At 39.0% G+C, this 72,089-nt stretch overlaps 2 protein-coding genes and 3 long non-coding RNA genes across 12 annotated transcripts; 3 read left to right on the top strand and 2 right to left on the bottom strand.

Annotated features, from left to right (window-relative positions):
- Window positions 1–10,290: 10,290 nt before the first annotated feature.
- Window positions 10,291–17,128, bottom strand: LOC116210767. Of its 4 annotated transcripts, none has more exons than XR_004157556.1 (9): window positions 17,104–17,128; window positions 16,348–16,450; window positions 15,658–15,743; window positions 14,965–15,075; window positions 13,020–14,479; window positions 12,767–12,870; window positions 12,077–12,163; window positions 11,217–11,472; window positions 10,291–10,874 (listed from the first exon to the last, which is right to left on the bottom strand). It is a non-coding gene; the product is annotated as an uncharacterized LOC116210767 (long non-coding RNA). The 4 variants fall into 4 exon arrangements; XR_004157555.1 differs by lacking the exon at window positions 17,104–17,128 and adding an exon at window positions 16,944–17,072; XR_004157557.1 differs by lacking the exon at window positions 17,104–17,128 and having other exon boundaries at window positions 14,067–14,479; window positions 16,348–17,031.
- Window positions 10,454–17,805, top strand: LOC116210768. Its single transcript, XR_004157558.1, has 2 exons — window positions 10,454–10,809; window positions 17,114–17,805. It is a non-coding gene; the product is annotated as an uncharacterized LOC116210768 (long non-coding RNA).
- Window positions 17,806–19,060: 1,255 nt separating this feature from the next.
- Window positions 19,061–24,971, top strand: LOC116210887 (aldehyde dehydrogenase family 3 member F1). Of its 5 annotated transcripts, none has more exons than XM_031545006.1 (11): window positions 19,061–19,490; window positions 20,807–21,351; window positions 21,893–21,961; window positions 22,246–22,342; window positions 22,435–22,641; window positions 23,121–23,245; window positions 23,349–23,453; window positions 23,547–23,719; window positions 23,985–24,075; window positions 24,165–24,314; window positions 24,485–24,971. In XM_031545006.1, the coding sequence occupies exons 2-11, from the start codon at window positions 21,142–21,144 to the stop codon at window positions 24,722–24,724; spliced, it is 1,467 nt and encodes a 488-aa protein (XP_031400866.1). In that variant the 5' UTR covers window positions 19,061–19,490; window positions 20,807–21,141; the 3' UTR covers window positions 24,725–24,971. The 5 variants fall into 5 exon arrangements, with proteins under 5 accessions (XP_031400866.1, XP_031400867.1, XP_031400868.1 ...); XM_031545007.1 differs by having other exon boundaries at window positions 21,084–21,351; XM_031545008.1 differs by having other exon boundaries at window positions 21,088–21,351.
- Window positions 24,972–26,319: 1,348 nt separating this feature from the next.
- On the bottom strand, window positions 26,320–31,124 carry LOC116211684 (probable methyltransferase PMT27). Its single transcript, XM_031546162.1, has 11 exons — window positions 30,646–31,124; window positions 29,929–30,531; window positions 29,706–29,836; window positions 29,051–29,530; window positions 28,714–28,863; window positions 28,320–28,590; window positions 27,940–28,050; window positions 27,691–27,865; window positions 27,145–27,417; window positions 26,817–27,011; window positions 26,320–26,708 (listed from the first exon to the last, which is right to left on the bottom strand). The coding sequence occupies exons 1-11, from the start codon at window positions 30,986–30,988 to the stop codon at window positions 26,492–26,494; spliced, it is 2,949 nt and encodes a 982-aa protein (XP_031402022.1). The 5' UTR covers window positions 30,989–31,124; the 3' UTR covers window positions 26,320–26,491.
- LOC116211685 lies at window positions 27,849–28,804 on the top strand. The gene is made up of 3 exons (XR_004157719.1): window positions 27,849–28,024; window positions 28,268–28,509; window positions 28,664–28,804. It is a non-coding gene; the product is annotated as an uncharacterized LOC116211685 (long non-coding RNA).
- Window positions 31,125–72,089: the final 40,965 nt, after the last annotated feature.

Here is a 72,089-nt window from a genome sequence, read left to right on the forward strand (position 1 = left end):
AGCATGTATAGCAGCAACAAGACAATATCGATGGCCATCAAGTCATTACATGCTTTCCGCCGAAGCCTGACAAACAAAGCCAAAAATTTTCTTTAAAAATCCATTGAAAGTTCCAAAAGAGTGCATGGAATTACGACGTTCTACCAAGCCATTCAAAAAGCTTCGAATCTTCATAAAATTAGGATCATTTTCTGTCAAAAGGAATATATTTTTTACCAGAGAAATTACCGCTGAAATCCATTTCATTCTTGTTCTTCTTTCCTTTTATCAAAATCCTTGGATAGGATCAACTCATTTTCCCTTCACCTATTGCAGGAATTCATTCTTTTGCATTATAACATAACAAAATGAATCATGTCTCGCGTGAAACAGAATAGACTTCTGATGCGGCAGAAGACGTGGCAATTTTATGTAATTTGGGCGTTTTTGCAATTTTTAGGAAATAGTTTATTTTAGAGAATATTTTTATTTCCTTCGTTATAATTTCGTTTTTCCTATTTAAGCGATGTAAACCCGAGAGCTAAGGACAATAGATTTTTTGGATGAATAAAATTTCGAGAGAATATTTTCTCTATTTTTTCAAATTCGGCATTGATTGAATCAACGAATTTTGATGCATATTCCTTGGTATTCGTAAAATCAACCGATTATAGAATATTGTTTTATGGCATTCGTGCGCGAATCAACAAATTGCAATTATTCTTCTCGTGTACGTTGTTGCGTCAGTTGGTATCAGAGTCGCGTTCGCTCGTGGATCAGCGATGCCACCCCGAAGAGCGGTTAATCAACGTTGTGCTGCGGAGGAGGACGAATTGGATCGGAGGATCGAAGACATATCATATGATGAAGCCAATTCAATTTTCGATATATATCCAGATGAAGATCAAGAAGAAGTTATAGAATTTGTATTTGATGATCAAGGAAAACCAACATTCGTTATCAACAAATCCGTATTAAAGGATATTGGAGGTGATAAACTTTTTATTATTGTGCTCAAATTGAGGATATTCCAGATGAAAAAATTTCTAATGCAAAGAAAGATGCATGGATGCTTACGGTGTCGATTTCGGAGGTTATTCAATTGCCAAAGTTGGTCGAAGTGCACGTGACTCGATCAGGAAAGCAAAGATTCAGTAAAAGTATTTATTGGCTAAGAGGTGTGCGGAATTTTATGTACGAAGAATTAAGAGAAAGAGTTCGCAAAGAGAAGAATGCATTCAAGTGGCAAGTGAGAAAACAGCATAAGCGTATCAATCTCTCTATTCGTGAAGATCAAGGTGATAATTCAGACGATAATTATTCGAGGGCAAATTCTATCCATTCAGGGGAGAATGATGTGGCAGAAAACGTTGCAATTTTATGTATTTTGGGCGTTTTTACAATTTTTAATAAATAGTTTATTTTAGAGAATATTTTTATTTCCTTCGTTATAATTTCGTTTTTCCTATTTAAGTGATGTAAACCCTAGAGCTAAGGACAGTAGTTTTTTTTATGAATAAAATTTCGAGAGAATATTTTCTCTATTTTTCCAAATTCGGCATTGATTGAATCAACAAATTTGATATCTATTCCCTAGTATTCGTAAAATTAATAGGATATAGAAGATTTTTTTATGGCATTCGTACGTAAATTAACAGATTGCAATTGTTCTTCGAGTCAACTTTTATGCATGGGCTAAGTCAGCCTTTAGTTACAAGATGTGGAATATAATGTAATAAAGCAGCGCGGCCAGCACAATTGGAGGATAAGGATGTAAAAACATGAATTTCAGTTTTCAAAGAAATCAAGTATACCAAGCTATTTTTTTATAGTCGAGAAGGAAAAGTATAAGAGTTTGCTCAGACTTATAAAATCTCTTATGACTCTGTGAAACTGCTGACACTTATTTAGTAGGTATATATGTATGTATGCATCATAGTGTGTAGTGTTGTATCATATGAAGGCCCACTCATGGTCGAGTCACACCTCTTCCAACTCCTCGGGAGTGTAATCTTGCACAATGCTGAAGAACCTGAGGTTTTGCTTGGGAGACGTCTTCTCCAACTCGTAGGCAACTTCCCCGAACGTAGCATCCAGCACACTACAAGAAATTTTGTATGTAGTGACAAATTATATTGCTACGGAAAAAATTTTATCACAAGAAAAGTCTATTATGATAAAAATATTAAATTACATTAAATAAAATCTCATAATGCGCATACTTAATATGTATATGAATACATATATATATATATATGTATATATATATTTTTAATATTGTGTAAGTATTTTCATAATAACTAACTTACATGTATATACATACTTAATATGTATGTATATACATACTTAATCTATATATTGTGATAAGAATGTTAAATTATACTAAATAAAATCTCATAATGCACATATTTAATATGTATGTAGCTACATATATGTTTATATGTATACACATATTTTTAATATTATGTGAGCGCCACAAATCAAATATTCCAATAATAACTAACTATGTATATACATATTTTCATATATTGTGACACACTTTATATAACGTTTTCATCGCGAAAATGAATTTATTACCATAAGTTATAAAATATTGTAACCAAAAGTTATTTTATCACAATATACTTATTAGGACGAGCTTATTTTAACAAGACCGTAACAAATCATCCTCTATTTTTGTGGCAAACAATTTTATTTGTTATTGTGGCAAGCTCGTTATGTTCAAGTAGTCTACAACTTGCAGAACAGAGTTTCGCCCTAACATAAAATCTTTTGCGAAGTTTGGATTAATTTTTCCAACTCAATTCTCTTTTTGCAATCAAACGCCACATACACACATATAGAGAGAGAGAGAGAGAGCATTAGCCTTATTTGGTTTGCAAATGTAATTTTAAAATTACAACTTTAACATAATTTTACCCACAACAAAACAAAATAACTCATACAAAGTTAAAGAGTGGGCTCCATTTATATCATTTTTTTCACAACAAAACAAAATAACTCATAAAAAGTCAAAGGGTGGGCCTCATTTATACTACTCTTTTTCAAAATTAAAATCTGATTTTAAAATCTTACTTTGAAACCAAATGCAGCATAAACATTGGAATCAAGGAGAAAGAAAGAAAGTCAAAACCAGCGAGAGAGATGAACCGGCATAACGGAAAGCTACCTTAGCTAGCTAGAGTGATGTGTGGTGCTAATTGCTTTTTGACTTGGCCATACTCTGTCTTACCTTCATAGTTAGGTTCCTCCAAATAATAACATTATGTTTCTTGTCCAACACAATCTCCTTTGTGTTACGGTTCTTCGAATTGATAACATCATCTAATCTAAAAGGATTTTTTTACAAAAGATGATCGCAAAGTTCATTCATCATATTATGTAGAAAGAAGAATTACTGAAAATCTACGAAGCAGACGAGTAGCTAACAACTGACCGCCCTTCTGGCATCTAATAGTGTTTTATTTTCGTCCCAATTCGATGCCTTTAGCGGGATAACAAGGAGATTGTTATCTATATCAAAACGCATCCGTGATCTAATTTGCTTTTGTCATTTTTGCATTTTCGGAGAACGAAGGAAGACGTGAACTTCAACTCAGGGTCGATCCAAGTTTTGCCATCAAGGTTGAAAACACGGAGAGGATCGGGGGGCTTGGCCTACGGCAATCAAAGAGCAAATTGTTTCACCGCCGACCTTGCGAAGTTGGGGATCTACACTCTTGGACGAATCATCCAATGCCGACCATCCCTTACAAGCAGGGGCAAAGCCACAATGTCTTGCGGCGGGGCACTTGCCCCCAATATTTTGTGGCTCATTTAAAATTTTCCCACATAAATTGCATTTTGTTTAAGATTTTGCCCTATAAATTACAATTCTTTAAGATTTTGCCCCCGCTGAAAAAACACATGCATTATAGATGTCTTTTGTCCCCTCTAAAACAAATCTGGGCTCCAACCCTACTTACAAGCCCTGACTGGCCTCAAGTGTCTTTTCTGAAGCAGACAATCTATAGTTCAACAATGCCAGCAAAGTCAATACCAATAACTAAGATTGGAACACATGAATTGTGTTTCATTCAGTTTGAGCAAGTCGTGGTTGAGGGAAAAACAGCATAGAAGAATCCTACCTAGAATGGCGCCGTGGATGAATTTGTATAGATTCATTGCCATGGCTTTAATCATACATGATTGTTCGTGATATAATCCTCTTAGTTTTAAGATTGTGGCTAACCTTTTGCTGCATCTTATCAATCGTAATTAACATTTTATTACCATCTCAACTGCACTAGTCCAGCTATATCTTATTAACCTACCAACTATCGTGCCGCTCTTCCGAAAAAAATGTCTGGCACATTTTTTAGAAAAGTAACCTATATATGGTTTTGTATGGTGTCCTACAATTTGGAGTTTTCATGGTTAGAAATTAAGAAAATCCTTTAAGTAAATGAAAATGCACTGAACTTAAAGTTGTCATGGAAGTATAATTCCATTGGAAGGATGAAGGAGAGTTATCTTGCTAATAATCAATCTTGGGTTTGGAAGACCTATAGAGCTTCTAGGATTTTCAGACAGTAAAACGGAAAGCTTACTGAAGGCAATCTTCTTAGCTGAAGAAGTTGCAGGTAAATATTAAATAAAGAAGGTCAACCATGTGAAGCCTCTTTGGAAGGTTCAGTTTAAAAATTTATATGCTCCGTTTGGTTTCGCAGTTAAAATCACAAAAATTTTAACTTTAACTTTAACTCAACACACTACACAACAAAAATACACATTTCCCAAGTCAAAAATTTCAATTTTAACTTTGACTCAACACACTACACAATCATTTGTCTTTTTCCACAATCAAAATCAAAGTTACTTTAACTCTGAAACAAAACGCACCATAGTGTCTTTCATGCAGATATTATTTATATATGTTTCTCTTGTTGCCTCTCTTTAAAATTCTTTTGAATCTTTCACACGGGTATCATGGTTGTCAGAATCGCGATTCAAATCGTAGAATCGTACGAATCTATATAGATCCGTGGATCCATATATCTTGATCGGAAAAGAATCAATAGAAAAAGAAAGAATCGGGTCACTGGTTCAGATTCTACAAGGTGAGTCGGGATTGTGGAATCATGATGGAATTGCGCGCTGAGTCGTAGAATCATAGAATCGGGCTGATTCTGCGATTCTACATTCAGGCCCAATTCAGCCCAAGCCCGGGCCCGGAAGCGGGCCGAAGCCCAAACCCTGAAGCCCAGACCCGAAGCCCTCTCCCGCTATCTCTTTCTTCCTTCTTTCCCGTCGGGTGAACCCTAATTTCCCCCCTCCTTCCAGTCCGATTGCTTCCACGAAATCTTCCATCCACCTGCTTGCTTCTACGAGTTTCGATTGACGGTCCACCACTTGCTTCTTCCGACAAGCTAGCTTGTCCACCTTCGGAGCTTCGGAGCTTCCATCCACCTTCTCTAGGTGGTAGAGTTGCAGTTACTAATTGCTGCGAGCCTGATTGCAGGTACGGTCTCTGATTCTCCGAACTTCCCGACATCATTGATTGTGATATATCGATGAGAATGTTGATTGTTGATTCTTGCGAGCCTGATTGCTGCGAGCCTGCCCAAATTCACAGATCTATGACTGAAAATACTTTTGTTCGTGTTCTGCTTGTCTCCACGTCCCAGATCTGTGACTGAAAATTGGTCTTTTACTTTCCAAGGTGTTCAAGTTCAATAGCGCTTTTACTGAAAATGGTTGTTAATTGCTGAGCTTCCAATATTTGACACAACCCTTGTTCCTGATCATCTTTCTTGTATTTTGCTAGTGTCAGTTTGGTCTGTGCTGATGTAACTGTACTCTCCCATAGTTGAACGAAATGAACTATTTTGATGTTTTTAAAGAATGAATGTATTGTAGTAGGACCAACTCGAGTGGTTGAGTGAGCTAGCTGAACTTCAACTCGAGTACTGTTGGTGTTCGTCGGGCACCAACTCAGATGACAAATTAAAATGCAAAATAATAAATAGATATAGGGAAAGGGAGCGCGTGTGTAGATTAGATGGCTCGTTTGGCACTTCAAATGTCTTTAGGATCTCACTTCTTCTATTGTTTTCTGCAATTACTGGGATCCGTTGATTTGTTTATGACTTATTGTTGATTTGTTGGTTTATGGTCTTTATTTGAATGAACAAGAATTGATTTTTTTGCTCATGAAAGTATGTTACACACACACACACACACACATATATATATATATATGTTTTTTTTAATTACACGTAAAATCTTACGATTCACGATTCTACGACACTCGATCGATTCTAGGTAGAATCGCGATTCTAACAACCTTGACGGGTATGTTCAAGGACATATTCTTGGTGTTTCTAGCATTCTACATCCCGATAGCCAAGATCTTATGGCATTTCTTGTACGTCCTCCATACCATCCTGGGACTATTCCCTTGACCGAGGACATGGTACTGATCATGAGGTGCATTATGGTCTCGCTTAAAACTTTTGAATTGAATTCTCTATGTCAATTAGTTTAGTAGGTTTTTTCACATGATCACGACACAACTCCTTGATCGTGCAACTGTTACAGAATGGAGGTAAGTCATACATGATTCATAAGACGGATCTGGTGGATGCTCTTCTTAAATGGTGGTTGGCCCATTTCCGAGCTGATTGTACTTGGGTGTAATATGATCAACAATGCAGAAGTACTTCTCCACCTAAAAGTTATTTATCTAAATATTTTTGCAGCCAATAGATACTTATTATGTTAACCTAAACGATGGTCAACAGCTGTGATTAGAGTGTATTCATTCAGCAAAAAGGGACACTAAAGGAGGCCAAACGCTTTAACGGGATATAAATTGATTCTAAGAAAGTCTGGATGCGCAAGTTCAGCTTCATGGTCCTCTACTATAAGTCGAACAACAAGCTCAGAGTGATGCCCGGGAAGGATAGAAGAACGTCAGTCCAACTAATTCCCTTTTCTTCTTCTTAACCATTTGAAGTTGCTCCGATCACTATACTATATTATCTTAGGAAAAATAACTAATGCTCATAGCTAAAATAACTAACCGACTATATGTTATATTATGACAATTAATATATGCTAGACAACCGCACCTGTGCTCAGCACAGACAAACATAAAAAGACGATGTTTGAAAAATTGGAATTTTCACTTTGCCGCCTGCATGTGAGTCTGAGAAAGAGAATTAAGATAGGCTCAGTGTAGAGAAAGAAACGTGCGTTCATCATAGTAAGGGAGAGAGAAATAAGGAGAGAATAGTGGTGTTAGTGGGAAGGTGGTCACTTTGTAATTTACTTTCATAATCCTAAATATGTGGTTCTTTCAATTTAAAAGTAAGTCTCACTGACTTTTCTGGAAGAGGAAAGTGAGACGAAAGGTGAGATTTTGGCTTTATAATAGAAATAAATATATTGACTCTTGTAATCTCACAAACTATAATCGAATGACATTTATCTCTATCAAAAGAAATACAAGCCTATGATTAGTACCAGTAGATCTTCAAAAGGACTCTTAATAAGCATTGTAATCATTATCCTTTTAAAGCTTAGTTCAAAATAGCATTTTAAAGTTTTAGAGAACCCATACATGTGATTTTCTTTCTTAATTCATCAATTATATTCAAATGAGAAAGCAACATTTATATGTTAGGGGTTCGTAGGTTCATGTCCATCTACTAAATTTCATCTCTTTTGTTGCCAGGTTCCAAAACAGATTGCAAGAATTGTGGATGCGTCTTATATTTTCAACCCATGGATAGACAAAGCAACGGTGGAAAATCGAGTTGTCAGTCGACTCATAGTTCATGACGTGTTTGAAGACAAATGATTTTGAAAGAGTAAAAGCACCGTGTCAGACTTTATTCTGTATTGCAACTCAATAAAAGAAATAATACATTTACTTATTGTGTTGCAGTTATTATTCTAAAATTGCAAATAGATTATATTACTTTTATTAATTCCGATTGATCCGGGTCAATGTGCAGGTCAAGAGCAATCCTAATGTACGCGTAATACTTTATAGATTTTGAGAAATAATCTCAATATATAATTTTTCATTATAACAAAATTTTCACAATTAATTAATTGATATGTTTAACATATTCTTACTTAGTATCCTAACTCAATATAACTTATTTATCATTAGATAATTGACTCGTTGGATTGCAAATATTTAATTAGGTTGATAATATTTAATTATAAATATAAACTATTATTTACACTTTATACTGTCATACATGAAATATTTTTAGAAATTAAGAGAAATAACATGGGCCACGACAGAATAATTGATATTTGATATCAATTAAATTAGGGTAAATTGCACCGATGGTCCAAAAAATTTTACAAATATTTCAATATGATACAAAAAGTTTTTTTTGCTACTTGATGGTACAAAATGTTTCAAAGTTGTTTCAGTATAGTACAAACCGTCATCTCGTCATTGACGCCGTCAAACCGTCCTTTACAAAATCTGTAAATTTTGCACCATCATGTAAGTTACGTAAAACATTTTGTACTATTAAGTTACGATTTTAAAACATTTTGCACCATCATGTAACGTCCCACAAAAATCGGTTTTACACCATCAGCGTTGGCTTGATGGCGTCAATGACGAGATGACGGTTTGTACTATACTGAAACAACTTTGAAACATTTTGTACCATCAAGTAGCAAAAAAAACGTTTTGTACCATATTGAAACATTTATAAAACTTTTTGGACAATCAGTGCAATTTACCCATTAAATTATCACATATATCCTGTAGTGTTATAACCACGCCCACCTGCTATAATCCAATGAAAAAGAAAGTTATGACGTAGAGAGGGATCGCTTCCCTTATTATATAGAGGGAATATGGATTATTATTATTATTATTATTATATATATATATATAAAAGTCGGATTTTATATCTTACAAGTATTATAATTATTCAAATATATAACTTGAGAGTTAAAATGATCAAAATAAATTAAGTAATTAGAAAATTAATGAAAGAAATTTTATCCAGCACTGCACGCGCATGGAGAGAGAGAGAGTGGAAAAAAGAAAGGTAATCAAAATAAAGTGGACCATGTTTATTTTTAGACGAAGAATCAAGATTTTCGGTCAAAGAACATGGGACAATAGGCTAATACTCATGAAATAAAAGAATTATAATCTATTTATATTTTTTAGTGTTATCAGAACCGGACTGGACCAGGTAGTTCGATCAGTCGGACCAGGAACTAGACCTATGTTTGATCCGGTTAGTTTAAAAATAAAAAATGCACAAACAGATCGGTGAACTCAAAAAATCGGCTGATTTTTAGATAAACCCATCGAACCCATTCGAATATGCGGTTGCATGGGTTTATAATTTTTAAAGGAAATCCGAATTGAATCCCCCGACCCGAATCGAAAATGAGTAGAATTGAATCTTGGAAGTTGAAACCCTAGTTTAGTCTTCATCTTCGAGCTCAGTCAGCAAATTCCTCTTCATCTTTGAGCTCAGTTTTCTTATTCTTCATCTTCAATCTTCTCAGTTCATTCATCCCTCATCATCACTAATTTATGCTTTGAGCTCGAGCATCGCAAGATTCGTCTTCTTGTTCTAGCGACAAAGTCTCGGGTCTCCAGAAGATTCCTCTTCTCCTTCGAGTTGCAGTTTTTGAAAGGCAAGGTCCAGAGTCTCTGAAAGCATGCCCGTGACAGAGAAAGTCTAAACTACAATAGTCAAAGAGGTAGGTCGATCTCTAAATTTTGATTCAGGGATGGCGACTTGAGCAGAGCCATACCACTCAGAGACCAGAGGGAACCTATCCTATCCTTGGGGTTGGGTTAACTGCTTAATAGCGTACATACATCATGGTTGGTTCTTGTTTTGTGGACACGCCTGTTCTGAACCTGTTCTTCTGGTGCTGCATTAAAGCTCCTTAAGGAAAAAAAAAAAAAGACTGATTCAAAAAAGAGGAAGGAAAAGAAACGGCGAAAGGAGCAAAAGGAACTCCTGAGGAAACAAACGAATTTCCATATTATTTTCCTAAAATAATAAATATTTTATATATTTTATAATTAAATATGCGTTTCGATCCATCGAACCCCGATTGAACTCATAAATTCATGAACTCATACCTTGATCGGTTCGATGTCCAATCAGGTTCTGATAACATTATTTTTGAAAGTCATTTTCGTATGAATAAACAATTTTTTGATATGACCAAGAAATACTAAGATAAAATAGCTTAGTAAGCCGTTTCCATCATCAATCAACAGAAGCATAAAGAAAAAAATAAAATAAAATAGAAGAACGAAAATAAACAAAAGAAGCAGAAAAGATATTAAATTGATAAGAAGCCCAATGTAATCGGAGGATAAAGCCCGAAGACCTAAGGCTCGGCTCAAAGCCTAAATCTTCTATAAATAGAGAGAGAGAGTCGCCAGTCCAGACCAGACCAAACAAAGCCCAAAACAGCTAAAAATCTCAGCCCAGTGAAAACGTCAGTGTCGTCGTCCAATTTGAGCCCTAGGAAAGACATGTCAACGTTGTCATCGTCGACGACGACTTTGAGGAGTAAAGTGACGCTCAAGAGCTCCAACGGCGAGACCTTCGAAGTAGAGGAGAGGATCGCGCTCAGATCGAGAACAATCAAACAGCTGCTTGAGGTCAACATAGAACGAAGACAATTCCCGTGGACAATGTCACTGGCAAAGTCCTATCTGGTTATTAGCTATTTAAGCAGCCACACCAACCTGGCAGCACGGCCAAGGAGCTGGAGGACTGGGACGAAGCTTTAATCAAAGTCAATGTCTCAATACTGCTTGAACTCCTACTGGTAAGTGATCTCTTGATCCATTTTTGATTTCCTACTGCTTGATCGGTTTGATCCGTCTACTGTGCCTGCTTAATCATAAGGAGCCAAACTTAATAAGGAGCCAACATGTCAACAAGTTATATACACCGAAGATTAACTAAGAAAAGTTATCGTGTCTACAAAAACAAAGTTTTAGTCAACATGACAAGAAGAATAACAAGAATTATGTATCTATTCATTCTTAGAGAAGATAGGTGCACGCCAACAAGTTTTAATATTGCAACATTTGCTTTTGCCTGACTGAAAACATGATATGGTCCTCTGCCATATAGGCTGATCTTTTTGCAAGAAACTTCCAAAAGTTACACAGTTATCCGAGCTAAACATCAGTATTAATACATAGGACAGAGTAAAAGTTTCTATCATACTCTTGTTCTTGCATCCCAACACGGAAATGCCGAGGCTGGCGTAGAGGCTGATCTTTTTGCAAAAGAGTTCTAAAGTTGTGCAGTGACCCGAGCTAACCGTCAGTATTTAACGCATAGAACAGAGTAAGAGTTTCTATCATACTCTAGCTGTTGCATTCCAACACAGAATTGCCAAGGCCTAACTCATAAGCTGATATTTTTTATATTCCAAAGCAGCTGACCCATTGCAATCCTCCATGATCATATCTGATTGTATCTATACAGACAGAAGAAAGGGAACGATGAGCCAAATGTGCCATTCGAAATATAATCCTCGACTTAGTTGCATACATACAACGGTATTTTTTTCCAATGCTTGTAACTATCAGTCATGTGAAGCATAAGAATGGAAATCCAGAGAAATTACAAAGCATGACAAGGCAATCCTCCGTATAATCCTCCACTGGGCTTTCACCTCCCCTTAGTTTTCCTCGAGCTACTGAGTGTCACTAATTGCTTTTCATTACATCCTACTTTATATTTTTTTTTATTGTTAATATGGGTTATTATTATCGAGAACATAAACCTATTGGCCACGATTTAGCACTTCCAGAAAACCAGAAAAGAACACATCCAGTTTCATTAATTTTTATATCAACTGTGCCATAAAAACCAGGTTTAAATGCTCCATCAACAGAACCAGAAGAAACTTCTGTACGGCCATCATCAATCAGAATAACTCAAACAGAGTTTGAAAGGTCCAATCGTGTTTCATGCAAATTTCTCATTTTTTAGAGGTTAACTTCACGAGGTCCTGGCCGAGTTGACTCTATGACATATAAAAGGGCGTCATATTTTAAATCCAAGGATGAAAGACATACCGTAAAAAGGTAAACGGATCTCCACGTCTCTCCATTCTTGTACCAGGGCACAGCAGCAACACATAAAACATGTGATAATAAATCACCCTGCCATATATCATCAAGCAGGAAATACTCAAGGCCAAAGGGTTTTTATGATCAAGGTGCAAATCAGCATATATATTGTTTGGAAGGCTATAATAGCACTGGCACTCCGAGCCCTGATTCTGTTTCCCATGCTAAATTCGAGAGCTAGAATGTCCACAGAAGGCTCATGCATACGCTCAAGTTGGTGGAACGAGCATCCCAGCCAACAGGCAAGGGAACACTCACTCCATGACTCAATTAACAATAAGATTTTCAACTTTAAGAAAAACACTATCAATAAACTATAGAAAAGTTAAAGAAAAAGCTTGGGGCCGATCAATTCTAGGGAGACCAATTCTGGAGCTCGGGCAGATGAGTTCTCAGACTTTCATCAGTTTAGAAGAATCTTCTCTGAACCTTCCAGTCTCTTTAGAGAACAAAGCAGGTCAACGGAAAGCATTAGGGCTACTCGGAATACTCAGTTCCAATTTCCAGAAAATTTATTCACTTTTCTGTTTTAAGAAAGTGCTTTCACAGAGACATGGGTGAGAAAGGCAAAACAGTAATAGATGAGTGACACAGCAATTTTATCAAGGCATCCATGCAGTTTGTCAGGGAATTTACCACGATGTTCAATGTCCTGCGGAACTTCCTTCTAACCCAGCATGTATAGCAGCTGCAAGACAATATCAATGGCCATCAACTCATTACATGCTTTCTGCCGAAGCCTGACAAACAAAACCAAAAATTTTCTTTAAAAATCCATTGAAAGTCCCAAAACAGTGCATGGAATTTCAACGTTCTACCAAGCCATTCAAAAGCTTCGAATCTTCATAAAATAAGGACCATTTTTGGTCTAAAGAAATTTATTTTTTACCAAAGAAATTATTGCAGAAATCCATTTCATTCTTGTTCTTCTTTCCTTTTATCAAAATCCCTGAATAGGATCCAACTCATTTTCCCTTCACCTATTCCAGGAATTCATTCTTTTGCATTATAACATCACAAAATGAATCATGTCTCGCATGAAACAGAATAGACTTCTCCGCATTGGCTTAGTCAGCCGTCAGTTACGGGATGTGGAATATAACGTAATAAAGCACTGCAGCCACCACAATTGGAGGATAAGGATATAAAAACATGAATTTCAGTTTTCAAAGAAATCAAGTATACCAAGCTATTTGATAATTGATATTTGATATCAATTAAATTATCACATATATCCCGCAGTTTCACAACCACCCCCACCCGCCATAACCCAATTAAAAACAAAGTTATCACATAGAGAAGGATCACTTCCCTTATTATATAAAGGGAATATGGAATATATATATATATATATATATATATAAGTCGGATTTTGTATCTCACAAGTATTATAATTATTCAAATATATAACTTGTGAGTTAAAATAATCAAAATAAATTAAGCAATTAGAAAATTAATGAAAGAAATTTTATCTAGCATTGCACGAGCATGGAGAGAGAGAAAAAAAAAGTAATCAAAATAAAGTGGACTATGTTTATTTTTAGACGAAGAATCAAGATTTTCGGTCGAAGAACAAGGGACAATAGGGTAATACTCGAGAAATAAAACAATTATAATCTAGTTATATTTTTGAAAGTTATTTTCGTATGAATAGACAATTTTTCAATATGACCAAGAAATAATAAGATAAAATAGCATAGTAAGCCGTTTTCATCATCAATCAACAGCAGAACAAAGAAAGCCAAAAAAAATAAAAGAAGGAAAAAAAAATAAAAGAAGAAGAAAGATAGTAATTAATAGGAAGCCCAATGTAATCGGAGGATATAGGCCGAAGACCAAGGCTCAGCTCAAAGTCAAAATCTTCTATAAATAGAGAGAGAGAGAGTCCAGTCCAGACCAGACCAGACAAACCCCAAAACAGATAAAAAATCACAACCCAGTGAAAATGTCAGTGTCGTCATCGAATTTGAGCCCAAGGAAAGACATGTCAGTGTCGTCGTTGTCGTCGGCTTCGAGGAGGAAAGTGACACTCAAGAGCTCCAATGGCGAGACCTTCGAAGTACAGGAGAGGATCGTGCTCAAATCGGGAACGATCAAACAGCTACTCGAGGTCAACGCAGAACCGAAGACAATTCCCGTGCACAATGTCACCGGCAGAGTCCTCTCTCTGGTGATAAGCTATCTGAGCAGGCATGCCAGCCCTGTCAACACGGCCAAGGTGCTGGAGAATGGGGACGTGGCTTTTATCAAAGTCAATCGCTCAATACTGCTCGAACTCCTACTGGTAAGTGATCTCTTGATCCGTCTTTGATTTCTTACTGCTTGATCGGTTCAATCCGTCCACTGTGCCTGCTTAATCGTAAGGAGCCAAACTTAATAAGGAGCCAACATGTCAACAAGTTATATACACCAAAGATTAACTAAGAAAAGTTATCGTGTCTACAAAAACAAAGTTTTAGTCGACATGACAAGAAGAACAAGAAGAATTATGCATCTATTCATTCTTCGAGAAAATATGTGCACACCAACAAGTTTTAATATCGCAACATTTGTTTTTGCCCGACTGAAAACAAGATATGGTCCTCTGGCATATAGGCTGATCTTTTTGCAAGAGACTTCCAAAAGTTACGCAGTTACCCAAGCTAAACATCCGTATTTAATACATACGACAGAGTAAAAGTTTCTATCATACTCCTGTTCTTGCATCCCAACACGGAAATGCCGAGGCTGGCGTATAGGCTGATCTTTTTGCAAAAGAGTTCTAAAGTTATGCAGTGACCTGAGCTAAACATCAGTATTTAACGCATAGGACAGAGTAAGAGTTTCTATCATACTCTTGTTGCATTCCAACACAGAATTGCCAAGGCCTAACTCATAAGCTGATATTTTTTATATTCCAAAGCAGCTGACCCATTGCAGTCTTCCATGATCGTATCTGATTGTATCTACATAGACAGAAGAAAGGGAACGATGAGTCAAATGTGCCATCCGAGATATAACCCTCGACTTAGTTGCATACACACAACGGCTATTCTTTACCAGTTCTTGTAACTATCAGTCATGTGAAGCATAAGAATGGAAATCCAGAGAAATTGCAAAGCATGACAAGGCAATCCTCCGTGTAATCCTCCACTTAGTTTTCCTCGAGCTACTGAGTGTACTATTTGCTTTTCATTACATCCTACTTTATATTTTATTTTATTGTTAATATGGGCTATTATTATCGAGAACATAAACCTATTGGTCACAATTTAGCACTTCCAGAAAAGAACACATCCAGTTTCATTAACTTTTATATCAACAACCGTGCCATGAAAACCAGGTTTAAATGCTCCATCAACAGAACCAGAAGAAGCTTCGGTACGGCCATCATCAATTAGAATAACTCAAACAGAGTTTGAAAGGCCCAATTGTGTTTCATGCCAATTTCTCATGTTTTAGAGGCTAACTCCACGAGGTCCTGGCCGAGTTGACTCTATGACATATGAAAGAGGGTCATTTTTTAAATCCAAGGATGAAAGACATACCGTAAAAGGTAAACGGATCTCCACGTCTCTCCATTCTTGTACCAGGGCACAGCAGCAACACATAAAAGATGCGATAAAAAATCACCCTGCAATATATCATCAAGCGGGAAATACTCAAGGCCAAAGGGTTTTTACGATCAAGGTGCAAATCAGCATATATATTGTTTGGCAGGCTATAATAGCACTAGCACTCTGAACCCTGATTCTGTTTCCCATTCTAAATTCGAGAGCTAGAATGTCCACAGAAGGCTCATGCATACACTCAAGTTGGTGTAACGAGCATCCCAACCAACAGGCAAGGGAACACTCACTCCATGACTCAATTAACAATAAGATTTTCAACTTTAAGAAAAACAATATCAATATACTATTGAAAAGGTTAAAGAAAAAACTTGGGGCCTATCAAATCTAGGGAGACCAATTCTGGAGCTCGGGCAGATGAGTTCTCAGACTTTCATCAGTTTAGAAGAGTCTTCTCTGAACCTTCCAGTCTCTTTAGAGAACAAAGCAGGTCAACGGAAAGCATTAGGGCTACTCGGAATACTCAGTTCCAATTTCCAGAAAATTTATTCACTTTTCTGTTTTAAGAAAGTGCTTTCAGAGAGACATGGGTGAGAAAGGCAAAACAGTAATAGAAGAGTGACCCAGCAATTTTATCAAGGCATCCATGCAGTTTGTCAGGGAATTTACTGTGATGTTCAATGTCCGGCGGAGTTTCCTTCTAACCCAACATGTATAGCAGCAGGAAGACAATATCGATGGCCATCAACTCATACATGCTTTCCGCTGAAGCCTGACAAACAAAGCCAAAAATTTACTTTAAAAATCTATTGAAAGTCCCAGAAGAGCGCATGGAATTCCAACGTTCTACTAAGCCACTCAAAAGCTTCGAATCTTCCTAAAATTAGGATCATTTTCGGTCAAAAGAAAATTATTTTTTACCAAAGAAATTATTGCAGAAATCCATTTCATTCTTGTTCTTCTTTCCTTTACCAAAATCTCTAAATAGGATCAACTCATTTTCCCTTCATCTATTGCAGGAATTCATTCTTTTGCACTGTAACATAACAAAATGAAATCATGTCTCGCATGACACAGAATAGACTTCTCCGCATCGGCTTAGTCAGCTGTTAGTTACAGGATGTGGAATATAGCGTAATAAAGCACCGCAGCCAGCACAATTGGTGGATAAGGACATAAAAACATGAATTTCAGTTTTCAAAGAAATCAAGTATACCAAGCTATTTGTTTATAGTCGAGAAGGAAAAGTATAAGAGTTTGCTCACACTTATAAAATCTCCAGTGTCTCTGTGAAACTGCTGACACTTATTTAGTAGGTATATATGTATTTATGCATCATAGTGTGTAGTCTTTGTATCATATGAAGGCCCACTCGTGGACATGTTGACATAATGTATATAATTTGTTGACATGTTGGCTCCTTACGATTAAGCAGGCACAGTGGACGGATCGAACCGATCAAGCAGTAGGAAATCAAAGACAGATCAAGAGATCACTTCCCAGTAGGAGCTCGAGCAGTATTGAGGCATTGACTTTGATAAAAGCCTCGTCCCCGTCCTCCAGCACCTTGGCCGTGTTGGGTTGGCAGGCCTGCTCAGATAGCTAATCACCAGAGAGAGGACTCTGCCGGTAACATTGAGCACGGGAGTTTTCTTCGGTTCTGCGTTGACCTCGAGCAACTGTTTGATCATTCCCGATCCGAGCGCGATCCTCTCCTCTACTTCGAAGGTCTCGCCGTCGGAGCTCTTGACTGTCACTTTCTTCCTCGAAGTCGACGACGACGACGGCGACGACACTGACATGTCTTTCCTAGGGCTCGAATTCGACGACCACACTGACATTTTCACTGGGCTGAGATTTTTGGGCTTTGTCTGGTCTGATCTGGACTGGACTCTCTCTGTCTCTCTCTCTATTTAAAAAAGATATTGACTTTGAGCTATGCCTTGGGTCTTCGGACTATATCCTCCGATTACATTGGGCTTCTCATTAATCTATATTAATTACTATCTTTCTTCTTCTTTTATATTTTTTTCCCTTCTTCTTTTTTTCTTTTCTTTCTTTGTGCTGTTGTTGATTGATGATGAAAACAGCTTACTAATGCTATTTTATCTTATTATTTCTTGGCCATATCAAAAAATTCTCTATTCATACGAAAATAACTTTCAAAAATATAAATATAATATAATTGTTTTATTTCTCGAGTATTAGCCTATTGTCCCATGCTCTTCGACCGAAAATCTCGATTCTTTGTCTAAAAATAAACATGGTCCACTTTATTTTGGTTTTCTTTCCCTCTCTTGTGCGCAATGCTAGATAAACTTCTTTCATTAATTTTCTAATTGCTTAATTTATTTTGATTATTTTAACTCACAACTTATATACTTGAATAATTATAATACTTGTGAGATATAAATTCCGACTTAAATATATATATATATATATATATAATCCATATTCCCTCTATGTCAGCACCCCATTTCGGTCCACCGACTCTAGGATATGACATCAACAAGGCTCCCGACTAGGGTTCCACAACTCTAACAAAAAAATGGCGAGGGCAACATATGAAATTTTGTAACACACACAATTCATCCCGAAGAGTAAGGCACGAATTATCGATATTCGAATCGAAGGCAGTGGACAAAGGGGAAATCACGTCTCTGTATCATTTTCTTCTATGAGAACGACTATCTTCGTGGATCCTAGCACCAAGTTCGATATTTTTAAATCAAGGTTTGGTGAGTCGGGGACATTTCAATGCAAAAATCACGACGAGAGCCCATTCGAGCAAAAAGATAAAATTCGTGGGAGCTAGGGCGCCCAAATAATGAATACAGCAGCTCGAGCATGGGATTCCACGCATTATATCATGCTCAATCCTGAACCTAAAAGGGTGAATTCCATATGCGCAACCTAGGAAATAGAGTTAGGTTCAATTTGATGGGTCATTCATTCCAAGATTCAATACGGAGAGAGAGTTATGAATTTTTGAGCTCACCATGCCCGAAACTATTAAACCGGGACAGACTCTGCCGATCAAGGGAGAAAATCCATAAAAAATTCAATTCTTCGTATTTTCAAGCATGGACAACGTTATTGGATTCCTAATTCACTTAAGATTCAGAAAAAAAAAAAAATAGGAGATGTTTTCGGCTAGATTAGTACAGAATCGAATATATTCTCACATATCAGAACCAAATCTCCCTGTTCGGGCCAGTTGTCAAAGAAAAATTGTTTCGGGAACTTCCCGAGGTGAAACGATCTTCAAATTTTAGGAGGATGTTCTCAACTCATGTAGAGATCAAGGAAAAATATCAGATAGACCGAAAGGTTCAGGGGAAATTCAGGAAAATTCGGAATATTCATATCAGCTCATGGACTGTTGGTGACAGCTAGCACAACACCCTGACTTCTCTCCTCCAGCTGCCTCCTTTCCTCTCAACCCTGACTTCAGAAAAAAAAAAAAAAAAAAAAAACCCTAGCCGCGCACAACACTCCTGCAGCTCCCCATTCTCTCGGGGGCTCTCTCTCTTTCTCTCTCTCAGGCAATCAGTCCAACCGAGAAGAAACAAGACAGAACAGCGGCACTGTTATACACATCTCCTCAACTTTCAAGCTCGGGCGCGGCCCCCCAACGGAATTATCGCTTTCCCTCAGCTCTATTCCCCCCTCTTCACCGTTCGCTTTTCCTCCTGTAGGTACAGCTGCTCCCGTCCTTTTTGTGGCTGCGATGGTTCCAGGCAGTTCGATCGGGATTCGGTTCATGGTCGGCTAAAAGACTTACGTGTTCCTCTTGATGCTCACTTGGGGAGGTATTAAATCTCGACTTAGTAGCATGCTTAGAGCTTCATTTTATATGTTAATGCTTGTTTATGTGGTGAAAGTGAAGTAAACGTTCGTGGGTTACACCAAAACCTGGTTTTATGAACTTTTCAAGTTGTTTCGATTCAGTCCTTACAGCTATTTTCAATTGTTTCAGATCTGCCCAAAAATTTCGAATTTGTTTCAACCAGGTCCCAGGCCATTTTTAATTCCATTCAGCCACAGAACTTTTCAAAGAACTCTGTGTTTGGTTTTTTTAATCGAGTTGAATTTTAATTTTAATTGATTTGTAATGATTGCATGGTTGAATTATGAAAAAAAAGTATAAAAAAATAATGAATAGTTGAGAGAAAGTAACGATTGTGTTGTTAAATTGTAAAAAAAGTAATGAATAGTTGAGATAATTTAATATTAAAAATTAAATTGAATGGTTAAAAAGATTTAAAAAAATAGAGAAAAAATAATGATTGTATTATTGAATTAAAGATAAATGGAGTTGAGTTGAGTAGAGTTGAAAATTTTTTTAAATAGATTGTTTTGAGCTTTTATTTTCCTTTCTAAATTAATTTTTCCATTACAAAATATAAAAATACGTTTAGTAGGGCTAAAGTTAAAAAATCATAATTCATAGTAAATCAATCACTAATTTAGTATTGAGGGTCAAAATATTGTGGAAATAAATGGCGTTTAATAAATAAGAAAGGAAAATCATAAATTAAATATTAGAAAGAGAAAGAATTGGTTAATGAAAAATTAGAGAACAAAAAAAAAGGCTTTTCTAATCTCTTTTCATATCTGAACAGTCAAAAAGAAAAAATTTCTTTTTTGGGTGGAGAAAACGAAAGAAACTTTTCTTAAAAAGAGCATTTCAATTCATATCTTTTGTACTACCCTACATTTTAGAAAAAATTTCTGAAAAAATTAAATAATTTTTCAGAAAAGAAAATTCAGATTTCCTTTCGAAGAATAAAGCTCACCAAAAAAAAAATTGAGATGAATAATGAATGGTAGCTGCTAAAATTTATCCGTGTTTTCAGTTTCTACTTTCCTTTTCCTGAAATGCTATGCTGGACTCATAATTGCACCGTTGACCGTTTTGACGTCCGGCCATCTTTGTTCAATTGACCCATCTCCGGATTTAAGCCACTGCACCACAACGCCATGCCATACATTTCCCTTTATTAAATTTGCATTTTTCTTATACTAAACTCGTGTTTCCGCTGAAACAATTTATCATTGGAGAAATTTATGGAACATATGTTAGAAAGTACCTATCATTCACCACTGAGGTCATTATATGGAACAGTTGACCAGTGGACTATATCATTGGGTGGACTTTACCTGTACTATAAGCAGTCAGAACCCACTAGAGATTACTATGGCGATGTTCGAGTAGAGATTAGCCTAAGCCACTTGGCCGAAAACTTCTCATAGTCTTCCTCGGAGAAAGACACAAGTGTACACCCATCATGGGCGGTAGGACTGAACCGTACGCGGAGTAGTTGATCCCATAATTGCATATGCTGTCTTGCTGACCTCATCAATTCAATTATTAAATGAAATTGGAAAAGCTTACTTCCCAGTCAGTTAGATTGCGCAGAAGGAGGAGAGGGGATCGTTTTCCTTTCTTTTTCCTCTCGAATGGATCAGAGAGGGAGTGAATCGGTGGCACTGGATGAGATCTTGTCGGAGCTACGGCAGACTTTCCGGACCGGCAGGACGCGACCCGTTGCGTGGCGGAAGGCCCAGCTGAGGGCAATCATCGACCTCGTTCAGGACAATGAAGAACGGATCTTCACTGCCCTCCTCGAAGATCTCGGGAAGCACCCCGTCGAGTCTTACCGCGACGAGGTATATATGTCCTCGACTCTTAATTCTTGCTCTGCGACCCGTAGAATATATTATTTAAAGAAAATGACTTACGAAGGACAAACAACGTATCTAATTAATGTTGTCATGTGTAATCCCACCATATTCATATCCATCGTTAAATTTTTAATAAGGATTGAGTTAATTTGAATCGAGTATTATTGGAATAAGTATCTTAGCCCTTTATTCTTCACAGACAACAATTTTAATGCTTAACAACCTAAATATTTCCCTTAACAATCGCGCCAGCTCCTTCTGGTCAGATAGAATTAATCCGAGGTTCGTGAATTTATCTAACGTTTCTTGATTTCGGAATCCAACTGCGGACTGGCAAATGTGGATCACCAAGTCTGATGAAAGTCGGGGATATTAGTCTTGTGATACTGGTTCACCCAACAAGTGAATATGGAAGGCAATATGATCATTAGTAATGTAAACTGGACATGAAATGGTTTTTTCGCCGTCTGTTTGTCCTTTTAACGAACGAAAATTTGTAGCTCGGAAACTGATTAAAGATCTGCAGGTGGGAGTGGTACTCAAATCAGCAAAGCAATCCCTAAGCTGCGTCGAGAAATGGATGGCCCCGAAAAAGGTGCACTTTCTTCATTTTCTTTCGCCTTAAATGAAATAAAGACGCTTGCGTTTGGCCCCTCAATAGTTACCCTCCCTGAGTTCTGATATTACATACGGTGCTGATCAACCCGGCTCTAGCAACTTGATAATATATGTTTAAGATTAGTTTTGAAGACGAGGTTGTGCATGCTTGTGTTTTAGCAACTTGATAATATATGTTTAAGATTAGTTTGAAAGACGAGGTTGTGCATTCTTGTGTTTTAGCAAGAAAATTCATGCTCCTCGCTCTGCGTCCACTGACAGGGCCATCTGCCTCTGCTGTTCTTCCCGGCAAGCGGAGAAGTTCTGCCTGAACCGCTTGGGACAGTCCTCATATTTTCATCCTGGAATTTCCCCATCTGTAAGATTTTAAATTCCAAATATACCCTCCGGTCCTGTGGCCTATGCTCGTTCATATGAATTTGTTAAGTCGGTTATGACTTATGAGTGCAGCTCTTGCATTGGACCCGGTGATAGGAGCAGTAGCTGCCGGGAACACGGTTGTCCTTAAACCTTCCGAGCTTGCTCCAGCTTGCTCGTCATTTCTCGCCGAAACTCTTCCTCGGTACTTGGACAACAGGGCTGTAAAGGTTGTTACCGGTGGACCTAATCTAGGCGAACAACTTCTGGAGCAAAAGTGGGACAAGATATTCTTCACTGGTATTGCCTTCTCCTACTCAAAATCCAAACATTTTTCAAGTACAGATTCCATGAACTTTCTTTGCGATATGTCAGTAACGGAAAACAATGTCGGTCGATTTTGCAATATGATACAGAAAAATTTCCCAATATTTCTTCAAAAGATCCTCAGCTGGTGCGATGTACGATTTTCTTTTGTTGTAGGATATTAATCACCCTTGTTTGATAATGGAGTACTGGGAAAAAAATGTATCGATGGTCGGTCCTGTTCTTGGAAAACAAATAAGGGGGAAAACACGGCAGATCGCATACAAATGGGTGTTCTTGACCATGATGTCTCGCAAAATGCATTCTAATAGATCTTCCGCTAGTTCCTTCGGTTGAAAAATTTAAACGGAAAATTATTGTCTGTTATTCTTCGTCTTGGAAATCAGATAAACGTTTTTGGAAACTTCATGTGATTACGATGGAGCTAATACCAATTATCATTGAATGTTCAGGGAGTCCACAGGTCGGACGAATAGTGATGTCTGCAGCTGCAAGGCATCTAACACCTGTGACGCTTGAGCTCGGAGGAAAGTGCCCGACCATTGTCGATACCCTGTCTAGTACCTCGGAGATTAAGGTAACTTAATGGAGTATAATATGAACTATCAAGAGAAAAAAAAAGTGTTTGAAAGCTATGCTAAATTTCTTTGTGGTGCCTCTGTTCGCTTGGTGACCTCAAGATAACAGTAAAACGGATAGCCGGCGGAAAATGGGGCCCGTGCAGTGGGCAGGCATGCATCGGAATCGACTATTTGCTTGTTGAAAAGAAATTCTGCACCATGTTGGTAATGAATGATGTCAATCATGGGATTTCAACTTTGTAGTCCTCGTCGATGTTGTTAGTGTTCTGTTTGATACAGTACTTTGGTTTCTTTCAGGTCGATTTGTTAATGAAGACTATCAGGAGATTTTACGGTGAGGGGGCTAAAAACATGAAAAATATGTGCAAGATTATCAACAAGCACCAGTTCGAGAGGCTGCAGAATCTACTCAAGGACCCTGCAGTTGCTGCTTCAATCGTCTACGGCGGCTCGGTGGATGAAGAAAGACTGTAATCTTCGGAAACTTACATCTTAGCAGCTACTGCATTCGGCTGAAGAACATTTTGCTTTTCTGCTAACTGTAAAAACTTCGCTTTGCTTTGTAGAATCTTTAGAAGAAACCGATTTTTAACCTGCTTTTCATTCAGGAAAACAGAGACAGAAAACCATACTTCAAAATCTACAAGTTGTTATGAAACTACTTTTATGTGTATTTGGCATGCTCATGACTGTCGTTCTCGTAAACTTCCATCCCAACTACAACTGAAATCTCAGGTTGATCGAGCCGACTATACTGTTAGATCCTCCACTTGATGCTGAGATCATGACCGAAGAGATATTTGGCCCGTTGCTTCCAATTATCACAGTAAGAAAGAACAACTCTCCTTTTTCTCTTTTTCCCCTTCCCGAATATTCTGCGAGACTAACTGCTCCGAAAGAATGCTACTTTTGCAGTTGAATAACATTCAAGAAAGTATCGAGTTCATCAACGCTAGGCCAAAGCCGCTCGCCATGTATGTCTTCACAAAGGACGAGTCATTCAAACAACAACTATTACAAGAGACATCATCTGGGAGCGTAACATTCAACGATGTTATGGTTCAGGTATTGAGAACGTCTTCTTTCCTATTAATTCAGTGGCTTCTCTGCATCATTTCAGTGTTTTCAAATTTCTTCTGCAAGACTCTTTCCATTCTGAAGCCTTTATGTTGGAGAATAAAAATTTTTGGAAAGCAAGTTGATCCTTGATATTTTTGGTGTCTCTGATGTTGCAGTTTATATGTGATTCCCTGCCCTTTGGAGGGGTAGGACAGAGTGGATTCGGGAGATACCACGGGAAGTACTCGTTCGATGCCTTCAGTCACGAGAAGGCAGTCATGAGAAGAGGCTTCTTTCCCGAGATTGAGCCGAGATACCCTCCGTGGAATGATTTCAAGCTCAAGTTCATTAGGCTGGCATACAATTTCGATTACTTGGGTCTGCTGCTGCTGATGCTGGGCTTGAAAAGAAATTAGTCATACAATTTTCTCGACCATATAGAGAGAGAAAAATAATGTTTGTTATCCTACACCTTCGAAGCACTTCATCCTTGAAATAAATGTTAGATATTGGAGAAAATAACATATTGGCTTAATTTGGGAAAAGACATATGAAATTGCGTTATTTTTTTTCAATTTTTTTAAAGAAAACATGAGAATCATGTAATTTTGTATGACATTTACCGTGTCGATAATATATGAAATTTAGAGAATCTTCTAACGATATATGGAATTTGAGTTCTTATAGTCCTAGCTGTTATCACTTTGGTCAATCAATAAACTTTTTTTCGATAGAAAGACTGGGCATATGAAGAGAATTAAGAAGTACAAAGACGGGCTGTGACAATCCCTGCAATATTTCCTAACAGTAAAAACCCCAAACCATTAGAAACTAAGTCGAGAATATGAACACCAAGAGGACAAAAGATGGAGCGTTGTGCAAGTCAATTTGTGCATGAGTTTCCTTCACTAAGAAAACAAAATTTAGTAAAGTGACATTGGCAAAATTAATATATTTTGATGTCATGTGTTGATTGTTGCTACCCTTGTTCGTGATTCTTTCTCCTATCACCTGGCAGTTTCTTGTGTTTGATAAGCAGATTCTTCATTGGACTAATAGCAGTTTACTCAAACTGGCAAGAAAGTTTAATCAGTTTTGCACGGACTCATTTTGAAGCTCAATTGAATAAGGTAGGTTTCAAGAGCCAGGTTCAACTTAGATAACATGGCGAGGCCAACTAGATGAGAGTACACGAGTACGAAACGTTCAGAAAATCTTGACGGTTAAAGAAGTAAATGAATCCTCTTTTTATAAAATGCCGCTAAATAAACCAGAGGTGGTCATGGAATATAGTCATGACTCATGGATGCACTTTGATTTGAGATATGCTCATAGTTTGGAGTCAAATTGAGACAATAGTCAAAAGTTTAGGGTCAAATTGGTAATGATGGCAAACTTAGTGAGGGGGAAATAAACATTTCAAGAAGTTTTGTCCTTTCATGGAAAAGAACTAACTTACCCAACCATGGCGACGCGAGAAAGAAATTAACCAATCGGAGCGAACCACCATTCATCATCAGACACGACCGCCGGCGACGGCTCGTTATTTCAAGATCCGACATCTTTTTGCCTGAATCGATCGAATCTCCGCACTAATTAAATCATGGCGGCGGAAGAGAAGAATGCGTCGGTGGCGTCGGAGACGGAGAACCCGGGCAAGAGTCAAGAAACAGCGGAGCCCAAGAGACAGCAGCCGCCTCCGCCGCCGCCGGAGAAGCCACTTCCGGACGACTGTTGCGGCAGCGGCTGCATTAGGTGCGTCTGGGACATCTATTACGACGAGCTCGAGGCCTACAACAAGCTGTACGGTGACGATGGCTCCGTGTCGGAGTCAAAGCCCTCATGAGATTGAGGATGTGTTGGTCAACTCTGACAGGGATTCATCATTCAATTTCGCCTCTTAATTGATTGATCGATTGATTGATTATAAAAAGTTTTGATTTTTTCTGGGAAATCTATGTGTGTGTTGTCGTCCTGAATTTTGAGAGGAAAGGAAAGATTTGTGCCGATATGACTATTACAATTGAAAATTGATTCGACTCAAAACTTTTACAATGCATATGTGTGTGTGAATTCATCTGATCCTTATGAGGTTACAATGCATATTATCAAGTCGAGAGCTGTGGGAACTCTTCCTAATGCTGTCGGTAACTCGATCGGATCGGTGTTCGTTGCGACTCTGATCACGAAATATTGGCATATGTGTTGGGCCGCCAATTCCCTTTCTGGGCACTGAGTATTCCCTCTTGATCCTTTGAGAAGGTTAGGTGGACTTCCCAGTGGAGGGACTTCAGCAAGTTCTCCACCTCGCCGATGGCGCTCGACTCGTCCCTCACTATTAGCTTCCCTCCTGGCCTCACGATCCTGTCCACCTCTGCCATTATCGGAGCAAGCTTGCACCTGTGCAGAAGGAGGAACCTCGGTCAGGTTAGGCTTTTATAGAGAAAGTGCTCATGCATCAGAGATTCTCGTTAAGCGGATTTCAGGGCATGTGCAGTGTCTAGTTACCTCTTCTTGAGCTTCGAGAAGAGATGATCTGCGTGTAAGAGATCGTAGGTTCTCGGGTAGGTGCTGAAGGATTCACACCAGTCATGGTATATTCCGAAGAGTCCACGCTCGTATATTATTGGAAGCGTGTCAGGAGAGTCGACGTTCACCACATTCATGACCCACATCTGAAGATCCTTCAGAGCAGCCGCAAACCTGCAATAAGATCGAAGAAAATCCGTGATCTGACTATTGTCCCTGATTTCTAGGTATTTTGCCTTGGTAGTTGATACCCAGGAGGCTCGTGGATCCAGGGTTTGGCACGGCAAGGAAATACGTTAAGACTTACCCACCATACACAGCTCTCATGTCCATCACATTTCTTACTCCGGACCAACTGATCCCAAGTTGGGACATGTACGAACTACTCACAACCCTCTTCCAGTGCTCATAATCTGTGACGAAATCTTGGGGAGCAGGTTTCCCGTAAATCCCCATCTGTGAGCTGTTAAGCCACCCGGGAGCTGTTCGGAGTCGACGGGGCCAAACTACTGGCCAGCGGGCCCCCCTCTCAGACTCATCAGTGGGAATCCGATGCATACACGCCTGAAGAGGCACGTACCTGTGGACACATCAAGAATATCAACTTGTAACGTTTCAGTTTTCTCGAAGTCCCGGACTAACTCTAACAGAGGCCTTGCTTATGCGTGAATACTCTGAGAATAAATAAATGAAAAGGATGTCTTAGTTGAGACTCGAGAAACTCGCATGGGTTATGTGGACATGCCTGGACTTACACGAACAATGTCTTGTGAGGGCGCTTATAAGCTCAGTTTAGTCTCCTGAAGAGAAGTCCCCCGTGAAACAAAAAGAAAAAATGGATTGGAAACAATACCATGCAGCATTTGGATCATCATCGCTTTTGCACATTGGAGGACTGTTCTGCTCTCTCTCTTCGTAGCATTTGTTTGATCTCGGCTTTCGGTATATGGCAGCCCCTATTGAGTTTAGTGTGTCCTTCTGGATCGTGACGAGCTCCCAACACATTGATGCCGTCAGTGAAGTCATCTCTAAAAACACGAAGATGTAACAGTTTCATTTCAACTGGCTGAGCTTGTTAAGTGGAAACAGAATTTTTCTTTACCTTTCCAGATTTGGACATCTTCTTCAAGCTTTTGGTACACTGGCGTGGCGGACCAGACAAAGAAGCCTCCCGGCCTCAAGACACGGTTCAGTTCCAGAAGCAACCTTCCTCCTTCATAAAAAATTTCCAGGAACTTTTAAGCAACTGATGAGTGGAATGCAAAGCAAAGTTGAAAACTGAATCAGTTTTCTGATGTTTCTCAAAATAGTTCTCAAAATCCATTTCAAAAAACACGTCTTTAGAAAACTGCTAATGAATGTGCACACCAACTGTTTTCCATAGCACTGCAAAAGATAATGGCTGAGCCCTTTCCTGTTTTTAAAAGCAGAAAATTGCTCATAGACGTCGCGTTTACAGTCAATGAGATCAAAAGACCAAACCTTCTGCATGCCATGGAACCCGACATCGTGCACAGTGGACCAGATCGAAGACCCTGCTTGGAAACGGGAGTCTCATGGAGCCCATAACAGCTGAAATTGCCGGAATTCCCCTCTCCAGTGCGAACTGCACCTGGGCCTCGTGCTCATCCTTCGGCGCGAACGACATTGTGAGGACATCTCTCTCAAAAAGGTACCCACCGAAGCTGGCCACTCCACATCCCACATCCAGTATGACCCTAGTGTGCTTGCCCCACTTGATGTTTGGCACAGCCTGAACATAAGGAGAGTCATAGCATTGAGACAGTTACCCTCGTATTCATCTAACTAGGGGTGTGTTTGTGTAGGTGTCTCATCTGATACTTGAAATGACACGGAGATGAGAGAAAGGACTTACAGTCTGGAGGAAATCGATGTAATGGAGCGCGCCATGGATGAACTGGGTACCTCCTCCAGGGAAGGTTAGGAATTCTCCCATGACCTTGACCCAGTTCTGATGCCCCTTGACATCTGCTAACTTGGGGTGAGGCACATTGTGGTACCATATCTACAAGATCACCATTGCTCAGATCGCCGGTAATCCATGAGTACCAGAACAATACGGTAGAGTGTGGTTTAACAGATTTCTATGATTGTTAAAGGTGGTATACAGGGAGATGGCAGAGGACATGGAATTAAAGTGTATTGGACGTGCTGGTATAGAAAGTTGTGGGATTCATTTATGTAGTCATTACCTTTTCTCTGCTTTTGGGCCACTCGATCGGCTTCTTGTATCCCTCAGGGATGGGGACGAGACAGGTGGGGCCCTCTTCGGGGCAATGGCGTTCGCGGTGCTCAAAATGTCTGGTGCTGTGGAGCTGACGGAGGGCCTTCTCATTGTCCAAGCATGGTATGTAGTCAGGCCCTGCTGTCACATTGCAGAGCTGCCATGAGTACCCATATATGCTTCCGTCGCCCTCCGAGTCACTTTGCCTGCGCTCTTTTTGGTTCTCCGACTGGGCAGCCTGGGTCGCCCAAGACTTCTTCGACTCTTTTGATTCCTTTGGGATGTTGTCTCCCCCTGGAAACGACGAATCTGACTGCTTTTCTTGGCTCTCTGTCTTCCCGTTCTGCTGCTGCTGCTGCTGGAAATTTTCGTCCTCCGCAGGAGACTGTGATTGTCCCCCTTGCTGCTGCTGCTGCTGGGAATTCTCATCGTCCTGCGGTTCTTGTTGCTGCTAAGGATTAATGTAGAAATTAATGTTTGTTCTTAGGAAATATGAGGTCTTGCTTGCTAATTGCATTACATACATTTATTGATCTTATCTGTGGAATTTACTCCTAGATGAATATGTCTATGTTCTTGTACATTATCTTGGTTACGAGCAGAAGAGAGATCTAAATACTTGCCTTAGCGGCGGACGATGCCTGTTGCTGCGTCGTTTCATCGAGTTGCTGGTCCTCTTGCCGCTGCCGCTGCTGCTCCTCGATCCTCTTTTCCCGGTCGTCATTGGGGATCACACTCTGTGGATCCTGTGGATCTGTTGGAAAAGACGTAACAATTTTTCAGAGCAAGTCTTTTCGTGAATTAAGTTCCATATCGCAACACTGATTATTGTCTGTTTATACTGACCACCGGTAGAACTCCCTCTCAAGCCCTCCTGAGCTGTGGCATCCTTCTGCTTTGACTCCTCCTGCTTCTGTACCTCATCTTCCCCAGTTGCGGTGCCCTGTTCTTGATCGGTTCTTTTTGAGCTTTGATCTTCTTCTTCGCTATGATCACTTTCATTCAGTTTCTGTTCTTGCGAAGCTTCTGTATCCTGCTCCATCTGGTGATTGTCCTCACTGTTTGAAACCTCATCCCGAGGTTGATCCTCTGCTGGATTATTTTCTTGATCTTTGTTGGCTTCATTGTCCTGCCCCTGACCGGGCTGCTGCTGGCCCTGTTCTGTGCTGCTCTCTTGCTGATCTTGATCGGTACTATGTTTCGGTTGATTCTCCTCATTGGAGTAGGAAGTTTTCGAGACGGATTCTTCATGGTTCTGCTGCTGGTTCTGCGTAATGGAGCTGTCTTCAGAGACCTGATTCTCATTATGATCAGTTTGCTGCTTCTCACTTTCGTCCACTGATTCTTTCACCTGAGGAATCTCACCATTGTTTTCCTTCTGATCATTCCCTCCCCCTTCAGTCTCTTGTGGTGTTGTCGTGGTTGTTTCCTGTTTCTCAACACTGTTGCCTGCCAAAAGTTGCAGGTTGAAGCCCAAAACGGTAAAAAATATTTCGCTCAAGTACAGATCACAGTTTCGACTGATGACTATGTAAATGTAAGCTGGACAGTGTATGCATATACCTGTACCCACGTTCATGTGAGAGCTGGTGGAATCGTCGGCGGCATTATTGTTTTCTGCATGGTGATGGTCGTCCGATTTGATTGCATCATCAGGCAGTTCGCCAGGGTTGTCCTCATACACGGGGGTGTCCTTTTTGTTGAGACGGGAATGGGAAGAGAAGTCGGCATTGCCGTTGACATTGGTGGCGGCAGTACGTTTGGTTGTCTGTGGCGGCGCCAATGAGTTCGAGGTCAGCAACCAAACGCCCAAGACGCATAGTACTACAAAGACTATGGTTGTAATGGTCGAGGTATAGGAAGTGTACGACGACCGCTTGTTGTTCCGCGACCTCCCGAGAGGCATTGTTCGAGAAAATCAAAGAAATCGGATACAATAGAGGAGAATTGTGTCTTCCTTTTGTTTTTGTTTTCTTTATGATGATGAAGAACAAGGGAGGTTGGAAGAGAAGAACAATTGTGTCAAGATGAAAGAGACATGTCTGGGAGAAAGCAGAGCTGTTTGGTTTCAGAGATGTTTGTGGAAGTAAAATGGGGGAGGAGACGAATTCAAAGAGAGAATGTTGCTCTCAAGATCCAAGAGAATAGGAAGAAGTGCGTTTCATGGCATGGGAGTTCACAATGTTTCTGCTAATCAGTTATGGCGGTTTGTTAGTTAACCAGCACAGGTCTCTTTTCTAATATTACACTTGTACATAAGCACTTTCTAGCAATAACACATATATGTGTCGTCGCAATGTTATAACGGACGGGAAGTCTCTCTGCCTAAGACTATGCGCCTAAAGGTTTCGTCTGCTGATAGGCGAAGCACGAAACCCGAAACTGCATAATGATATCATGTGTAGATACTGAGATCGAGACATGAAGATGATACATCACAATGAAGATATGATACCGCAATACAGTCATCAACTCAGACCAACACATAGATTAGAACCTATGAGTAGTCTTTGGATTTTTCAACAATTCTCTTTCTTTCTTTGGTGTCCAAGTCAGCTTGCACACCTCAACTAATTCACCTCTCTAGGCGAGTCAAAAGTAAGCTATCGTCACTCGCTTTAAAATTATTATAAGCATAATCATGTTGTCTGACTCCAAAGGGATACGAACCTTGACGTGACTGGATTTCAGACATAACATACGAGCACCAAGCCAAACCCGTTGAGGTATCACACATTATGTATTGTACTGCGTTCTCTCACGTAGCCAACATGAACCACAGACTTACCTAATAATTATTACAATCCTCTATATGGGCCCAATGAATTTCGTAGGGACCTTATCTCAGGCCCAGCCCAAAGCTGTCAATAAAAAAGCAGTCACTAACTCAATCATGGATATGGGCCTTTGTTGGGGGCCCAGGCCCATGTTAGGCAAACTTTGGGCTATAATCGAAATAAGTTTTGATTGCTCTTAGAGGTGATTTTTCATCAATAGACGCATACATAGTTCAACTTTAATGCTTTGCTCAGATTGTGGAAAATAGAAAGAAATATAGAGGAGTAGAAAGGAGGGGGGGAAGTTCTAAAGAATTTCTCATAACTTTGATACACGCTTCTCCTCCGCACCCCTCCCTATTTCTCCATTTCCGTCAATCTAAACAAAGGGTTGTAAGTGATTTCAACAGCGGAGAATGCCTATCACGTTGCTGGAACAGGTAATAATTTAGACTTTGATACTGCCGTCGCAGTTCTGTCTCCTAACTGGTAGAGTACAAGTTTCGGTATTTGCTCGAAGATGGAACTCAGTTCCATAATCGAGGTTTTCTTCAGAATTTTAAGGTTCAAGGAACAGCCTGATTAACGTGCTTAGAATGCACTCTGAAGTTTGCGCACCGAAGGATGACATTTAATTATTATATAGTTTGCCTTGCAGTCGCTCATGAAGTGCAGGACTTATCCGAAAAATTAATGGATAATTTGGGGCAGAGAAATTATTTTTTAAAAGAAGCTTGAGAGAGGGAGAATTTTTTTTCCTGGATATAATCGTGGATACCCTTGTCCTATTGGGTAAGACTAATTCGATTTAAGTGTTGGCTTGATTATGACCGTAGGACACTTCTAATAAGTTTTAAACACATTCTCGTGGCTAAGAAGAAAAGTTGATAAATGGTTCTTTTTCCTTAATTCTAAATGTTAGGGGGAAGAAAGAGGAGAGAGAAATGCACCAACATATTTTAGATCTAAATAATTTAGTTCGAGTCAAGTCAACTCACTAAAAGATAATATTGTCTCAATCATGGCTTTTCTCCATTTACAAACTTGAATCTTGGAATTTGCATAAGAGAAATTAGTACCAAATTATTTGAACCGACCTTATTTTTAGCAATAATTCTAACCTTATCAATGAAGTGTAGCTCAGTTGGTAATGCGGTAGTGTTCCAATCACTAGGTCGGGAGTTCAAGTATCCTTGGAGAATTAGGAGCAGATAAGGGGGGAAGGTCCCTTTATTTATTGTCGAACCCGCTTGCAGTAGTGCTCCGACTATAGACTTGTAGATGAATGTTGTTCCTCTGATACCTCAGTTGGATATCGGTGACGATTTATGTCTTTTTCTAGTTACAATTATTTAAGTGGCGCATTTGATATTTCAAAAAGCAACTACTAAAGGGTACACCAAATTCTTTGTTTATAAATAGTATTAGACAAAACGAATGATTTAGGGTGTGTTTGTGAAGTAAAACATGTTGAACTTTACTTATTTTTACTTGCATGATGACAAAGATAGCTGTAACTTTGAAAATAAGGGCCCCACTGCTTGACACATTTGACTTGCACCCACAACAATATCACACGCCCCGCCACACCCCCCCCCCAGTGGCCGATTATGACCGTTGGGTAGGGGTATTTTCCTACCCAACAGAAACCATCATTCCCTTCTCCGTTCTTCCAGCTTTGCCTCTGTTTTAGGGTTTCATGCAGTCACTCCCATTTTTGTCCGAAATTGGGCACAAGAACCAGCTAATCCAGCTTGGAAACTGCCAATTAATGACAAGCAAGACTCCATTTCACATATTAATGGAGGCTCGATAGTGATTTGCAGAGTGTACGGGTGTGAGGAAGACGGGGAAAGACGCAGTCCGAAGACAGTGAAAGCTTGACTTTGTCAGGAGAGATTCCCGGAGTTAGTATAGCCTATCATCAAAGGACAAAGATTCCCGACTTGGGTCTTTGTTGAGGGCACCCTCCATTGCTTTGTTCACCTGTACGGTTGTCTTTAAGAACCGGTCCACCTCTAATTGGGAGAGCCATCCACAGTCGAGGTAGCTTCCTCTGCCTTCTCTCTCGATTACTCATCGTCGGTTGCATAACGATGTTGATTTTTTTGCTTCTGTGGTCACTGAGTAGGAAGCTTGTTTTCTAGTTTCAATTAATATGAGTAGGAGGCATGGGCTTGTTTTCTGGTTAAGCTTTTTCCATTATGTGGCTTATTCATCCTATGAGTTAATGTGAGCTGCTCATCTTTGTTGATTTTGGTTTTGTTTCATTCTTTGGATTCATTTGAATAGGCATGGGTTCATTTGAGTAGGCATTAGTCCTTGCTCTTTTCCTCTTTATTGTTTTCTAGAATTCTCCAGAGTTTGAAAAAAAAATTGAAAGGTCCTGAAACTGTTCTTCAAGAGGTTATTTGCAAGATTGGTTTTTTGAGTTTGGTTAAAATTCATATGAATTTCTATTTGGACGGTTTCTCATAGTAGACAACACATAAAAAGGTCTTAGATAACACTTCAAAATGCCTCTATATTTCCATACCCCGGCATGGTCTCACTGTTCTGAGAAAGAAAGATGAAAAATTGGATAAATTCTAAGGGCGTGTTCTATGGTTTAGCTTTTCCATTTTTTTTTTCATTTTGTGGGTTAATGTGAGGTGCTCATCCTTGTTGGTTTCGGTTTTGTTGCATTCTTTGGGGTAATTTGAGTAGGCATGGGTTAAATCGATGTAGGCATGGGCTTGTTTTCTGGTTTCGCTTTTTTCATTGGGTAGTTTTTTCATTCTATGGGTTAATCTGAGGTGCTCATCCTTGTTGGTTTCGTTTTTTCCATTCTTGCAATCGCTTTATGGTATGAATGAATAATGGACAGTTGATTTCATCCCAAAAATAAACTCTCATGACGGTACAATAGTTTTTATTGTATTGCTGAGTCATTGAAATCTGTTCTGCTGCAAATTGTTTCTGTTGTGTTATTCATTTTGTTTGCCTATTATGTGTGGAAGTTTTGCTTTTACAAGTGCATCAACCATGGCTCCTAAGGGTGAGAATATCCTTGAGTGGACTAATTAGATGGAGTTGACTTTCATTAATATCATGCTTAAAAAGTTGAAAAGAAGCCATACCACATGTTGAAAGCAAAGGAATTGGGATGAGATGACGATGGAGATGGGAAGGAAATTTCCCGGTGAGCAACTGTGCTCCCATAAGATAAAGGACAAGTGTACGAGACTGAAAACCATACAAGCAATTCACTGAACTTGTCAACCATACTGGCGTCAGATGGGATACAGACACCAACACTATCAAGGCGAATCCCTATGCATGGAATATGTTTATCAAGGTGCAATCTTCGTTTGCCAACTTCGCATAACATTAGATCAATCTTTTTCTTGTCTTTTAAGCGTGAACTTGAATTCCTAATAATATAAGTTGAGAAATACAACATGTCTTTCAATGTAAAATGCCGACTATATTACTATTTCATTTTCAAATATATATGCAGGTCCTTTGTTTATACGTTCACTTTCTATGGTTGCTTCAAATGTAATGAAGTGTCATGTTGAATGATCTTTACTTTAACGTGCAGAAGGACATGGCGTTCAAGACATTACGAACCAGAGGCTGCAAGCACTACCGCCTGCTGAATGAGCTCCTGAGTTCTTCAACTGCTACCAGTGCTCTCCGCATCTCCTCGATCGATCTACTGAGGACTTCAGTGGAGGAACGACAGTTGCATAAGGAGTTCATATCAGCATCCAAGAAAAAGTAGAAATAGCCTGTCAACCTTGAACAACCCATTCATATCATTGCCGGCGTGGTGTCGGGGTGGGATCACCGTGGTGCCTAGAGTGGTTGAGGGCTCGAGGTCGTCTCGTTCGTTTAAGTCGTCTCTGAGTTTACTTTGTCGAGAAAGAAAGAAAGAGAACCGATAGAATAGAAGAACAAAGAGGCGATTGTGGAGCGGAAGGAAATTAGCTATTAGGGTTAGTAACTTAGTGAAGATATTTTAGTAATTTTAGTATATAAATGGATTAACGGGTTATATGATTATAACACGATTAAACACGTCTAAATAAATCCGTTTAATTATGTATAATGGGGTTACACGGGTTCAACCCAGTAAAACACGCTTATTAACCGTGTCTAAATGGATTGGACCCGTTTAGACCGATTATAAAAAATACCCAACCCGAGCCCTTTTAACACCGTATCATATCCATATTGTGTTAACGTGTCGTGTTAGGAATTGTCTGCCCTAATAGAGATTTTACTTTTAAATTTTATACTCTAAATGTTCTTGAATTCAATTTTAAATATTAACTAAAATTATAAAACTGAAATGCCTGCGTGACACACAGGTTATATGACTAGTACATAATTATTTTAGACTTCTGCTTTGAGATCTCTTCGTTCGTTCAACGAGAGTCATTCATGACTTTTCCCTCAACTGGTGATTGAATGTCCATTCACATCCTTTATATATTAATGCGTTGTACGATTACCAAGATGAATTCATTATATAAAAGAAAATACACCGAAAATGAGGTAGAGAAGTTATTTTTGAGTTTTAACCTATCACTACTTGTTAGGGTATGGAAAAATCCGGTCTTGATTACATGCAGGTCACGAGTCTCGAGCTTCCATGAGCGACCTGCTAAACAAGGAAGAACAGGAGTGAATCCCGATTTTCCTCTCCAATCCTTGTGTAAAAGAAAGGAAGAAGATTGAGCTTAGGATTTAGAATATCTAGATGAATATTTATAGAGATTGTACGAAATCTCTATTAGGCTATCATAATTTGTATCAGATGTATGACTGCATATAAAAAATAGATATACTTGCCAGATATAGGCTTATAGATAGAATAACATTTCGTAAAGATATTAACAGGATATTCATAATAAATATAAAAGATATTAAAAGATATATAAAAGATAATTGTTGAGGAAATATATCCACAATACTTTGTTACCAATTTGGTGTATCAAAGTAAGACGGGCCAATTTTCTGGTCTCTAACATAACACCCAACTCCTGTGGGCTTGAGAGATCGTGGGAGTAGAGCGTCACATTATTCTCTGGTGTCAGGTCATGGGTGATGGCATTTTATGCGAGTTGATAAGAAACCTGCATGAGAAGACTTAGCCTTCGCTGTTAGATACATCGAAGTTGGCTTTCTTGGTAAGGAGGCTTTGATTTGGGTTTTGATGTTAAGTAAGCGAACGTGGCTCCCTTGGTGAGGAGGCTTTGGTTAACCATCGCTATTAGAGAAGAGAAGGTGGCTCCCTTGGTGAGGAGGCTTTGAGTCGCTTGTTCAGTCCTATGAAAGGAAACTTTGCCCTTGTTTATTGGACGTTGTCGCTTCCGCAAAGGAAGGCTCCGCTCTTGTCAAGCACTTTTGCTTCCACAAGGGAAGGCCCTTCATGCTCTCGTTTGGAACGCGTTGTGGAGGGCTTGTAGCCCCAAATTCATTGTTCACGACTTCGTAATGATGACCGCTACAGCTGGTGCAAGAGTTATGTTGCCCCCCATCCTGGGTTGAAAGCTGCAGCGTACTGTGGAGAGTTTGTAGCAGCCCAAGATTTGTCATTCCTAGCTTGGAAGTTTGTTGCACTTCTAGTCAGAACCATAGTTTATTCTCGGTGACGGAAAATAGCCGATGCAGATGACTTTTCGTGCGTTTCCCACAAACGGCGCTAATTTTGGGGTTCAAAAAAATCCGGTCTTGATCACGTGTAGGTCATGAGCCTCGAGATTTCACGAGCTACCTGCAAAAGTGAAAGAACTGGAGGGAATCTCGATTTTCTTCTCTCATACTTAAATCAGAGTGGGTAGAAGAAAGTAAGAAGATTGAGCTTATGGTTTAGGCATACCTGAGATTGTCGGGAATCTCTATTACGATATCGTAATCTATATCAGATATATGACTGCATATAACAAGTAGATATACTTGTTAGATATAGAGTTATAGATAAAATAGTATCTTGTAAAGATATTAACATGATATACATGAGATATATAAAAAATATTAAGAGATGTATGAGAGATAATAGTGAAGGGAATATATCATCAAGACTTTGTTACTAATTTGGTGTATCAAGATGGACCTAAGATGCTAAATCGAGCTAGTGAGATTCGAGTTGATTTTCACACTAATGAATTCAATTTTAAATATTAATTAGAATTATAAAACATATATGTCAGCACACCGTGACTAGTTAATATAAACATTACACTAGAGGTGTAAATGAGCCGAGCCGAACCCGAATATACTAGTGTGCGCACCCGAATTTCGTCTCGTCAGGGCACGCATGCGCGCGCCTAAATGCAATGTGGCTTGGGAGTGTCCACCTTCCCGGGGACGCGCGACGGACACACGTGAGAAGGAGTCGCCACTTGCCATTTTACGACCCGAAGGTCGAGGGCCGGCAAGTTACCCGGGTCTAAGGGTACGAGGTACACCTAAGATGCTAAGGCAATGGTCTGTACGGAATCGAAAATTCCGAATTCGGGGGTTCTATTACGTGTGGCCTATATTCCATACGCCCTTTCGGTACTCTAGCTTGTCTAGGCTCGCCATTTTAATTTAATTACCGCTTTATTAAGTTCCGCTCATCTTATGCGTTTTGACACCGTAAATTCGAAGAAACACTCTGACCGTCCACTCTCCGACTGGGATTTTATATGAATATATGTATAATATAAAACCTTACATTGTTCTCTCAAATAAATAAAAGACAAACTACGATGACTAAATCCCGGTCGGTTCGCATTCGGCCATGATTTCACTCATGCTCACCGTATAGTTTGGAAAAGACCGAAAATTAAATTAAATGCGCACTCGATGTATGGGAGTATTGGATCCCGTGATCGACGGTTATGGGCGTTGGACCCAGTGTGAATCGAGTCCTAAGGGATCAGGCTCGATCCGCGTAACAATCAAGTGCAAAGATGTAACAAGCAAGCTCAAATAAACAATTAATGGGGTTTTGTTATCGCCGAATTTACGTGAATTAACTGATTATTACCCGAGGTATCTTGGCATACAAATCCTACCTTAAAACAAGTAAAAAGGGGTGATGGATAGGGTATGTAGCATCCGGCATTATTTTAACGGACCCGACAGACGTGATGTCCATAGTCAAGTCTCGAATGTGTGGGTTGTTTTTAGATTATTCTGTATCGTGACAATATGGCTTTTATAGATTAAAAGTATTTTCACCTAAAACCCAAAAACCTAACCTTCTAATTGACTATTACCCATGTTTGATTTAAGCCGAGTTTGTGGTTAATTTGTTTTCCCATGTTTTGACCAATTCTATACACAAAACTACGCTAGGATCACGGCAGGACAAGAACCGGTAATCATGCCCTAGAATCGGTAAATATGTGTGTGCATGAAAATCAAGATTACGTTGTACGTATCTCGGTGCTTTAGAAATTGTGAATTTTGAAAAGGGCATGACTAACAGTTCTTGAACTGTCGACGCGATTACAAATTATTAATCAATTCGTGCAATCCAATTAAAGAAATCAAGTGATTTAATTTAGCCAAATTTAACATCCCGATTGTCCCGTATGTAGAATTTTAGGTTAATTAAAAACTTGCCGAATGCTTTAGTCTGCGGATTTTGAGCCGTCGAGATAGTCATTAGTTGACCGCCCGATAAACTCTAATTTCCGACATGGTCACATAATTACAAAAATGAAATATTTAAATGGGGCACATGCATTGTCGGTGGGTGATCCAAGTAGAAAAGGGCCGGATATTTTTAGAAAATGTCCAGGGGACTGAAATGAACGATTTTAAAAGAGCAGGGACTGATTTGAAAATTCTGAAAAAATTAGGGACTGATTTGAAAATTCTAAATAAAGGGGACTGTGTAAAAAATTTACTGAAAATGTCCTAGGACTTATATGAAATGAATTTGAAAATCGTGACTGATCTGAAAATAAAAAAATGGCCTCAGGACTAAACTGAAACAACTCGAAAAGTTCCTAGGGATTCTTGAAAAATTCTAGGAATTCCAGGGTTGATTGGAAAATAGTAAAATGATTGAGACTTTATTGAAAAGAATTTTTGAAATTCGGGACAGATCTGAAAAGGGTGAAAAATGGCCCCTGGACTAAACTGAAATAACTTGAAAAGTTATTTGGGATGCTTAGAAAAATTCTGAAAAATCCAAGGACTGATTGGAAAATAATAAAAATGACCGGGGCTTGATTGAAAATAATTTTGAAATTTGGGGCAGATCTTAAAAAAATAAAATACGTCCCCTGGACTGAAATGTGACAAAATAGAAAGTTCATAAAATCGAGTTCGGGACAAATCCGATCACCCACGCGACCCAAGAATACTCATTTCACATTATATTCATCAAGCAAGCAATAATATTCAGGAAATGAACCCTAATCATGCCACTAATTGAGAATTTACCTAATCCGGAAAGTTGAGTCTCTGTAAATAAAATAAAAAAAAATCGCCAGACAATCGGGTCGGATCGGATCGGATTGGATCGCCCGCCCGAAGGAACAACCGCCCGGAAGAGAAGCTGGGCCGGACTGGGCGTTGGGCCTGAATGGGCCAAGCTTTCGGGCTGGGCCTGCAAAAGAACGAACTGGGCCGAGGCCCCGTTAGCCAAGGGCGGTCGGGATCGGGCGGTCGGCGGCGGCCAGGGAGCTGTGGGGGGCAGTTCTCGCCCCTGGACGCCGCGATGAGCGCCGGAATAGATGCGGGATATGGCTCTGGGCACCGCTCGGGCATCGCCGTGGTCGATCGGGGTCTCACCGGCGTTTAAACAGTCGGAATCGGGGAGAATTTTGGGGTTTTCCGGCGAGGGTTTTCTAAGTTCTCCGATCTCCAAATTCCTTAAAACGGGAGCAAATTTTCCGATTTCTCTCAATGGGTCTTGTTCCTTTCTTCTCAAATCCCCTTTCTGTTTATTTTGATTTCAATTTCCTCCCCTTTCCGTTAAGATTTTGGCCGATTTGGCCGAAATCGCGAAAATCGCGATTTGAGGGCTTTCTGGGCCGGCAGGAATCGCGGGCAGCCGGCGAGCGCTGCCCGGCCCTGCCCAAATCCCTTTTTTTTTTTTTAAATGCCGGCGGTCACGGGCAGCCGGTCAACGCTGCCCGGACCTGCCCGAAATTTTTCTCTTTTTCCTTTTTTTTTCTATTTATTTATTTATTATTATTAATTTATTTTTTTATTTTTTTATTTTTATTTTTTTTAAAAAAAGGTGATAAATAGAAAAATGACAATTTTGCCCCCCTAGAGCCGATGGATCGAAATTGGGTTCTGACAGCTTGCCCCTCTTTGGTTGCGTGCTCGGATAGAGGATGCAGCCAAAAACTATGAGAAGCACCTCGTTTGGTCCTAGCGATTGTCCGGCCTGTTGCAAAATAGTAGAAACCATAAATTAGTTAATGTAGACGCATGCTTGAAAGACATTAAATGTGAACACGAAGTCCAGAAAGCGATATGGACACGAAATCCGAAAAGCAGTAAAAGTGAACACGAAGTCCGAAATGCAGTAAAGCGGGTATGAAATTTGAAATGCAGTAAATAAGGATATGAAGTTCGAAACGGAGTAGATGCGGACACAAAGTCCTGAAAGCAGTAAAAGAGGATACGAAATCCGAAACGAAGTAGATGCGGACACGAAGTCCAAAATGTAGTAAGCGAGGACACGAAGTCCAAAAATAGTAAATGCGGACATGAAATCCGGAAAGCAGTAGATGTGGACATGAGGTCCGGAATGCAATAAATGAGGACACGAAATCCGAAATGCAGTAGATACGGACACGAAGTCTGAAAAGAAGCAAATGAGGACACGAAGTCCGAAAAGTAGTAAATGCGGACACGAAATTCGGGAAGCATCATATGCGGACACGAAGTCCAAAAAGCCGTAAATGTGGACACGAGGTCCGAAATGCAGATGCGGACACGAAGTCCGGAAAGCAGTAAATGAGGACACGAAGTCCGAAATGTAGTAGATACGGACGCGAAGTCCGGGGAGAAGCAAATGAGGACACGAAGTCCGAAAAGTAGTAAATGCGGACACGAAGTCCGAAATACAGTAGATGCGGACACGAAGTCCGAAATACAGTAGATGCGGACACGAAGTCCGGAAAGTAGTAAATGAGGACACGAAGTTCGGAATGCAGTAGACACGGACACGAAGTCCGGAATGCAATGAACGTGGACACGAAGTCCAAAATGCAATTGATGCGGACGCGAAATCCAAAATGCAGTGAATGCGGACACGAAGTCCGGAAAGCAGTAAATGAGGACACGAAGTCCGGAATGCAGTAGACACGGACACGAAGTCCGTAATGCAATGAATGTGGACACGAAGTCCGAAATACAGTAGATGCGGACGCGAAGTCCAAAATGCAGTGAATGCGGACACGAAGTCCAGAAAGCAGTAGCTAAGGACACGAAGTCCGGAATGCAGTAGACACGGACACGAAGTCCGGAATGCAATGAACGTGGACACTAAGTCCGAAATGCAATGAATGTGGACACGAAGTCCAAAATGCAAGAGATGCGGACGCGAAGTCCGAAAAGCAGTGAATGCGGACATGAAGTCCGAAAAGCAGTAAATGAGGACACGAAGTCCGGAATGCAGTAGACACGGACACGAAGTCCGGAATGCAATGAATGTGGACACGAAGTCCAAAATGCAATAGATGCGGACGCGAAGTCCAAAATGTAGTGAATGCGGACACGAAGTTCGGAAAGCAGTAAATGAGGACACGAAGTCCGGAATACAGTAGACACGGACACGAAGTCAGGAATGCAATGAATGTGGACACGAAGTCCAAAATGCAGTAAAGATGGACGCGAAGTCCGAAAAGCGGTAAAGATGGACACGGAGTCCTGGACGCGAAGTCCGAAAAGCGGTAAAGATGGACACGGAGTCCTGGACGCGAAGTCCAAAAAGCGATAAAGATGGACACGAAGTCCTGGACGCTAAGTCCGAAAAGCCGTAAAGATGGACACGAAGTCCTGGACGCGAAGTCCGAAAAGCCGTAAAGATGGACGCGAAGTCCGAAAAGCAGTAAAGATGGACGCGAAGTCCGAAAAGCAGTAAAGATGGACACGAAGTCCAGAAAGCAGTAAAGGTGGGCATGATGCGAAAATGCAGGGAATGTAGAAGCAATGACTATTGTTAGGGAATGGGGCGGGGCGCCGAAGAGGGGCGCTTGGCATTGGGTCGTGGCTTTGTTGGGATGGTGTAGTGGTAGGTGTAGCTTGCATTGCCGCCGGGGTGGTTGTGCTTTGCTGGAGGCCCGCTTTGCCCCTCGAGTGGTTGTGCGTCTGATCTACCAGAAGCCGACCCTGCTGTTGGATCGATTGTTTGTTACTCTTGCTGGCAGCTGGTCTTGCCGCTAAAGCGATTGCTTGCTGAGAATGCCCTGGTCTCGCCAATGGGATTTTTGCTTGCGAGGCGGTTGCTCGTTGCTGGTTGGGCGGTTGTTTATTTGCTAGGGACCGGCGTCTAGCGATGCGGGACTCGAGCTCTGAGAGCGCCTACGTACCCTCTTGGACCGGGGATCAGAGTCTGCCATAGTTCTTGCGTTTGCTGTACCTGTGATCCTGGCATTATCAGTAAGTCATGGGGTTACTAACAATGCATAAGTACAGGTAAAAGGATGTGGAGAGTCTTTGCTTTGGCGATGCGAATGAGATCCCATTTTCGAAGGCCTGAATGCGAGGCCTTCAATGCTCCTGTTGGCCATGCACGAGCATATCGAGACATTTTCAATGATGCTCTAGCGGCTTTGTCGATTATTCGACGCGCCCGTCGGCTTAGGACCCTTCTCGTCAAGGTGCCATAAGGCGACTACGTTTGTAACCCGCACGGGGATTTTTTTACCCAGATTTTATCAGACTCGGTCTGACCATTTCCAGAATACTATGACTAGACCTCAGAAAGGAATGTCTGGGATTTCAGCTTTGTGGTAGCCTGTTGAAGGGTGACTGTGACCCATTCTAGAGTTATGCAAAGACAAACAGAAAAGAGAAAGCTTGGGGGAACGCGTTGCCCCAGGCTAAAGGATACGCGAGTTCACGCCTGTAGCGAGATGTACCCTTTTTCCTATGTTCTTCTGTTGTGTAGGCTGTATCAAACTACTTGGATAGCATGCTCGGTTTGCCCACTGTGCTTGAGGAGGAATCCGCGCTAAACGGTTGAGCTGTGTTGGAGGGCTGATCGAGGATCATGTTGGAGTAGATAACCTGGCCATTTTCCTTGGGGATCCCTGGTCTGCGCAGTGTGCAAGAGCCTAGGGTGACTGTTTTGTTTATCTCTCGTTTTACTCTCCTTTTGCTACGGTTACCCACCTCGGGGCCGTACCTCTCAATCTAAAGGGGATTAGCTCTCCTTTTGCAGCGACTGCCCGCCTTGGGATTTTCAGTCGTGCCTCTCTCTTGCCCTAGCTTTTGCCTAGGTCGCCCCGAGGGGTTTTCGACCTAGCAAGCTCGATTCTTTTGTCTCTCGAGTTTGCAAGGGCGAAGGGTTCGAAGGATTCGACCTCCGAGTACGTTGCGTTCTGTCTCCGTCGAGGAGTTGCATCTGCTACTCCCCTTTTGTCGGGGTTTGTTGATTTCTTCTTCGAATTGACGGTGCCGGAGTTTTAAATCTCGGCGGTGCATTGTTTTGTTCATTGGCGGGTTTTTCCCGCGTCTTTTCTCTCTTTCTTCATTGGCAGATTTTTCTCGCTTCTTTTGCTCTGTCCTTTTTCTTGCAGCTGGGGTTTGTTTTGTGCCCCATGTCTTTGTTTGAAACTCCACGATTTTGCATCGCCGAGGCCGCTTTGGTGTGATTCGCCTCGTGGAGACTTGTTGTGTGTTACTAGCCCAATTTTGTGAGGACCGGCTTTATTGAAAGTTTGACTCTTGCGCACTCGGAAGTCGAACTTCGTGTCATTTGCCATTGCAAGTATTACATGTGAATTTCCCCTATTGTCTAGAAAAAGAAAATGTCAAATTGCCCAATGTGGAATAGGGAACCGAGGTTGTCTCGGCGCGAATGTTGAACGGGGATGCCCCGGTCTTCATTTGTTGAAGTGGCCCGTAGTAGGCCCCTGGTGTGATATCTCTGATCATCTCTTGTTGTTCTTTACAACGCGTGTCTCTTGGAGGGTGCACGCTGTTGAAGCCACTAGATGTTCGAGGAAGACGGTTGCATCAATGCTGAGTGATTCGCTCGATTGTCCTTGTTTTTGACTTCATAGGGGGTATCTCATCGTCGGACACTTCCCTCGTCAAAGTATAAGGAAATGGTCCGAGACAAGTTCTCAAAGAAGCGTGAACTCGTGCATCGCTCTTCGCTTGTGGTCAATGTGCCCCTGTGAAGGATGATAAAGAAGACAATGTATTAGGCAATTATGCAGGGAATATGTGGTAAGAAATATGAGGTGGTCCCATAAGAAAATCCCTTTTTGTCCCGCGCGCGACCCATGGGGTGCCACGTGTAGGTGGCATTTGTTTCTGGGAATCTAGTCATCACTACTCTGGAGTGGTTAGACCGTGACTAAAGTCACATAAGCATATTTTCTCTAGTTGCAAGTAAGCATGCGCAGTCGTCCTAGGGAAGGCTCGAGGAGTCGGGTCCCATGAGGACAAGCGAGTCGAACAGATCCAACAGAACTAATAGGGCGTTACAAAGACTGTCCTAATGCTCCATTGAATGATTTGTTCATGTATAGAGCCCATTTGTGGGAATTTATTTAAATTAAAGCAAAAGAAAGTTTAAAGAATACTGCGCATATTGCCCCCGTATTCAATTGGCGACCACAACAGAGGTGGATGAGATCCATTTTTTGATCAGAGGCATGATCTTGTTGGTATCTCCTGCGATTGAGACTTGGATCATGCTCTGCTTGTGGAGCTGTCACTTCCGGTCTTTGCAGCGAAAGGATTAGACTTACTCCTCGGAGTATCGCTTGGATGAATTTGAATCCAAGTCGATTTTGGATTTCAGATGAGCCTGAAAGTAATGACTCTGATTTTTCTTGCGGTCTTGCTTTGTGGAGCAAGGATGGGGACTTAGTGTTGAAATCCCAAGAAGCTGGATGAGAGACGTTTGTTGTCTCAATTGTGGTCGCTCAGTATTCAGGCTGTCTTCTTGTTGGGAATTTCCTGCAATGGGAAAAAAAACAATGAAAGAGCATAAACTGTTCAGGATTTTAATACAAGAGTGTAGGGAAGCGAACTGGCCTGGTAGGTGTCGTGCGAGCACACCAAGAGACATGCATTGATACGTTGAGCATGCGTGTATGAGTTGGTGTGAACTTGCTTGGACATGTGTGAGGCGCGCTTAGTCGCTAGTAGATGCGCAGGGTCTTGCGGAGAGATGTGCATCTGATCACGCGGTGATGCTCTCTGCGAAGGAGGTCTTCACTCACTTGTATGGTGAGATGTTAGCTAGTATGCAAAACAGTAAATGAGTAGGATACATGCGATGCGTGAGTTTTCCAAAACTAATGCCGTCATTCGTATTAACTCTGAATGGTTCAAAGTCCAATACAAATTTTGAAAGGATAGTCCTAAGTCGGTCTTCCAACGTGCCCGAGGTGCAAATGACCGTCGCCATGGAAAGCACCGGTTCCAGGTGAGGGCCTAGTGGAAGTGTCTATCCTAGGGTGTGTGTGGACCTCCACGGGCCCTCTTCCTGGACCTCTCCAAGGCAGCGTTCGTTTGTGCCAACTCCGGATCACGCCTCTGCAGTTGGGCGCGGGCCTGGGCAAGCTCCTTCTATAGTTGGTGCTGATCGCAAAGCTGCTCATTCTTCTCGGCTACCTCCCGGCGGAGGCGGTCCCTTTCAGCCCTGAGATTGGCGAGTTCGGCTTGGATGGCCATGTCCCGTACCGGTACCCCGGATGATGTGCTACTCTCGACCGGAAGAGAGTCTGTGAAATCATCATTCTCTTATGGACCCCATCGATAAAAGCGGAGGATATATTCCTCCGTGGCTTGAAAGTCCCGTTCATCTTGGGTCGGGTGTTCGGGGAAGTAAAGATGCTCGATGACCGTAGTATGCCACGCGGTCATAACCCGTTCGATTTCACTACTCGCGCCAGAAAATAGGTGGTGGACCTCGCATGGCTCACGAGTGGCACTCCGTTAAAATCAGCATATTTAAGGGTCATGGGTCCGGGTGGTATCCACGCGGCACGCCATTTAAAGCCCTTTGGTGCTATTTAGCGAAAAAATTTGATCCACTCGGAGACCTTGCGTTCCTCCACACGCAACAGAGGTAGTAACCGCGAAATGATAGACTCCGGACGTGTGAAAAACATAACCGGACGAACAAGGCCAAAGGGGTTTGCATGGCTTTGGAGCCAAATTTGCAAAAGGATTGGGAACCCTCTCAACCTTCGATCGGTCTTTCTTGTAACGCGATTGAGGGACCGTATGGTCTTGGCCAACAAGGCCACCTCGTACTCGCGGCCTCCAACCACTTGGAGGACAACGCTAGCTAAGGCTGCGTCAATGTGACCGGAGCGAGGGAATAATAGAGTCCCAAAAATTAAGAATAAGATCACATGACAAAAATTTTTTTGTAAAAGATCCCCTTGAACCTCGCGCGCTCGTATTTCAATAAAATGGAGGAGTTTCACGGTGACTATCTCTGTGCCACCGGAATATGCAAGTTCGGCTTGTAACTGAGACCTATGCGCCCCGAGTAGACGCGATACCAAAACAAGTCGGGTGGTGTGGAAGTTAGGTTCCACAATGCCGCGGGTGGCTGCAATTCTTCCAACGAGAGTGCGATATTCCTCGATGGTAGGTGTGAGCTCGGTACCTTGGATGTTGAAGACGGCGTGGACTGGGTCCCAAAACGTCACCGCTGCTCCTAAAAAGTTCCAATCCACTCGACACATGGCTAGCATTGGTATATCCCCAACAAAGGTCCTAATGTAATCGCGGTCGACTTGGCGTAGATGAGCCCAGATGTGACTGATTTCCTCGAGTGGTGGCGTGACCCTGTCGAGGTGTGGAAAGGAGACCGAGCGCGCCATCTCTTACCAAGATGAAAGGAAAACTGATTTAGGACTAGTTAATACAAATGACGCCTAATTTTGAAATTAGATGATGCATGAATATAGAAAATAAATGCCCACGGCTTAATGTATACAACGTACATCTCTCTCAAAAACAAAAAAGGACTCAAATGGCACGTAGGCCGACTCGATGGACTGTTACTGAAGTCGGGTTGGAAGATGGCATGGAGCTCCTGCAGTATGCATGGTTTCGGCCCTACAAGGACCGTGCTACCTAGGGATGGAGGCCCCCGACTCAAGGGTGTCAATTCCTTGAAATCGAGCGGGATTCTTTTCAGGACCTAAGCGACAGTCGAACTGCGCGCCGTACCCCTACTTCGAACCCCTATCTAACCTATGCTCTTATTTCCGGTCGTGGGACACGACCCGTAAGTACCTAAATCTAGTATGATATGCAATGTGCGTGCGAGAAATAAAAGTGCGGAAAGTAGATAAGCGGGAAGTTACGGAAAGCGGTAAATAAACAAGCAAACAAAGCAAGCGAGAACGAGCCCGAACCCTCTAAGTGTCCCCAGTGGAGTCGCCAAGCTGTGCGCATCCGAATTTCGTCTCGTCGGGGCACGCATGCGCACGCCTAAATGCAACGTGGCTTGGGAGTGTCCACATTCCCGGGGACACGCGACGGACGCACGTGAGAAGGAGTCGCCACTTGCCATTTTACGACCCGAAGGTCGAGGGCCGACAAGTTACCCGGGTCTAGGGGTACAGGGTACACCTAAGATGCTAAGGCAATGGTCTGTACGGAACCGAAAATTCCGAATTCGGGGGTTCTATTACGTGTGGGCCTATATCCCACACGCCCTTTCGGTACTCTAGCTTGTCTAGGCTTGCCATTTTAATTTAATTACCGCTTTATTAAGTTCCGCTCATCTTATGCGTTTTGACACCGTAAATTCGAAGAAACACTCTGATCATCCACTCTCCGACCGGGATTTTACATGAATAAATCCCGGTCGGTTCGCATTCGGCCATGATTTCACTCATGCTCATCGTATAGTTTGGAAAAGACCGAAAATTAAATTAAATATGCACTCGGTGTATGGGAGTATTGGATCCCGTGATCGACGGTTATGGGCGTTGGACCCAGTGTGAATCGAGTCCTAAGGGATCAGGCTCGATCCGCATAACAATCAAGTGCAAAGATGTAACAAGCAAGCTCAAATAAACAATCAATGGGGTTTTGTTATCGCCGAATTTACGTGAATTAACTGATTATTACCCGAGGTATCTTGGCATATAAATCCTACCTTAAAACAAGCAAAAAGGGGTGATGGATAGGGTATGTAGCATCCGGCATTATTTTAACGGACCCGACAGACGTGATGTCCATAGTCAAGTCTCGAATGTGTGGGTTGTTTTTAGATTATTCTGTATCGTGATAATATGGCTTTTACAGATTAAAAGTATTTTCACCTAAAACCCAAAAACCTAACCCTCTAATTGACTATTGTCCATGTTTGATTTAAGCCGAGTTTGTAGTTAAATTGTTTTCCCATGTTTTGACCAATTCTATGCACAAACCTATGCTAGGATCACGGCAGGACAAGAACCGGTAATCATGCCCTTGAATCGGTAAATATGTGTGTGCATGAAAATCAAGATTACGTTGTACGTATCTCGGTGCTTTAGAAATTGTGAATTTTGAAAATGGCATGACTAATAGTTCTTGAACTGTCGACGCGATTACAAATTATTAATCAATTCGTGCAATCCAATTAAAGAAATCAAGTGATTTAATTTAGCCAAATTTAGCGTCCCGATTATCCCGTATGTAGAATTTTAGGTTAATTAAAAACTTGCCGAATGCTTTAGTCTACGGATTTCGAGCCGTCGAGATAGCCATTAGTTGACCGCCCGATAAACTCTAATTTCCGACATGGTCACATAATTACAAAAATGAAATATTTAAATGGAGCACATGCATTGTCGGTGGGTGATCCAAGTAGAAAAGGGCCGGATATTTTTAGAAAATGTCCAGGGGATTGAATTGAACGATTTTAAAAGAGCAGGGACTGATTTGAAAATTATGAAAAAATTAGGGACTGATTTGAAAATTCTAAATAAAGGGGACTGTGTAAAAAATTTACTGAAAATGTCCTAGGACTTATATGAAATGAATTTGAAAATCGTGACTGATCTGAAAATAAAAAAATGGCCTCAGGACTAAACTGAAACAACTCGAAAAGTTCCTAGGGATTCTTGAAAAATTCTAGGAATTCCAGGGCTGATTGGAAAATAGTAAAATGATTGAGACTTTATTGAAAAGAATTTTTGAAATTCGGGACAGATCTGAAAAGGGTGAAAAATGGCCCCTGGACTAAACTGAAATAACTTGAAAAGTTATTTGGGATGCTTAGAAAAATTCTGAAAAATCCAAGGACTGATTGGAAAATAATAAAAATGACCGGGGCTTGATTGAAAATAATTTTGAAATTTGGGGCAGATCTTAAAAAAATAAAATACGTCCCCTGGACTGAAATGTGACAAAATAGAAAGTTCGTAAAATCGAGTTCGGGACAAATCCGATTACCCACGCGGCCCAAGAATACTCATTTCACATTATATTCATCAAGCAAGCAATAATATTCAGGAAAGGAACCCTAATCATGCCACTAAGTTGAGAATTTACCTAATCCGAAAAGTTGAGGGACTTCTCTGTAAATAAAATAAAAAAATCGCCGTACAATATGGTCGGATCGGATCGCCCGCCCGAAGGAGAAACCGCCCGGAAGAGAAGCTGGGCCGGACTGGGCGTTGGGCCTTAATGGGCCAAGCTTCTGGGCTGGGCCTGCAAAAGAACGAACTGGGCAGAGGCCAGTTAGCCAAGGGCGGTCGGGATCGGGCGGTCAGCGGCGGCCACGGAGCTGCGGGCGGCGGTTCTCGCCCCTGGACGCTGCGATGAGGGCCGGAATGGACGCGGGAGATGGCTTTGGGCACCGCTCGGGCATCGCCGTGGTCGATCGGGGTCTCACCGGCGTTTAAACAGTCGGAATCGGGGAGAATTTTGGGGTTTTTCGGCGAGGGTTTTCCGAGTTCTCCGATCTCCAAATTCCTTAAAACGGGAGCAAATTTTTCGATTTCTCTCAATGGGTCTTGTTCCTTTCCTCCCGAATCCCCTTTCTGTTTATTTTGATTTCAATTTCCTCCCCTTTCCGTTAAGATTTCGGCCGATTTAGCCGAAATCGCTAAAATCGCGATTTGAGGGCTTTATGGGCCGGCGGGAATCGCGAGCAACCGGCGAGCGCTGCTCGGCCTGCCCGAATCCCTTTTTTTTTTTTTTAAATGCCGGCGGTCACGGGCAGCCGGTCAACGCTGCCCGGGCCTGCCCGGACCTGCCCGAAATTTTTCTCTTTTTCCCTTTTTTTTCTTTTTTTTTCTATTTATTTATTTATTTATTTAAAGGTGATAAATAGAAAAATGACAATTTTTCCCACAAACGGCACTAATTTTGGGGTTCAAAAAAATCCGGTCTTGATCACGTGTAGGTCATGAGCCTCGAGATTTCATGAGCTACCTGCAAAAGTGAAAGAACTGGAGGGAATCTCGATTTTCTTCTCTCATACTTAAATCAGAGTGGGTAGAAGAAAGTAAGAAGATTGAGCTTATGGTTTAGGCATACCTTAGATTGTCAGGAATCTCTATTACGATATCGTAATCTATATCAGATATATAACTGCATATAACAAGTAGATATACTTGTTAGATATAGAGTTATAGATAAAATAGTATCTTGTAAAGATATTAACATGATATACATGAGATATATAAAAAATATTAAGAGATGTATGAGAGATAATAGTGAAGGGAATATATCATCAAGACTTTGTTACTAATTTGGTGTATCAAGATGGACCTAAGATACTAGGCTCAAGCTCGGCTCGTTTATTAGTTTGCGAGCTTGGGCCCGAGATCGAGCTCGCGCAAGCTTAACTCTTTGAGCTTGGGCTCGACTTGCTGTATTTAGCGAAGGCTCATTTTGACTCGTATAGGCTCGTCGCGCTAGTAGAACTCTATAAGGCTCGTGAGCTCGAGCTTGTATAGACTCGTGAGCTCGAGCTCGTATAGGCTCGAGAGCTCGAACTCGCATGGGTTTGGATTGAACTATTGTAATAACTCATAATATATATATATATATATATGAATATATCATAGTTGTTAGACTAGCTAGTCGAATCGTAGAATCGCACGATTCTACGATTCACCGGGGGACTAGCGATTTTGATTTTACCTCGGAAATCGAAATCTTAGAGTTGTGGTAGGATCGCGTCCAAAGTTGTAGAATTTTAGAATCGGTGCGATTCCATCGATCCTACATTAGGCTCAAAATTAAAAATTGGACCAAGCCCATTCTAGTTGTTCGGCCCATAGAGCAGCTAGACTGGATTTTTTTTCCCTCTTCTACTGAACGACGAATGAATGGAGAATCGAGTCCTGATTTTTGAGTTTTGTCAAAATCTCGAAGAAAGAAAAGACTACAGCCCTTACTTCTCCCATTACTCAAATCTTTCTTTCTCATGTTGAAATTGCCTTCATCCCCCGCTTAAATTGTTGATTGTAATCGTCTTCCTTCATTCAGTTGAAATTGCCGATTGTAATTGTCATCGTTCGAGCGGTGATGTGTGTTGTTGTCTGCTTCAAGCTCTCCACTGTTGCTCTGCCGTGCATTAATGATGGTGGTGTTTGCGATGAAGATTTGGATAACATATGATCTGTTTGTTCATCCTATGTTAGTTGTTAGCTTTTTATTTCTATTTCGAGACTTTGAGTTATGAACTGTGATTTGATTTCTCTCTCTCTCTCTCTCTCTCTATATATATATATATAATTACAGGTAGAATCTTACGATTCACGATTCGATTCTACGTTTTACGATTCCACTGTCCTCGACCGATTCTAGTTAGAATCGCTATTCTGACAACCTTGATATATATAAATAAAAATCTAATTTAGGCTCACAAGCTTCACGAACTGCATACCATAGAGCTCAACTCAACTCATTTAATTGACAAGCTTGAGCGGAGCTAGCTCGAGCTTTATAAGAGCGGGCCGAATTCGAGCTTTTATTGAGCGGAGCCCAAACTATTTGCAAATGTATTGACTCATTTACACCCCTACATTACACTCCCCCGCTCTTATTAACAGAACTATAGATCAAATTATAATAAGTACAAAAATCTCCTCCCTTTTTTTATTTTGTGATAGCTCAAAAATTTCCATCAAAAAAAGTAAAAAATTGCCTCCCTATATTAACTGTTAAAATTTACAAGTGCGAGTATTGTATAGATCTCTATGTACTTAGGGTAAATATTCCAAGAATCCTAATTCAATATAAAAGTTTATTATTGCAATAATGAAGAACATAAAGGATCTGGCGATCCCAATCTTCTGATTACTATGCAAATAAAATATATAGAAGGAAAAAGTTCAAATACTTTTTCATTAAAAATGTCATATTAGTTAGCTGTATATAAGTTTAGCTTCGATTAATATCACATTTCTAGACTAGAATAGCACCAAATACTCTGAACATAATTATGCAATAATCAATGAACTTGAGAGCATATATATTCAAGACACAAGATATATGGCTGTGAAAACGAAAGAAATACTCTCTACCCAAAACGGTAGAAAAATAAAAATAAAAAATAAAAACGAAACATATTCTGCCAGCAAGGCTCATTATTACTTGCACCACGGTTAGGAGAGGAGTAACTTCGATCATAAAATGAAACGAGTTATTGGTACGAACTCTAAAGTCAAAAAGGATATGTGTACCTTTGCTAACGAGGTAACTATACATATCCTTTTACACAAAATACGTGTACATATTGTTACCCATACAATTAAACGTGTATATATATGTATAGATATAGAGATGAACCCTTGTAGGGTACGCACAAGCATGCCTACTTGTTATATGTACATATATCAAAGTTTGGAAGGGAAAAGAGAAAACGGAGGGTTCAAGGAGACACCAAAATTATAATATTAATTGCTTGGAAAAATTTTATAAAAAAAAAAATCAGAGAAGCCGTCTCGACTAAATATTTATGAACTAATTAATTAAGAAAAAGAATTTACATGTCTTCGTCGGTCTTTTTCCAAGAAAAGTATCTTAGGATTTGTCAGTGAGCCCCCTATAATTAAAATATGTAGCAATTACGTCTAGGATATACTTTTTCCCTTCTCTGCGAATAAGTACGTATCGCCATCATGAGATTATACAATAACTTTAATCTTATACGCTTCATTGTTTGTATTTATTGCTGGTATACGCTAGTGATAATCTCTAACGCATAAGCTAAAAACGTGTTGGAACCTCGGAATATTCTCGGGCGTATTCTCTAGTAAAGGTCATTGGTGTGAAAATGCATTTTCCTACAAATATGAAAATTGACTCATTGGCCAATCAGTATGAACAATCATTGGAAAAATCGGTTTCCCGCCATGGATACAACAGAGATCCAATGTAAATGGCCTATTTCGATTAGGCTTGATGGGGTGGGGATCATCATGATCGATCAAGAGGACGAGAAACACAGTTTCAGCACTTTAGGGTACCACAAAAAAAAAAAAAGATGAAAACCAATTACTTAAAAGTTAAAACAAAGGGAGCCAAAAAAAAAAACAACAACAACAAACGGTTCCTTTCAGCAATACATCGCCTTCCGGTTTAGATATGTACTGGGAGTCACGGGGTTCAATCAAATTGGACACAACTTCAACAAGAAATCAATTCTCAAAAAGATTTGACGTGGAATCCCTAGACCTAGTGAAACTGACATATTCCAAGAGGAAGGTTTAGTACAGATCTTTGGCGATCTAGCCAAAAACGTTCGTTCTTTAGTGAAAACGAGTTGCAATAAATGATATCCCCATATTATGCCCATGTGTACACCCTTCTATCATGTATATGTGTCCGAGTTACATTACTACATAATACACACACACACATATATATATGGAAGTCCAATTAAGATATAATTCTGATTGCTTACTGTATAGTATTCAAAATCGTGGATCCCGGCATCCGTGTAAGGAAATGTTCAATGTTGTTAGAGAAAGTGATTTTGCAAGTGAAAGGGATCATTAATGATCACCTTAAGAAGTTTACTGCTATCAAAATCATGAGTAGCTTTCGTTTTCCCCCTGATTATCAATTGATTGTTGTGAATAAGATCCAAAAGTAAGTTGCTTGAATTAGAAGTGCTTCTCGCATGAGACACTAAATAATATCCTATGGTGGGACACTAATCCTAGTCATAGAATATTTAAATATGAAATCTTGACCATTCATATTTTACATATTTTACCCTTCAAATTGTAATACTTGAACTATTCATTTAGCGGTTTGGACCTACAATAATTTGTACTCATCCCTCACTCATCCGACACATGGCCAATCACACCGTCACACGTGTCCAAACACGAGACAAAATGTGGATGAAACCCAACGCTAATTAATCAAACTAATTGAAAACCGACAGTCTGGTTTTTTGCAAATCCAATTTTATCTTATTTATTCAACTGGTTTGTTCTGTTTTCATTGGTTCATTCTTTCGTTTTTTAACTAGTTTTTTTTAAATTTTCATTAGTTTTTTATATCGTTTTCAATTCTGATCACCACGTTCGATCATCATCTAACAATTGATACGGAGGTTTCGGCCTTTTCGATCATTAAATTGTTTTCACAAACAACCGTTTTTCGCATTTTTTTGGACATAGTTGAAAATTTTGTTCTTTGGATTTGAAACTTCAACTCCCTAATCAATTTCGCGATGCTTTCAATATGAAAAAAGTCCCCTACTGGACATCCCGCCGTTACGATGGGAAACTCGCTTCGATTATGATTGCTAATTCCTATTAATATGTTTTGTTTCACTTCGTCGAACCACGCCATGGCTCAAGGCTTCCTGTAGTATTCTCAGAGAGTTCGTCGGAGGCCGGCCATGTTGATCTTCTCATTTTTTTAGGTTAGTCCATGATATTGAGGGATATTTTGGAATTTGTTTTCCGATAAGTTGATATTTTTCAAGGATATTTCATTCATTTGAGTTAACTTTTCTATCTACTGTTTTGTATTGTTGGTTCAAGCTAATTGTCTTGTCTGCTAGAGCTCATTTATGCTATAAATAGTCTTAGAAATATAAATTTCTTGAGGAGAGAAAGCAAAAGTATCAGTTAAGAGGACTGTGATAAAAAACTAATAAATTCATATATTTATATATTGGCTTAGCCAATTCTATAATTTGCTTAAGCTAATCTAACTAAAGGAGTAACAGTGAATAATTGTTAAAGACATCGAGCAATAATGATTTTGGTCTATTGAATGACTTACCAAGGCCGACCTTTATATTCTATTCCTATTTATAGTCTCGGTCATTGATGAATGCAACAATGATGATGACCATTTGATAGAGACAAATACTTGGAATATAGCTAACTTTTATTTTGTTTATTTATATTGATACAAGCTAATTATAATGTCTGCAAGAGTTCATTTGTATTATAAATAGTCTTAGGGATATAAATTTCTTCAGGAAGAAAAACAAAGCATCAGTGAAGAGGATCCTGATGCAAAACTAACAAGTTTATATATTTATATATTGACCTAGACAAATTCTATAATCCACTTAAGTAAATCTAACTAAAAAATAACAACGGGTAATTGTTAAAGATTTTGAGCAATATTGATTTTGGTTGATTGAATGACTTGCCAAGGGCGGCCTTCATATTCTATTCCTATTTATAGTCTTAATTCTTGATGAATGTAGCAATGATGACAACCATATGATAGAAACAAATATTTGGAACAAAACTAACTTTTATTTTGTTTCTTTATATTGGTTCAAGTTATTTGTTATGTCTACTAGAGCTCATTTGTGCTATAAATAATTTTTTGAATATAAATTTCTTTAGGAGGGAGAACAAAAGTATCAGTGAAGAGGACCCTGATAAAAAACTAATGAGTTCGTATATTTATATATTGGCCTTGGCTAATTTCGTAATCCGCTTAAGCAAATCTAACTAAAAGGATAACAGCGAGTTATTGTATGGAAGGTAAACGGTGAATCGAGGAATTGTGTTTTTTAGATTTTTTTTACCTATTTTCTTACATTTAATTTATTTTTTAATTCCATAATTTTAGGGATAGTGATCTCCATAAAAACCAACATTCCATATTTTTAGGAAGTTATATTAGGGAATCTATTTTTCTCGAATTTTTTTCGAACTGAAAAGAAAAGGCAACCGTTCGTTCACCGAAACCCACCATCAACGACGACGTTCATCATCTTTAAAATATGTTGAGTCTTATTGCAACAATCTCGTTGTCATTTCATAAATTTGTGTACCACCATGCTATGTTCGTCCAACTTCGATATTCGTTCAACTGCACAACAAGACAACCACCAATGGTCATCTTTCGCACGTAGGAGCATGGCCGGACAAAAATCGTTCATGAAACTTAATCATAAGTTGAATAAATTCTTGTTTGATTCACTTTATTATGTATTATTTCATTCGGTTGTAACTCTCCAAATGAAAACCTAAGTCTATCTTTCTATTCTCCGGTGATGATGGATGCCATGTCCGATGATGCTGTTTCAGAAGAATAACTAAATGTTTAAAACGAGTCTACAAATCATAGATAAATCCAAGCCGATTTAATTATGAACGGCTTTGTGTCAAACCGATTTTCTTGAAAAACCGTTCGGTTCAAAATAGCCAGATCGGGTTTGTCGTGGTTTGGGTAGGAACAGTTAAAGGGTCGGGTAGTAATTGTGACACGTGTCAGCGTATACATGCGACACATCATCAATTCAGCATATTTGATTGTTTTGGAATGTGACCCGATGATATATAATAAGATTGAAAAAACTGCGAGTTAAAATGTCAGTTTTAATACTTAAAGTGTGAAAAAAAAGTATATGTTCAACAATGAGACATTATGTAGTGTCCATGCTAGAATTTCCCTTAGTGGGCTTATTGTTATTATAGGAGGAAAAAGAGATTAATTTGCAGGAATATAATGAGCTGATAGGGCATGGGAATTTGTAGTATTTGTACTATGTATCGGTGAACCTCAATCGACTTTGTATTAAGACAAAAACGTATGCTCACTTAATTATCAAAAGCTCTTGATCAATTCGGGTGATTACAAACCCCAAATAGATTTCGTGCACAATCGTTTTTCGTGTTATTATGATCATACATAAATGCACCTTTTTGGCACCGCAGTCAAAGTTCGATCGGTCAAGATTTTCCAAGAGAGGGCTGATATTGTTTTTAAATGTAATTAAATGGACAGATTAAGCAAATAAACTAGTAGCAATTATGTAGGGTTATAGCATAGACAATGTGACAAGAAGTGTGGGTGAACTAAACTTGGACAGAATAAATATATAAGTAAGATTAATTAGACACAAATGATTGTTTTCGAGAATATAAAATCTTACAATTGGTTGGTTTGTTCTCCAATAATGTCTGAACCCAACAACACAACACATACGTAGATGGATATGGAATTATTACCCAACTTGGTGTTATCAAAGTGATTAATATAGCGATATACACTATTATATCATATATGTATATGAGACAGATGCCGTAAGATTCGTACGCAATGGTAATTCTATACCCTTATCTATTGAAACCCTTGCTACTTACAACCCCTAACTAGAAAGGATGAAGACAAAAAGGGGGTGTCATGTGTCTAGGGATCGACAGATTCGGTTTCATCGTGCTCTTTGATTTCACTAGTGCTTGTGCTGGTACATCTCGCCTGTCTGCTTAGATTAATTAAATGTGTGCTTAGATAATAATCATGTAATTTTACGTTTATGTTGTATTAATTGATCGCTGTTTATGCCCCCAATTGTTATGCGTTTTAAGCCAAAAACACCACCCCTATATTTATGAGATCTATACCTCTTGATTCTTAAATAAAATATTCCGATATTCTGAGGTTATATGTCTCTCCATGTGACCTCAATCAGTGATAATTTCTCATGACCTAGTATTACTATAGATGATGTGTAGGAACAGTTTTTAATATGTTCTGATGACTGTTAACTGCGTTTCAGTTCCCTACTATTCATATGTCGCCTTGCATCTTATCACGTAACTCCAAATTCTGGGTGCTAGGTGAATCGAATTCGAACGTCTTTTCTTCTTTGATCCGATCGAGCGGGTTTGTTTTTAAAATACAAAAAGAGAAAAACCTAACTCCATTAGCATCTTCTTTTTCCGAGCAAATTTCACTGAAAACGTATCATTTGTTTAAATGGGGTAAAATATATCATTTAAATAAGATACTCACTCTCCAAATATTTTTCCCGGTATGACAATTTTTTTTAGCTAAAATGGTGCCACGATAATAGAAGGTCGGGACTTTTTGTGGTACTAATTGTGTGACCATGATTATGCAGTACTTCATGTCAAAAGGGGGTGATACTTATATTCAAACGCCTATAATATTTTGAAATTTTGTCATTTTATTGATCCCTATAATCGAAGTACTGCACATTTGAATAGAAGTGCCACACCATTATCATGAAGTACCAGATTGTCACGGTAAATTATCATTATCACTGGATAAAATCTTTAGATTAGATGCTATCTCATAAAAAAGATATTATTTACAAGAACTTTAAAGAGAAGAATATTTCAAAATTAAAATTTTTAAAGAAAACGAGAAACATGCACACTCTAGCATGGGGGCTAAGTTACTGTCACGACCATTAAGTCCAGCCATCCGTGGCTTGTGGCTTGTGCGGCGCGGCAATTGAATGTTCAGTAAACCCTAGGCTAGGCATGATCGCGAGTCACATCTTGACCTCATGCTATTCGTTTAAAATTGGTGAAATCAAATTTCCCGAGACTGATATATGGCCTCCCAATTGAGGCTAGCTCAATGGAGGGCCAAGCCCAGCGGCGGCAATGCTGCATATGTTTTTTTTTTTTTTTTCAATCTTAGAAAGTAACAGGAGTTTTTTTTTTTCCTTTATGTGCATCATCTAGTATTCGAAGATCGATGTGCTCAACTTATTCGAGTTTTAGCCTGTTAGGCCCACTATAGGTAAAACTCTTCCAATCATGAATTTTATTCATTAACAGTAGACCCGAACTCAAGACCTTCCACAAGGAGAAAATACGCCGAACCAGTTGAATCCACTCATATTGATCAATATTCTTTTTACATCAAGCGAGAGTAAATTTCGTATAAACTAAACTCTCCTTTCAAATGATCCTCCCTCCATTTTCTGGAAGCCCTCCATCCATAAAATAAGATAAATGTAAAATTTTAACTAGACCTATATGCGATTAAACTTATCTCCATCTCAAAAACTCTAACTAATAAGTTATGACATCCAATATCTGAATTCTCTTAGCTTTTTCATTTAGAATCTAAACTCTCAACAACAAACAAGGGCTTCATTAGCCCCTATACGGAAACAACTCTCGCCCTAACATGAGGGGACGAATTAGATCAAGCACAAAGTAGAATCCCATGAATATAAGATGAATCATATTTTAATTATTAAAGAAAAAATGAATCAAACATCTCATAACGTTTTCAGTAAAAATGCAGTCCCTACTCGGAAATTCTTTTACCTGAAACAAGAGAGATAAGTATCTCATAATTTTATTTTATTTTTTTGTGTATCCTGGTATTTGGAATTTAACGGGCGTTGCAACTATCGAAGTCAATCATGGTCAGTCTATTAAAACGTAAAACTCTCTCACTTAATAAGAATTTTCTTTATTTATAAGACTCGAACCCGATATCTTTAAGAGAACAAGAGATCAGTTACCCCATTATTATGACTTTGGAAAAACAATCAAGAATAAATTCTCTTCTTTTGCTTTTCAATCGTCGATCTGTAATCTTTATTGGCAGTTGAAATTATAAACAAACATCAATTGGGAACAAATGAATCGTGTGAAAGTTGCCAAGCCCAAAAAAAAAAGTGTTTTTCTTTGATGAGACAACGGTTTATTTGATTAAGAGTTTGTTTAGAAGTGCAGTAGGAGGTTTTATAATCACTTTTCATCATAATTTTAAACAGATTTAGTATTTGATTGGAGTTTTTGAAATCACAATTTGAGTCGAAATTACGATTGTAAACATAATTTTCACACGCAAGTTACTAGGTGCTTATGAACTTTATTTCTACTTATTATATTCTAAGTATTAATAATTATCTTTTTTACTTTTAACAGTTTTAAATTAATTTTCTTCAAACACTTTAACTTATTTTAAAATCAATACTTATTTTTATTAATTTTATTTTAATACATTTTCATCAATAATAGTACTTCCAAACCAAGTCTAAAACTAAGGGATAGACTTACTCTTGATCATGAGTTGCTTGTAGTATAATGTGTTTTATACTCGTAGATACCACTCACATAAAGCGCAATTGCCAACTAATCTGAACTCGTGGTTGAAGAAAAGAGAATATTTATGTGCTTATTATATTTGTATATAATCTGAATGGATTTGATGAATCTAATTAAATCAATTTTCCCATCCTGGGGAACAGATAATTGACAACAGAATGCAAAACTTCTGACGACCTTTTACTGCTGAATTTATCGGATGTACCTTTTCGAATTTTTCAATTTTATTTCTATTTGATTTGAATTGAGTCAAAAAATTTTATATTATAATAGTTTATATACAATCTGAGAAAAAAAGGGGGAAATAAGTAACTGATGTGACGTGAAAATTAATGGACAAAGCGAAAAGGAATGGGAAGGACAACTGCTCAAAACTCAAGAAAAATGAATTTGGGTATATTTGCTCTCCATGCAACATATATTTGCACACCTTTCCGCGCAGGAGGAATGCTAAACCCGAGGGTCAAATGGGACTCCACCCCAAGAGGAGAAACCTCCCTCGGGCCCTTAAAAATAAAATACAACGAAACATATAATCAAATAAAAAATTATTTCATTGACAATGGTGAAAATGAAAATCTTGGTGGGTCCAACAGTCCCATTGAATGTGAAAATACTTCAAGGTAATAGATGGTCAGTGCTCTCATTCATATTCGAGTGGACGATATATATACTGAGTGATGAAGTCTTGTTATATCCTCTATGAGTCCTGTGATTAGGGATGGACCCGAGGTCTTGAGTAAGAAATGATGGGATCTTTGAGGTGACGAATAATGAGATAAATTTGTAATATTATTGAGTGTGTCTCGTACATAATGAGGTAGAGCTTATGAAGGGTTGTAACAAAGCAAGTTGACTCTAGATCGATGTGGACTTGGCGAAATATGAACAAAGATGGAGATTTGTTAAGCATGTCTCGTATTCAACGGATAATCCGAACACCCGAAGACCGGTCACGAGATCGGACGAAAAAGGAAGGGACGAGATCTCAAATTATCCAGACATTATATTTCCTATTTTGTAAGGATTTCATTATACATCTTATATATTTAAATAGGAAAATTATATTAGAGATAATTCTAGATTATTTTTAGAATATTTTAAAGGGAAAATATCACAAGATTATATTAGAATATCTTTGAGATATTAGAAATGTATTGTATCTATTTAAATGAGATAGAGTCTTGTATCAAGACAACACGTTGTGCGGAAATCACAGATAATCTTCTTGGTAGCTCTCGAGTTTATTCTCTTGGAGTCTCTAAGGCGCGTAGAGTGAGAGAGTGGTGCGAGTTGAGAAGATTGTGAGGTTATTCTCGGGTTGAGTCTTGTAACGGGGGCTGAAAAACACGAATGTGATCTCGATGTTGTAATATCCGGTTTATCGATCCAGTGGAATCTCATGTTTTGTCCATAGATGTTTTCCTCACTCCGAGGATTTTACCACATATATCCCGGTATTTATTTTTCTTTCTTCTCGGTCTAAATTTCTTGAATTCAACATCTTCTGGAGCAGATATCATCATAAACAAATATGAGGTATCTTCTCGTAAGAGTAAATTTCTTTAAGATCGGCAATCAGGAGAGCTTGCATTGTTAACTCCTCTTCGATCCATCCCTTCTAATGCTATCCTCTTCGAAATATTTTTGCATAACCGGTGCTGAGGGTTACTTAGATATAAACATTGTATATTTGGATATTATCTCGTGCAGCGATTGATCTATGTCATCAGATTTAGTGTGCTCATCGGAATGACGGTTTCTCACAACTTATTGATGAGATTCATGTTCAAGACCATAAGGGCAGGAATAGCCCGTCCTCGAGTTAACCTCCAACGGTCCTCGGTGTAGTTTTCAGTAATACAGTGGACAAGATAATTTATAAATTGCAAGATATAAATACAGCGATATCTGTATTGTTACATCGTACTGTGACTGAAAATGTGAGCCTCTGCATGCGGCATGCCATTATTAATTGCTTGGCCTCCTCATCATAATAAGTGTCGCCAAAAGGGAATAAATGGCTTTGAGCCTTTATGTAGTCTCACACTTCCTAAGCTCATGGATGGACCAAGGGACTAATTGATAGAGCCAGCGCCACCTCAATCTTTAGTATTCTCTAAGCAGATTACATATATCCTTTCGTTTTCCTTCCAAAAAAACGAAAAAGAAAAAAAAACAATTCATGGGTCAATCTCAGCCCCTTCCATTCAATTTTCCCATATCCCAAACTAGCTAGCTCTATCTTCATCGACTTGGCATCACATCGATCAGATGCCATGACAACACGATTGAACTTGTCCTTAGGCAATGCTGGAGGGCCTAATAGAGTCATTGAAGAATGGATGCATCAAAGATCTTGATATGGAGCCACATTAGGGAAGGAATTAAGCTCGGATACGGACCTACATTTCCCAGTATAGAAGCCTCATATAGCTTACGGCCACGATCCTTTAATTGATTCTTTGTGAAGTCCTTCCATGCCTATCAAAAACATTCAATGAGGGCCATGATCAAGGGAACAAGATCACTTCATAATCCGTTTTGCATGTTCGTTATGATATATATGCGCTTTTTTCCATTAAGGGGTTACCTCAATTTCTATTTACATTCTTTCAATGATAAGAGCCACATTATTTTCGTTGAAATTATTTCAATGGTCACGAAGTTAGCAATCGTCAAACATGTATATCATCTCCACGGTTGATTATATTGAAAAAGGTCATATCTAAAACAAATCAATCACAACCAATTCACCTATATAAAGTCCACCTTATCGTTGATAAATAAAGTCCACTTTAATTAAAAGAGGGTAATCAATAGGTGACAATTATTTAAGTCTTAACTCCAAGAGAACATTTATGGTTGGGACTTGAGAGTCTTGAGACATATATATAGGCCCGTTTGTTTTCAGGGTTACAATCACAAAAACTTTAACTTTAACTTTAACTCAACCCACTACACAACAAAAATACATATTTCCCAAGTCAACTTTAACTTTAACTCAACACACTATACAACATTTGTCTTTTTCCACAATCAAAATCAAAGTTATTTTAACTCTGAAACCAAACGCCTCAATAATGCTTCTCAACTGTCCTCTCTCCCATATAACAAACAGGATAGACAAGAACATAATAAATATTATCTAAAAAATTTTGAAAAATGAAAAAAAAAATCGAATTTGTAAAGGTTAGTTTGGAATCTTGCTTGGGGGGCAACAATATCTTTTGCTCAAATGTACTTTTGCTTCAATTCTCCCACATCACCTTCTCTTCATTTTCACCGATTGCCCCTCACAATTAATTGCCTGACACTGACTTCTGTCTTTCACTTCTCCATCCTTTCACAAAAGCAATTCCAAACAAATTGTACTGGATTTCAAATTTCAACTATCAGATTTCCATGAATCTTTGTGTGAGTTAAATAACTACAACTTGATAAAGTGAGTGAGGAAAACTTTTAGGTACATATCATCATATAAGAAAAAAGAAAACAGAATTGGATAATCGAGGAAGAAAGCATTTGGGGCGACACAAAATACACGAGTTAAGTGATAATTTACTCAGTTGTCAAGTAAAATCTGAAACCTGCTACGAATCAAGGGTTCCTCGACCGCCAGATATGTTATAGCCATGTTAAGTATTAACCTTTCATGAGATTTAATTCCTACATATTTTCATTTTATAGAGGAGAATTCTCTTCTTATTATATATAATAGTGACATCATTCAATTTGTGCTTGAATTATCCCAATTTGTGGTGTCTTCCTACTCTCTTACATTAACTTATTTCCCTTATACTTTTTCCATAATCTAACTTTCTGTTCTAGAACTATTAGCATTCCTCTGGTGACAATTTGCTCCATAAGGTTCCATTTTATATGTATTTTATATAATAATAGTTTTGTTTCATTCCGGTTCATTCCATCGATCTGTGATTTTTGTCTTGTAACGGGGCTTTTCATTTTTTTTTCCTTGCATCATATATAGATAGAAAGGCTGGAGGGATGCCTTTCATTCATTAAGAAAGAGGGACAGATCCCTAAGGAAAGGGGATTCAGAGGGGACAACCTCTCCTATGGCAGAGCCTGCGAAATTTCTATATATGGTTAGTTGATATTAACATGTACTCTCTCTTGGGACAGACAACTCACAGCCATTCTTCATTGAGAGCAAATGCTCGGAGAAGAGAGAGAGAGAGAGAGAGAGAGAGAGAGAGAGGAGACGATCAGTTAGTTATCTTTGGGATTTGCATAAACTCCAAATTTTTTTGCTTCATGGAGCTAATGCATCCAATTTGGCTAGTTTATTGATGTATTGTTCATCCATCCAAAAAAAAAAATGATCTATCATTCATTCCCTATAATATATATATATATATATATATATATAAATAAGGGATCGAAGAGTTTAAATATGAAAAAAAAAAAAAGAATTAGATCCCCATCACAGGCTTAGAGTTGAGGAAAGTAAATACAATAGATATATGTAATTGCCATTGTGGTAGAAACGTTTGATTCTATAGAATTTTAAAAAAAAATGTAAAGTAAAACGGCATGTGGTGGTCTTATCTTCTTAATTATTGCAGAACATAACCATTAATATAGTAATTAATGTGACTTACCGCCGGGTAATATTTTGATCCGGTTCATCCTAAGACTCGCCCCATATATAGGGTCGCTGAATTGTGCCATATGTCTTCGATTTAGCTGGCTTTACGTTGTCGGGTCTCTAGCTAGCCAATTATTAATTATAAAGCTTAAACTACACTGACAATATCTCTCTCTCTCTCTCCTTCCTTCATGTAAGCACTGGTTAACATTGTGCAAAGCATACAAGTATATTTTTGGAATTAATTAGTTAGGGTTAGAAGACACATAATTAAAATATGACCTATAGTATTCACCCAAAAAAATATGACCAATACATGTAAGGGGAAAAAAAAAAGACCGATACTTTCACCCAAAAAATAATATAACCTATACTGTCTGAGCCCAAAAGGGGGGAAAAAACGACGACAACGACAACTATGAATACTGTACTGTTACACTATGCATGTTGTCCAACCGATTTTAACTATACATCCAAAAGGATTTGAATAGCTTTCACCCCAAGGAGTGCAAAGAAAAGGACTTGTACATGTACATAGGAAGCGGAGCCTTAAATCGTAAATTTAAATTGCATTTGAGGTTCTTCGATTACCATCTTGTGTTTTAGACTCCAATCTCAACTTTTGTAATCATTTTATCAATAGGACAATTAATGCCAAAAGGCTAGATAGCTTTACCATATGAATACATGAACTTATAAGAGATGTATCTTAATCCGAGCGAAGTGAGAAATAGGGCATAACTCGGAACTCTATACTTTATCTCCTCCTTTGCGTCTGGCTATTAGTTTGAGATATTTTCTTACATAACAACTGCATCCTTTTTTATCCATGACAATTATATTTATCAATGTACCTTCTCGTTGTAAGAAAATTAGGTTATGCGGAACCCTCGCCAATCAAATGATAGAGCTCTCAATTGGCATGTAATTACAAAGAACGCGATGATTAAAAAAAATGGCACATATATACTAAGGTTGTAAGCTAATAATACGGGGAACGTCAAAAAGAGAATATAGCACAATGGTGCACAACTTCGCCTAGAAATTAAGAGATTTCAGATCCGATATTTTGTGGGATTACCGATGCCTTTTATTAGTTGTACTAGGTAATGGACATCTCTTATAACTTGGAAAAAATAAATAAATAATTCGGGAAGGCTAGCTGCTATTATCTTCTAATAAAATCGTATGGGAATGCCACCTATCAGAATTTACCCTGTCATAAGATTAAAAGCCACAACAGTACTAAGTTGTATATATGACATGATCTGTATGGCAACTGTATGAATAGTCTCTTGTTTCACGTTAGATTTGACGAGAACATGGAACCAAGATTTACGACATAAAAGTTCTGTTCAATTGATATTATCCACTTTAGACTTGATCAGCACTATACATATTTGTGTCGAAACTTTTCTTAAACCTTCCTTAACTCATCTTTTATAATCCAGCAGAATCTCTCATTCAAACCACTACTAAAAGTAGTTCATACTCTTATCATTTTGATGTCTCTATCCCATGCGAATTAATACGTGTAACTCATCAAAATCCCAGCTGGCACCTGCCTCAGTGTTTCCTTTTTTTTTGGGTGTCTGAGGCAAGGGATGGGATGGGATTAAGAGACAGGAAAACTTAATAAATTAAGCTCTTAAAAAGAGAAAAGCCTACTAAAAGAAAAAATAAGAAGGAACACGCAAAGAAAAAGAATATACTTTATTAATTGTAAAGCTGGCATGGAAGGAAAGGAAGGGCAGAGTCAACCCGGTCGGAAACAAGCAACACTGGGCTCGAGAATACGAGTACTTACTGACACATTTTCATAAATAATAAATAAATAATAATAATAATAATAATAATAATAATTAATAAAAGAGAAATTTTTTTAAAAAATATTTACATAATATTATTATTGGGACCTAATCTTCCCCTCATCATTCATTTCCCTTCCTCCTAGACACAAAATTACATTCGATCCATCAGCACTGTCAGCTCCAAGCCTTTGTTTGCAAAATTTGAAGTTTTACATCATACTATCATAGGGACAAACCCCTGCAAAAATATAATATCTTAATATTAATGTTCTTTTGTTATTATTGAAGAAATGACCATAATTAATGACAACATATCATGAGAATGATCATTGGATACATATCTATATAATTTAAAACCATATTAGTGTAAAGGATTATATTATATGTAATACTTTTATTTATACTTATTATATGATAAACCTAATCAGCCTAATAGAGAAAATACAATTGTCCATTTGGTTTTACAATTCTTTTTAACTCTAATTCATTTAACTCCACTTATCTTTAATTCAACAACACAATTATTACTTTTCTATTTTTCTTCAATTTTTTTAATCATTTAATTCAATTTTTAATACCAAATTCTCTCATTACTTTTTCATACTTTTTCTCACAATTCAACAACACAATCATTACAAATCAATTAAAATCAAAATTCAACTCTACTCAACTCTATAACCAAACACAACATAAATATTTTGAGATTTAGATCGAGAATAAGAGCAAGTCCAATGGAAATGCCTCAATTTGGTGCCAAAAGAGCTCCACCAAGTATCACATCGTCGCCATATCAAAAAGTAAGAAATCCACCCATAGAAACACTCACCCAAAAAAATCACTCTAATAGGAAGGCAACCACTTGAGTATTCATTGGGTTCACACACTTTATTTTCCTCTTTCTCTTTCTATTCTTTTTTTTTATTATAAAAAAGTAAGAGGGCAAGCCGCAAGGGCCCTGGAGCAGGCCACACGGCCTTCTCTCATTGGCCAAGCACTCGCCTGGGGGCGAGTGCCCCCGTCCAACGCAGGGAGTGTCGAGGTGGGTGTCTTCCTTCTTCCTCATGACAAGTGATACTCCAACTGGCCCTCGCGTTGGACTTGATAGTACCTTGCCATCTCCTAATGTATAAAAAACACCTTTTTTTTTAATCTGCAACACCTATATCTAAAAGTATAATTAATTTCGATTAATTTATATTTGAGTTAAGTTAGTACACTAAATGATAATATTCTCACGATAATGCATTTTCTCTTTCTTAAATTCTGACAAGATTGAACGTTGGAGTTTTGTAACTTATGGTTTATGGAAAGGCATTTTTTTTCTTTACTAGCCGTGTCCATTAGGCATCTCATTGGGAACTACTGTTTCAAATTTTGTCCTAACCTACACTAGGCAGGAAGAACCTTTTAATGTATTAGGGCATGTGACAATTTCGATGCAGATATTTCGCTAGACTCTTCCATGGTAAGCTAGATATAAGCCGTTCAAATAGTCCAGATCACTGTGTACGTGTATGGGTGATCTGGGATGTAGTTATCCTCTAAGTAGGATTACAATGGTAGAAAGTCCTAGTCACATCCACGATCGGCCAACAAAGACCAAGTCTAAGTGTAGACTCGGGATACTGTCGGGAGGTGGTATGTTGGCGCTACTAAGGAATGGATTTTAGATTCAATATTTTTCAAAAAAAAAAATATAGCGTAAATTATTCAGCCTAATCTAAAAATTTACTGATCACTATAATGTAAGCTTTCAGTTTAAATATAACATTACTTGAATAATATTTCATAGTAAAAATCAAGCCAACGTTCAAATGGGGATTGATAATGATCGAGTGATATAGAATAAACCCACGAAATGGAATTGATTGTTTTCACTTTTCAAAAGGAAATACGTATATTTCTTTAGTCCTTGAGAAATTGTGGTTGAGAATATCAAATAGAGTGTGACGCACGTTCTCATTTGGTAATTAAGATATTTCAAATTCGATTCTTGCAGTGCAACTATACATGTCCCCTCATTAGTTTTTAGGATTTTGATTTTATCGTATTAAGTCTATATGCTTCATTTGTAACCGAAAAAATTGAGTATATTAAAAAAATTATTTTTTCTTTTTTGCTTGTGAACCTTGAGGATTCATTCATAACATGTAAAAATTACATGATAAGAGTATAAGGTGAAAAATTATTAAAAGACCATTTATGTGCATAATTTGGACTACGATGGGATTAAAAAATGAAGACCAAAATAACGAACAAATTAAGGCCAAGCTCTGGCTCTCTTCTAGTGGCCTCCTGGAGCCGAGTTAAATGGGTTCTTGCCATCATCATCATTCAAGATGTGTCCAGCTAGTTGGAGCTCAAATATATTTCACAAGCTTGGCAAGAGTTGGGTCGAGGGCTGTCCCGAATGGGGCTAGTTATATGCATTACTCGAATCACCAAAAGAACTAAAAACTATTCGATGAGTCCTCGAAGATCAACCACTTGATCGCTCTTCGAGTCTACGATGGTTGTCCTAATGACCTAAACAAGAGGAGAGAAGCCAAAAATGTTTGTTAGCGAGTTATTATGTAATAATTTCAACTGCATGTGTATGACTTAACTGGGGTTTTGAATTTGACGTTATTGGAGATTATTGCAATGACTTTATTAAATGGGTATATCATAATGAGATCTCCAACTTATCTGGGATAAATAAGGGTGTGTTTGTTTTCGGAATAATATTCAACTCAACTCAACTCAACTCAACTCCACTTATCTTTAATTCAAAATCACAATCATTACTTTTTTTTATTTTTTAAATATTTTTAACCATTCAATTCAATTTTTTATATTAAATTCTCTCAACTATTCATTACTTTTTCACAATTCAACAACACAATCATTACTTAATTATTATTTTCTCTCAATTATTTATTACTTTTTCACACTTTTTCTCATAATTCAACAATACAATCATTACAAACCAATTAAAACCAAAACTCAACTCAACTCAACTCTCAATCCAAACACACTCTTAGATATTATATAGATCTCCGACATGAGATCTCCGACCTTTTTATTAATTTATTAAGAATCTCCGACTTTCTTTTAAAACGGTTTTCTCATGTCCTCAATTTAACACATAGATTATAAATATTATTCCTCGTCGAATTATTTGCTAGGACAACTAGCTGTTTGCTCTTTCGCTATCTGCAATGGCCATTGGTACTGGAGGGTCGTTCAGTAGATGTCATCCAGATCAATTCGAGTGTCTATATACTTTGGATGAATCCAAATCACAAGTATGCAACCAAATCGAGGAATGTATATCGATATTGTCCAAGGTTCCTGCACGCGGAACCGAGCACTATCCCGAGATTCTATCCAATGGAAGAAAACATTACGATAGGTTACAACTTAAAAGCGCATCGAAACAACTTGAACTGCCACTTTCTCCCCAGTTTCTTTTTCCAGAGTTGCCCTGGATTTGAGGGAATTTATAACATTGTGCGTAGGTCAGTCAGTACTGCTGATCTGATAAAGGTGTGGGCTGGACCATGCAAGCTTTGTAAAATTCAGATCTTGCGGGACACATACGTTATATACATACATATACGTGTGACTCCTGTCAAATTTGCCTGCCAAAAGTTAATTAATTTTCCTATAAGAATTGTATTACAAATGTATATCATTATTTCCTTCTCAACCCCTAGCTCATGAATTATCTGATGAGAAGATCTAGGGCACATATCTATAAAGTTATGAAAATATGACTCAACGGCAAACTGAACTTCCATCTGAGCAATTTTTTTTGGATGAGCCCACGCTTATCTATTCGAATAATCGGAAGCTTCTCGTGATTAGTCACTAGACAACTCATCATGGTTTCACCGGTAAAAGAATTTATGAACCCGGAGATGGATCCGTTGAGTTACAGATGGTATTGGAACGGATGCTTACAAGACCGAATGGGCGAAAATTATTTTGACCCCAAGGTGAGAGCCCAAGAATGCTAGAGCTCAAATGGGGAAGTTTGTAAACGGTCTAATCTACATTTATCGTGAAAGGGAATATTTGGATATTTCTAAAGCGAAATGAATTGAAAATACAGAAAAATTGCACTATTGGTACAAAAAGTTTCGCAATGTCTCACGATTGGTATAAATTTTTTTTTTCTCACCAGCAGTACAAAAAGTTTGAAAATTATAACAATCAAGTACATTCCGTCAATTTACATTGACGGCGTCGATTTCTGCCAATGTGGCAACTATGTGGCGCAAAACTGCTGACGTGGACAAATTCAACTCGGATGACAAGTGGCGGGAAAAATCATGACGTGGCAGTGGTA

The sequence above is a fragment of the Punica granatum genome, chromosome 6 (assembly GCF_007655135.1).
Source record: "Punica granatum isolate Tunisia-2019 chromosome 6, ASM765513v2, whole genome shotgun sequence".
Classification (NCBI taxonomy): domain Eukaryota; kingdom Viridiplantae; phylum Streptophyta; class Magnoliopsida; order Myrtales; family Lythraceae; genus Punica; species Punica granatum.

What these genes read in the sequence shown, in the direction of transcription:
- LOC116210887 (XM_031545004.1), top strand. An exon ending in TCGAGTCTTACCGCGACGAG is followed by an intron (nt 21,352 to 21,892) that starts GTATATATGTCC and finishes AAAGATCTGCAG; the next exon opens with GTGGGAGTGGTACTCAAATC. An exon ending in AATGGATGGCCCCGAAAAAG is followed by an intron (nt 21,962 to 22,245) that starts GTGCACTTTCTT and finishes GTCCACTGACAG; the next exon opens with GGCCATCTGCCTCTGCTGTT.
- LOC116211684 (XM_031546162.1), bottom strand. Translation starts at nt 30,988, where the DNA reads ATGCCTCTCGGGAGGTCGCGGAACAACAAGCGGTCGTCGTACACTTCC. An exon ending in AGGCATCGTCCGCCGCTAAG is followed by an intron (nt 29,531 to 29,705) that starts GCAAGTATTTAG and finishes AATCCTTAGCAG; the next exon opens with CAACAAGAACCGCAGGACGA. An exon ending in ACATCGATTTCCTCCAGACT is followed by an intron (nt 28,591 to 28,713) that starts GTAAGTCCTTTC and finishes CCTTATGTTCAG; the next exon opens with GCTGTGCCAAACATCAAGTG.